This window comes from Salvelinus alpinus, chromosome 26, assembly GCF_045679555.1.
Source record: "Salvelinus alpinus chromosome 26, SLU_Salpinus.1, whole genome shotgun sequence".
Taxonomy (NCBI): Eukaryota; Metazoa; Chordata; class Actinopteri; order Salmoniformes; family Salmonidae; genus Salvelinus; species Salvelinus alpinus.
The window spans coordinates 26,742,765-26,814,697 of NC_092111.1; the positions used below are offsets into that span (position 1 = coordinate 26,742,765).

General features: G+C 44.7%; 3 protein-coding genes across 7 annotated transcripts; 2 read left to right on the top strand and 1 right to left on the bottom strand.

The window, feature by feature from the left end:
• The first annotated feature begins 616 nt into the window (after positions 1 to 616).
• LOC139554337 (armadillo-like helical domain-containing protein 2) lies at positions 617 to 5,048 on the top strand. The gene is made up of 3 exons (XM_071367091.1): positions 617 to 815; positions 4,276 to 4,457; positions 4,776 to 5,048. The coding sequence occupies exons 1-3, from the start codon at positions 617 to 619 to the stop codon at positions 5,046 to 5,048; spliced, it is 654 nt and encodes a 217-aa protein (XP_071223192.1).
• Positions 5,049 to 5,118: 70 nt separating this feature from the next.
• On the bottom strand, positions 5,119 to 25,601 carry LOC139555081 (zinc finger protein OZF-like). Of its 5 annotated transcripts, none has more exons than XM_071368554.1 (7): positions 25,410 to 25,601; positions 10,241 to 10,305; positions 8,013 to 8,114; positions 6,398 to 6,545; positions 6,108 to 6,190; positions 5,733 to 5,843; positions 5,119 to 5,623 (listed from the first exon to the last, which is right to left on the bottom strand). In XM_071368554.1, exons 1-7 carry the CDS (start codon positions 25,582 to 25,584, stop codon positions 5,453 to 5,455), a joined length of 855 nt encoding a protein of 284 aa, XP_071224655.1. In that variant the 5' UTR covers positions 25,585 to 25,601; the 3' UTR covers positions 5,119 to 5,452. The 5 variants fall into 5 exon arrangements, with proteins under 5 accessions (XP_071224655.1, XP_071224656.1, XP_071224657.1 ...); XM_071368555.1 differs by lacking the exon at positions 25,410 to 25,601 and adding an exon at positions 10,837 to 11,010; XM_071368556.1 differs by lacking the exon at positions 25,410 to 25,601 and adding an exon at positions 10,842 to 10,926.
• Positions 25,602 to 25,680: 79 nt separating this feature from the next.
• On the top strand, positions 25,681 to 31,617 carry LOC139555082 (trafficking protein particle complex subunit 3). Its single transcript, XM_071368558.1, has 5 exons — positions 25,681 to 25,889; positions 26,543 to 26,640; positions 27,813 to 27,912; positions 29,787 to 29,969; positions 30,710 to 31,617. The coding sequence occupies exons 1-5, from the start codon at positions 25,848 to 25,850 to the stop codon at positions 30,827 to 30,829; spliced, it is 543 nt and encodes a 180-aa protein (XP_071224659.1). The 5' UTR covers positions 25,681 to 25,847; the 3' UTR covers positions 30,830 to 31,617.
• The last annotated feature ends 40,316 nt before the right edge of the window (positions 31,618 to 71,933 follow it).

Consider the following 71,933-nt stretch of genomic DNA (forward strand, 5'->3'; position numbering starts at 1 on the left):
CTTCCAGCAGTGACATACTCACTGTCACCTCTCCTCTTTGTGTTTGACTTTGTAAAGTCAGCTAGAGTTAAGTAAGGAATTTATCTGCTGGTTTATGTAGGCTGATAATCCCTGTCTGAACACAACTTTTTTTTCTTGTTAGAAAACTTTGTAAAGTCAGCTAGAGTTAAGTTTCCCAACTCCAGTCCTTGAGTTCCCCCAACAGCACACATTTTCGTTGTAGCCCCAGACAAGCACACCTGATTCAATTTATCATCAAGCCCTTGAGTTGAATCAGGCATGTTTGTCCAGGGCAACAATGAAAATGTGTACAGTTCGGGGTACTCAAGGACTGGAGTTGGGAAACTTAACTCTAGCTGACTTTACAAAGTTTTCTAACAAGAAAAAAAAGTTGTGTTCAGACAGGGATTATCAGCCTACATAAACCAGCAGATAAATTCCTGTGCTTGTGTGATTGGTATTTCCATAGAGAAAGAACTATCCCTGTCTATGGATATCTCTGAAGTAATTCTACTTGCATAAAGAATGTAGATACATCACAATGGTTAGAGCATTTTGTATTCCATCTCAAGCATTCCGATCCACACACATTCAGCTGAACACAGAGGAAAACACCATGATTCAGCGAATTGCATTATTTTACAGCAACCATATCAAAAACTACCTGTTTCCCAATGATGAGGGGTCTGATGAAGGCAATAAGAACCTGCACTATAAAAAGATTAGACTAGCAGGCCAGAACATTCAGAACACAGAACTGCCTCTGGAGAAGAGAGTACTGGCGGTCCACAATATTGGCCTACTGGGATACACAGGTATAGTGTAGTATAAGAAACGGGTGTGCTTAATGCTTAAACCTTATTCAACACTTTGTAAAGTAGTAAACTATATTGATTGAAATAAAGAGAAGAAACCTGCAATCACTGAATAGGTGTACCTCAGGGCTCTCCAACTCGGTTTCTGGAGAGCTACCCTCCTGTAGGTTCACAGCAACCCCAGTCGTAACTAACCAGATTCAGCATATCAATTAGCTAATTATATTAGAATCAAGTGCACTAGATTAGGGTTGGAGCTAAAACCTAAAGGATGGTAGCTCTGCAGGAATCGAGTTGGAGAAACCCTGTATTTAGCTAATCAACACTTTTCCTGACTGTAGCAGAGGCTACAAAGGTCACCTTGACAACATAATCTATTGTTTTAAAACAAATGCTAACCATCCTACGGGAGCTCTGTGTAAACAGTATTATGTCATGTTTTCTGGCGGCAGGTAGCCTAGAGGTTAAGAGTGTTGGGCCAATAACAGAAATGTTGCTGGTTCGAATCCCGGAGCCGCCTAGGTGAAAAATCTGTCGATGCAATTAACCTGAGATTATCCATTATATTATTCTCAAGGTCAAATCAAACTTTGACACATGCGCTGAATACAACAAGTGCAGACGTTACTGTGAAATGCTTACTTACAAGCCCTTAACCAACAGTGCAGGTCAAGAAGAGTTAAGAAAAGATTTACCAAGTAGACTAAAATAAAAAGTAACACCATAAGAATAACGAGGTTATATACAGTGTGCGGGGTTACAGGCTAGTTGAGGTAATTTGTACATGTAGGTGGGGGTGAAGTGACTATGCATAGATAAACAGCGAGTAGCAGCAGTGTATAGAAGGGAGGGGGGGGGGTCAAAGTAAATTGTCCGTGGTGATTTTATTAATTGTTTAGCAGTCTTATGGCTTGGGGGTAGAAGCTGTTGAGGAACCTTTTGGTCCTAGACTTGGCGCTCTGGTACCGCTTGCTGTGCGGAAAATCGTTATGACTTGGGTCTGACAATTTTATGGGCTTCCCTCTAACTCCGCAAAAAAAGAAACGTCCTCTCACTGTCAACTGCGTTAATTTTCAGCAAACTTAACATGTGCAAATATTTGTATGAACATAAGATTCAACAGACAAACTGACCAAGTTCCACAGACATGTGACTAACAGAAATTGAATAATGTGTCCCTGATCAAAAGGGGAGGGGGGGGTCAAAATCAAGTCAGTATCTGGTGTGGCCACCAGCTGTATTAAGTACTGCAGTGCATCTCCTCCTCGTGCACTGCACCAGATTTGCCAGTTCTTGCTTTGAGATGTTACCTCACTCTTCTACCAAGGCACCTGCAAGTTCCCTGACATTTCTTGGGGAATGGCCCTAGCCCTCACCCTCCAATCCAACAGGTCCCAGATGTGCTCAATGGGATTGAGATCCGGGCTCGTCGCTGGCCATGGCAGAACACTGACATCCCTGTCTTGCAGGAAATCATGCACAGAACGAGCAGTACGGCTGGTGGCATTGTCATGCTGAAGTTATGTCAGGATGAGCCTGCAGGAAGGGTACCACGAGGGAGGAGGATGTCTTCCCTTTAAAGCACAGAGTTGAGATTGCCTGCAATGACAACAAGCTCAGTCCGATGATGCTTTGACACACCACCCCAGACCATGACAGACCCAGTGACGGTGGGTTTGTGCCCATAGGCGACGTTGTTGCCGGTAATGTCTGGTGAGGACCGGCCTTACAACAGGCCTACAAGCCTTCAGTCCAGCCTCAGCCTATTGCGGACAGTGAGCACTGGAGGGATTGTGCGTTCCTGGTGTAACTCTGTCAGTTGTTGCCATCCTGTACCTGTCCCGCAGGTGTGATGTTCGGATGTACCGATCCTGTGCAGGTGTTGTTATGTGGTCTGCCACTGCGAGGACGATCAGCTGTCCGTCCTGTCTCCCTGTAGGGCTGTCTTAGGCGTCTCACAGTACGGACTTTGTAATTTATTGCCCTGGCCACATCTGCAGTCATCATGCCTCCTCCTAAGGCACGTTCACGCAGATGAGCAGGGACCCTGGGCATCTTTCTTTTGGTGTTTTTCAGAGTCAGTAGAAAGGCCTCGTTAGTGTCCTAAGTTCTCATAACTGCGACCTTAATTGCCTACCGTCTGTAAGCTGTTAGTGTCTTAACGACCGTTCCACAAGTGCATGTTCATTGTTTATGGTTCGTATAACAGGCATGGGAAACAGTGTTTAAACCCTTTACAATGAAGATCTGTGAAGTTATTTGGATTTTTGTGAATTATCTTTGAAAGATAGGGTCCTGAAAAAGGGGTTTCTTTTTTTGCCGAGTTTATTGTGCAAGATGCTTCCTTGACTCAGGCTGCTTGACTAGACTGACATAAAATTAAGAAGGCCTTAAGGTAATTTCTGCATGCCCAAATTACATTTTTTGGCTTAGTTTCATTTATGCTTTCACAAAGAATAAAAACCACGTAGGCTATTGGGATTATACGTTTTATTTGTAGCTACATCCACTATAACAAGAAATAGATGACAACGGTGGTCATGTCAACCCATTGTATGTTTTACCCAAGTGCTATGACTGATTTTTAGCTTAGTACGTCACCACACGTGGCTCATACTTCAATGTTTGAGAATTCTAAACCCACGAGCTAAGAGTACCCAGAGTTAATTTGACCATTGGAGAAAGAGCCACTGTAAATACTGCAATGCGGGTTGGATTGAACTGAGCCCCTAACCTTCATTTAAGGTGATTGCACTTTCCCAACAATATTGCAATATGCATATCTACGTTTAGCATCGTTTTAGCACCCCATTGGGGATTTGAATTTACAGTGCAAGTGGAAATCGACGTCAAGGACTCTGCGCGTTACCACAGTGAGCTAACTGGCAAGACAGATTTTCCCATGATGGACATTATTTTATCAGAGCATGCCAGTGGACTTCTAAGTATGCTTTAGTGAGAAAGTGTTGGGATCAGGTACAACTACATTTACCCACCCCAAAATTATTCATAAGCAATTTCACCCACCCACAACTTCACACCAGAACGCATTTTATTAATTTGAATGGGTTGGGCAGAGGCTGAATTTGGGGTTTAGTTACACCCTTTAACCCTACTTGCTCATGTAAGTCACTCTGGATAAGAGCGTCTGCTAAATGTTTCGACATCCAATTGCGCCAAATTGTCTTGGTAGGTATAACTCCTGTAGGCTAATTTGACCTGTTGGGGCATAATTACACAATGAATTGTTTTGGTCTCCGTGTATGCTAATTAAATGAATAAATTACATGACAGCTAAATGCATGTGTTTGGCACCACTGCACTGCTCAAATAAACGCCAAGATTATAGTCACTGTCTTGTGAAATCAGAGCACATTGCAAAGCCATCGTGTGTCAATGTTTGATATGTAGCTACTAAAAAGGTACTCTGCCTCTGAAAAGTATTAAACCATTTCCCCAGGTGGCTATGCAGCAGCAACCTGTGCTGCAGAGTACATGCCAGCCATGGCAGACTTCCTCAAGCAGCACAGCCTGTCAGATGACCAGAGGATCTCTGTGCTGGAGGGGCTATCAGGGGTCTGTTATGTCCACTTGACCAACCAGAAGCAGGCCCACGCAATGGGCCTCTACGCCACACTACAGGTAGCCTAGAGAAATGTTATTCAACACTTACCCTAGGAGGTCCAGAGCCTGCTGGTTCTGTTCTGATAATTCATTGCACCCAGCTGGTGTCCCAGGTCTAAAGCAGTCCTTGATTAGAGGGGAACAATTAAATGCAGTGGAACTGGCATTGTGGTAGAGTTCAAGTTTAAAGGGCCTGGAGGTTAGAGCAGCAGGCAGGGACAGCAGTTAATTCTGGCTGTAGATGGTCACCTGCCATTGTGGCCTTGAGCAAAGCACTGAAGCCATAAAATTCCAAGCCAAAATTTGTTTGACAATTTAGTACATCTTCTCCTACAGGAGCTGATGGACCCCACCTGCCCACTGTCTCTATCCACCAAGGCTAAAATGTGGAGCTGCTACTTGCTCAACATCCTGTGTTGTAACAACATCCCAGTTATACGCACCTTGGTGGAGTCACAGAGCCTGAGGCTGACCCTAGAGGCTCTGGAGGGACAGGACTGGTACGGCTGGCCGAAGAACTACGCCAGGGAACTGCTCTGCATGCTAGGGTTCTGGGCACCACAGGTTGTTACATCGCAAAACTATGGCTCTTATGCAAACTTTGTTTGAGGTCAGGTTTAAACATAGGCCAACCGACATCACTATTCTTTTGGAAGTTTGAGAAATTAAAAAAGACAAGTAAAAAAAAAATTGTTTATTTCACAGAAGTCCTGAAGCATATGTACAGAGTGCATTAAAACAGCACTATAATGAACATTTCTCAAACATAGGTTAACACAAATAGATTTAAACAGCAAAGATAAAAACAAGGGAAACTTCCCTTTTCATAAATCGGGTGGTAAGCTGTTGTGGTTAATCAAAATAAAAATCATACACAAATAAGGCACAAGTATCTCTTCAGATGTAAGCAGAGAAAATATATAAAGCAACTACAGGCATCAGTGCCAGAATGGCAAGTCTATAACAGTCCAGACATCTCGCAAAGTTGATTTTCAGTGCACCAGTTCTGTCACTCAATCATCCTCTGAGGGTTCATCTTCCTGTTCTGTGACATCAGCCCCGGGTGTGAAATCACTGCTGGTACATTGGTCATCAGATTCATCTAGCTCTTTCAACTCATCTTCGGTACCAAGGGTGATCTCTCTCAAGTCATCCAGACTTTCCGGACTCTTTCCAGTCAACCTCTGAGGAGACAGAATGAGCTTTGAACATCACAAGCAACCTTAAGTTTAAAAGCATCCTGCATAGACAGACAAATACCCCTTTATGTTGCATCAATTTCACACTACTTACCTCTATCATGTCAGCCATGTGATGTATGTGCTGGGCCAGCTCCTGAAGCTCATCATTCTCTGTCTTCAGCTGGACTATCTGCTCATCCTTGGCATCAATGTCTTTGTGCAACTAATCAAACAAGGTGATAAAGTCAGTTTGAGAAATGTACAGTTTCAGGCTTCACCACCAGCTAAAAAAGTTCATTTCAGACCCCACTATCAGCTTAAGTCAAGGCACTATATTCAAACAACCTGGGATCAAAATGCCACAAGAATGTGAAAAACAGACATCTCTGAAACAGACTAACACTCAGACTGATTTTGACAAATTGCACCGTGGGAAAGGGACAAGTTGATGGCTACACAGTCAGTTTTCAATCAGTGATTAACTCACTTTCTCATTCTCCTGGAGAACGTTGTAGAGTGCTTTTCGTCTCTCCTCAGCTACCTCCTTCCAGTAAGAGGAGGGAGGGGTTTCTGAAACAGAGGGGGTAGGCCATTTCAATTGAACAACCATTAGAGATGAGAGAATATAGATTTAATTGTATGGGATTAAAAGTACGACATGGTTTATTCTGTCTAAATGTATAGTCCATTCGTGAAACATGGATGTGATAAATGGGATTAGGATCATGGCCAGCCATAAAACAGTTAATGCTTAAAATTCTTTGAATACAAACATACCTTTGACCATTAGTTCATAGGCCTCCTTGGTAACGCCATCAGGTAGATTTTCATTTTCTGTGTTTATAGATTTGACGGCAACTTCAGCCTTCACCCTCTTTGAGCCCTTCCCTTGTTCTGCATTCCACTGTTTTCTTTTGGCAACCCCCTTTCCAACAAAAACTAAGAATTACTTGATCAGCACATCAGTTGTTGGTAGACCATTTACCAATAAAATGACAGCTGCGCCACAGGTTGCAAAACAGTTGGGAAGAAACGTGCAATGTCGATTCCGTGGCACATGACTAACGAACTGATACACACAACGCCTGCTCCAAAATTAAATCTTTCAATTTAAATTATACAAAATTCTAGCAACCAATAGAAAGTAATGTATATGGGGACACAGTCATCCCATTACTGCAGATTTTGCTGGAGACAGTTGTTTTTAGGGCTGAGCCCAATTAGGCGACTGGTCGATTGTTTGGTCGTTAGTCGACCGAGAATGTTTTAGTTGAGCAGTAACACATAGGTGCGCATACCTCAGTAAACTAATCCATTGCAGAGGCCTAGACTAAAAGCCAATTTATGCTTGATTTGAAAACGTGGTCAGAGACTCCATATAGGAGGGTGTGACGCAATTGTAGAGCCCCCAAAAAATAAAAAGCTCTGTACCACATTGCCCAAAATGTAATAATGCGGAAGGCTTTGTATAGCGCCGCATTGACATGACTGGTTGACAGTAGGTGGGGGCGGTACATCCTATATAAACAAACTAATTTCCTTGACAACAGCTCTGCGAAGTAGTATGAATGTCCAAACTTCTGCTCCAGCCATATCACCGTAAATGCTGCATGGCCAATGCAGACAGATTGACCATGCGCCCAGATGCACTTCACTCCAGAATCCCCCCCCCCCCCAAATATGACCAGCAGTACATTTACCAGGAATTTCTATCATTTTTAATCTACAATGTTAGGTTAGCCATTTATTTTAATGAATAAAATATTATTATTTACAGTCTTCCTGTTCTCAATGTCAGTGGCCACAATGTTTGCAGTCCAAATCCTACACTACCCTTGTGAGAAACAAGTTTCGGTTACTACAAGTCCTGCCAATTTAGTCATCGTCTTTTGTTTGGAGCACCCCTGTCAATGTTAATTAAGGACGCGCACATTGTAGCAAGTTCACTAGCACATTGCAGGCAGGACCCCAAATTAATATGACCTTTCAAGTTCGTTGCTGACAGACCATGTGTAGCCAATGTGATTTATAGGATATTTTCTACCTGCAATGTGGGCTATTTTTTACATAGTTGGCAATGGCAATAGAAGTTAACTTACTTTAGGTTTGTATCAATTAGATAGCATTTTGATTACCCACATGACAGTGATTGAGATATGAAGACAAATTAAATGAAACCGTTATAAATCATAACTGGCTCGATAGAGCGGTAGAAGTGGTAAGATAAGTTGGCGGGGTGGTAGGGTTAGAGGGAAATGTATAAATCAAAGGGGATTGGAAATTATGCAAACAAAGACATTGAAAGAATACGCAATATTAACACTGACACCCCCCCAAAATACAACACGGTTAGCCAAATACACCGATTTGTGCGACAGTGCCCAGGACATACCAGCATTACTCTGCCAAGGTTCTTATTGACTGCAGCTTGCTGGAGGACTTGCAGAGTTTTCCTTGAAGGTCCCATGTCTTGAATGGATCCACCAAAAAAGCTCTGAAATAAAACAAGACAAACACATTTAAAGTTTAATCCAGTAGTTGGATAATTGTGTAACAAGTCAACAAAAAGCCTGTGCTCATGTGATTCTATACAAAACCAGTCAGAAGTGTTACACCCCTCTCCATGAAAAACCATTCAGGTGCAACATTGGTGGGAAACAAACAACCCTCTCCCTGACCTCAACAATGAGCACACTCAGCGTTTACCTGGGTATAGTGCCATTCAACAAACCCTACTCTGGTTACACTGTCACCTCTGGGATAGCAAATAAGTTAAGTGTCTGAATGGCACTTCGTCTCACATGAAGGCAGACCTGGGTTCAAATAGCATTTTTTTTAAATCACATGCTGTGTTTGAACTTTGTTGCAATGGAACCAATAGAAGAGCCTAAACAATCCAATACCCCCCCACCCAGTCTCCCTGGCACTCCAGGCAGGCTAAAGCAAATTTCCAATAGTATTTGAACCCAGGTCTGGTAACCAGAGGTGTGGACTCGAGTCACATAACTTTGACTTGAGTCAGACTCGAGTCACAAATATGATGACTTGCAACAGGACTTTGACACCAATGACTTGTGACTTCTTGGACTTGAGCCTTTTGACTTGACCCGACTTGATACCCTCCCCAAGCAGATATTAAAATTGATGCTATTATTATTATTTATTTTTTAAAGTGCGCAGCGCATCAACTCTTCATTTAACAGATTACAGTTTGAATCAGACAGCAGCCAACCAAATTGTGCCAACTGAGAAAAAGTTGCGTGTGACAGTGCAGAGGAATGTCGGCAGGTGAATTCAGATGGATCCCTTGGAAATATACCCAAAATTATTTTCAGGTATAAAGAGCAAGCTGTATCAACAAAAACAACGGATTGCGAATTGCAAAACATGCGGGAAGAAAATTACAGACGGAGGCGCAACGACTTCCAGCTTTGTTCGACATTTGAAGATGCACAAAAGAATTGTAAGTCGTGGCTAATATAGCCGACTGCTATATAATTTATATCTTTGCTAGTGTAGCATGTAGGCTAACGTAATGTTAAATCAATGAGCCTCCACAGTCAGTCAATACGGAAACGTGAACATTGCACCCAAGATATAGCTACAACTGGCTAGGCAGTTGGTAGCCTAAATCCTGCCTTATGTTACTGCTGTTCCTAAAACCATTGATATACGTTAGCCTACTGTAACCACACACAGAGGGGGTGTGTGTATGTTAAGGTTGGGCGATTGTGTACATTTGCACTGTTGTAAAGTGGCTGTTCCACTGGATGTCATAAGGTGAATGCACCAATTTGTAAGTCGCTCTGGATAAGAGCGTCTGCTAAATGACTTAAATGTAAATGTTAATGTACAAGCATACATCGCCCGATTGAGCCCCATAGATCCCCGATCGCTATGGGGGAGGGGGTCTTGCTCATGGCTACCCATGTATTTCCATGGAAATATAAAGTTTTTGGAAAGTAATAAATATATTTTTAAAAGCAATCATGATTTGCGTAAATGTAATACTATTACTCTTGTTAAAAATATGAAATGGTATTACATTTTGTGAAGAGCACATGACTTGTTTAGGACTCGAAACTCAGTTCAGAACTTGAGACTTGTTGGTCAAGACTTGACTTACAAAACAATGACTTGGTCCCACCTCTGCTGGTAACTGACCGGATTGCACAGGCAGGTGTGGGAAAGGGCAGGCTTACCCTGTGCTTAGCACAACTGCATGCATGGGCCGATTGCCTTCCAATTCCCACAGGCTGCAATTTTTCCCCAGGTCATCATCTTACCCGCTGACACTAACCAATGAATTACTGTGGGAACTAGTCTTAAAAAGCTAATTATGGGAAACTACAAGTCAGTGAGTATGCAAACGTTAACCCTAACAATAGTAACAGGCACAAGGTAAGAGTCATGAATTTCAAAACGTTGAGTTCCAATTCTGGAGGTGCATGAAGGATCTGTGGGTTAAAACCACTTCAGATAACTTGCTGAATTGTAAGGTTTCGCCTCCTTGCACATAATACTTCGTTAATTAAAATGACAGTACAGTAGTAGTCTGCTACTAAACACATTGATATCTCAGCACTAGACTGGGGATTGGCATATATATTATTTGCTTACCTTTATGTTCGCAGAGGCTTTATTCCCAGGTTTCATTTTCCTAATGGACATTTTATTGACAAGACCTGGTGAGAAAGGTACACTGTAAATCCTAAAGGCAATTTACAACTCGAAAAAAAAAAGTGACTTAAGAATGATAAATTAAGTCGTTAAAAATGTAGCCAAGAATGTCTGTTGATACTGGAATAGCGTTCTATAATTGTCACAGTCTAACAGACTTCCCATCTCGGCCGAGGAAAAAAACCCGCCAAAAATGGCTGGCAATGTATCGCCACAAACAAAAGCAGAAAGTTACCAGGATCTTTGGTATGCGGCCAGGTTAAGTAATAACTGTCTACATAGTTAACATTATCAATGTCTTGCTCCAAAGATACTAACGCGGACCAAATGAGCTAGTTAGTAAAATAGAAAGGATCAAAATCAGAAACCAAACCGGCTAAAACAAGTAACTAGCTGGCTTTAGCGAACACAGTACTGGCTAACATTCATTTTTTTGTCACAAAAAAGGCGCTATCATTTGTGTAATACACTTATTGACTTGAGCGTATTTGACCGGAGAGAAATTCAACATTTTATACTACCATATAATAATGTACCTCACAGTTTTGGCAGCTTCCCGAGAGTGAGATCAGATTGGTTTACTTCTTTATTTCTCGGAAGTCACTTTCCTTTCTCGCCAACTCGCGCCAGGAGCTTAAATATCCTCTTAATCACGTGACGTGATGCTACTTCTGGATTTTGGCACTCTTTCAAAATAAGAGTTGTCATCCGTTCTCATTGTGTCCAGTAAACTAAATTAATTATGAAAGTAAAAATGCTAGAAAGTATGCACAGTTAACAACAATCAATATATCTTAGTTAATTATCAAACATGCGTTTCTAAAAGTGAAAATAATTAAGTGATATTTGTTTAGATTTTATTTTGTATGTTTTAAAGGTAGACAGCGATATGACATAGATCAGGGACTCCGGAAGAGTAAAATTGAGTCCATAGAGAAAGCAAGTACAAGATGGGTGTCAGGGATGGAATGGTAGTATTATCATGAGGAGACATGTACTTGGAAAACAGAGGAGGAATGGAGATGGAGGGAAAAAGAGAGGTAGAAGAGGTCTAAAATAGTGAGCTTGAGTTGGATAAAAATGGTGGAAAAAAGGGAGTTGGTTTGTCAAAGAAGAATGGTAGAAAGTGTAAGCAGAGGGAGCTGAAGACAGGAGGATAAATGGAAGTGAATGAGGGTAAAGTTATCGGAGACCGAGGTATGCACCAAGGATCAGGATGAAGAAGATTCTGACAGTAGGAGTAAAGTTCCTGGACTCTTGCCTTTTGGCTGATTAATTTGTGGTTTCGTGGTGGGTGAAAAAAAGAGTTGGGTCATGTGGAATCGGTGAGGGTAACTAGAAGTGGTCTAGTGATAATTGTTTGTGTTTCTGTTGGGCAGAGGAAGAATGCGCTCGAAGTAAATCGAATGGGGGCAAGAAAAGTGAATTGTTTCGTTCTCAAGAAAAGGGCACCAATGAAAGAAGTGATAACTGAGGTAGCAGTAGATATAAATGTTGACCAGCTGGGCGCAAAGATTCCCGGTGTATGTGATGCTCATCGTTTGATGCGACGCAGACAGGGTGGCGAGAGCGGGAAACAAGATTCATTGTCTGTTCTCTTGAGTTTTGAAGTTGAGTCTTTGCCTGACAAAGTGAAGTTAGGATACAAGTTATCCTGTATGAGTGTATGTGCCAAATACATTAAGATGTTACAGGTGTCAAGCTTATGGGCACGTGGCATTAGTGTTTAGGAGGGAGGGTCCATTGTGTGAGAAATGTGCAGAAGGGCATGAGACAAAGGAATGTGTTAATTGGGAAAGTACTGGAATGTGTTAATTGGGAAAGTAGTGGAATGTGTTAATTGTAGGGGTGCCCATGGAGCTGGGGATCAGAAATGTCCCGTGCAAGAGAGGCAGGTTGAGGTTTCCAGGGTTAGAGTAAAGCAGAAGTTGTCATGCTGAGGTAGTGAAGAAAGTAGAGGAAGGTGGGTTAAGGGGAAGGAGTGGTGAGAGTAGTAGAGATATACCAGTACAGAGGGATAGGCCAAAAAGTGAAATACATTTCAGTAAGATTGGATTTTTAGCATTTAAAGCAATGGTTATCAATTGTACTGCAGGGATGGACCGGAAGTCTCAGAAAATTGAGGTTGTGGTGGCAGCTGCAGAGGTATTTGAGTGTGCGAGACTTGACAGCAGAAGAGTTACAGTATGTGTGGTGATGTCCCATCCTGTCAGGGTGATGGCATGATGTAGGAGTAAATGCATTTAATTAAGAGTAGGGGGGTGTTCATTTTATTTTATATAATTTTGAAATTTGTGAGTATAGTGTTAGATGGTAGGGTATTTATTTAGTACATTTTTCTTTTCAAGTAAAGTTTCAGGGAGTTGTACTCCAGTCTAGTAGGTGGCGGTAATGCAACAAATTGGATGCTAACCGCTGTTAAACCTCAGAAGACACCATAGCTCAGAGATGGGCAACTCCAGTCATTGGGTGCCGGAGTGGTGTCACACTTTTTCCCCACCCCTAGCAAACACAGCTGATCAAACTAATTGCATTCTAACCTGAAGATCATGATTAGTTGATTATTGGAGTCAGATGTGTTAGCTGGGACAAAAGTGTGACACTAATCAGGCTCCCGAGGACTGGAGTTGCCCATTCCTGATGTAGATGCTGAAAGTAAACAGCATAGTAGGTCAATTTCCACAACAATAGTGTTAAAGCGCAACTTCTCCGCTGTTTTGGTCCTGCACACATACTGTGTGAAAGTGAAGTTGTGCATCTCACTCACCCCAATATCTGCAGTGCAGCTCATGGCAACATTTCACTGAGTCTACCTTCAAAATGGTTTTGTGCCTGTGCATACTCCTAATGGAATGTAAATAAAACAACCATACCTCAATAGAAGGTTCACTGTACTCTGTAGCATCCATATAATATGAAAAACATTTACATCCCCCTGAACCCATTTTTTTTAATATAAAGAATGTACAGGGACAGTTTTGTCAGTTAAAAATGTGTTATCCTTCACAAAAATGAAAATAGTGTGCTCTCATGGGAATATATATATAGAAGGCCTTTATTTAATAGTAAAAAGCAGATTAGTATTCACAACTCTGACTGAAGGCATAGCCTGACAGAGAGCATCTACTACATTGTTTTATAGATTCTATTGTACAGTATGTTCTAATGCACCACCAACCAAAAGACAGTGTCTATTTTAAACTTAAAGGAGAAGTTATTTTTTTAGAACCAAATCTTTATTTTTGATGTAAATGGCATGTTATAGAAGGGTCCAGGAAACCTTTTTGTGATTTCACATGTTTTTGAGAAACTTACACTAAACAGCAAATCACTTCCCCATTGTGTAGTATGGGGGCCCTGAAAAAACATGATCAAATGCTCCAAAAACACCCAAATGTCATTTTATTAACGGCAATGCTCTCAGTATAGTGATGCAGGTCTTTAGATATCGTGTCATTCAGAACTTTATCCGCAACATTTTGTTGCGACTCCAGCAATACCTCTGTCTATTCTACATGTAACTGCCAAAATAAAGGAAAGTCTTGAGTAAACAAGAGATACAAAGTATATAGGGAGGAGGTGAGGGCCCTGGGAGAGGGGTGCCAGGAAATTAACCTCTCACCCGACGTCAACAAAACAAAGGAGCTGATTGTGAACTTCAGGAAACAGCAGAGGGAGCACGGCCCTATCCACGTCGACGGAACCGCAGTGGAGAAGGTGGAAAGCGTCAAGTTCCTCGGCGTACACATCACTAACGTTCTGAAATGGTCCAACCACAAAGACAGTGTGGTGAAGGCGCAATAGCGCCTCTTCAACCTCAGGAGCCTGAAGAAATTTGGCTTGGCACCTTAAACCCTCACAAACCTTTACAGATGCATAATTGAGAGCATCCCGTCGGGCTGTATCAACACCTGGTAGGGCAACTGCACCACCCGCAACCGCAAGGCTCTCCAGAGGGTGGTGTGCTCTGTCCAACGCATCACCTGGGGCAAACTACCTGCCCTCCAGGACACCAACAGCACCAAATGTCACAGGAAGGCCAAAAAGATCTTCAAAGACATCAACCACCTGAGCCACGGCCTGTTCACCCCACTATCATCCAGAAGGCGAGGTCAGTAGAGGTGCATCAAAGCTGGGATCGATATAAGCTGTTTTTCAGTCCATCACTAGCCGGCTTCCACCTGGTTACGCAAGCCTTCACCTTAGAGGCTGCTGCTCTATCTACAGACTTGGAATCACTGGCCCCTTCAATAATGGAACACTTGTCACTTTAATAATGTTTACATAATGTTTACATACTGCTTTACTCTCTCATATGTAAACTGTATTCTATTCTATTGTATTTTAGTCAATGCCACTCCGACATTGCTCAATCTAATATTTATAAATTCTATGATTTAACTTTTAGATGTGTGTTATTGTTGTGAATCATTTTTAGATACTACTGCACTGTTGGAGCTAGGAGCACAATCATTTCGCTACACCCGCAATAACATCTGCTAAATGTGTATGTGACCAATAAAATATTATATTGAAAGCATGGGGTGCTTCCACACAGGAAGTTCCAGACACTTGTAGAATCTATGCCAAGGAGTATAGAAGCTGTTCTGGCGGCTCGTGGTGGCCCAATGCCATATTAAGATGCTTTATGTTGGTGTTTCCTTTATTTTGGCAGTTATGTAGCAGCAGGCTACACAGAAAATGGAACAGCTGGATAAGGGAAATGACTCGTGCAAGGTAATATAACATTGTGGATAAAGTTCGGAATGAACTAAAAGTACACATTTGGGTGTTTTTCGAGCCTTTGTTCCTGTTTTTTAGGGACTGCATACTACACAACGAGGATGAGGAAGTGATTTGCCATTTGTGTTAAGTTTCTCAAAAACATGCAAAATCACAAAAAAGGTGTCTGTACTCTTCAAGAACATGCTATTTACATAAAAAAATAGAGATTTGGTTGTAAAAAAGTTAACTTGTTCTTTAAGTCATCTTCTGAGAATCAGGCACTTTCATGAAATTTGTGACGGTTCCTCAGGTGACTTTTAAGTAGCGGATTATTTCTAAAGCATCTGCCACAGAATTTGCACCGATACGGTTTCTCTCCAGAGTGAGTGGTCAGGTGTTGTGTCAGGTTGCCTGGGGTGGCAAAGCAATGTCCACACACAGTGCACTTGAAAGGTCTCTCTCCTGTGTGAACCGCTGTGTGTCTGGTCAGTTCTTCCTTGCGCTTGAAGCTTTTGGGACACTGCTTGCAACCATGTGGTTTCTCACCTCTGTGAGTCCACATATGTGTTTCCAGTTGTGTCTTCTGGTCAAAGTCTTGCCCACAGTCCTTACACCGATATGATTTCTCCCCTGTGTGGAACTTCATATGTGCTTTCAAGTATCCATTACAAGTGAAACTTTCTCCACATTCTTTGCACTGAAATGGTTTCTCCCCCGTGTGAAGTCTCATATGCAATTTCATATATCCCTTAGTTTTGAAGCATTTCCCACATTCTTTGCATTGATACTGTTTCTCTCCTGTGTGAGACACCATGTGTGTTCTCAGATTAGCATCACTAGGGAAGCATTTGCCACAAACATTACAAGTACGTGTTGCTTTTATGTGGGTTTGCAGGTGATCTGTCAGACTTGCCATGGACTCAAAGACTTCTTCACACACACCGCACATTTTCGTATGCTTTGTGTGTACATTTTTCACATGGTTAACTAAAGGACCAATGTACACAAATGTACTTCCACACAACTTGCAACAATAAGGAGAAGCATTTGTGGTCGCCCTGCCTCCAGCAACGGTATGGAAGCGTAGTTCTTTCTTTGCCCATTTTCTGGATGATTCCAGTGGCTTTGACCCGGACGGTTGTCCCCCACTCTCCACCTCGTTGTCACTTCCGCTGTTTTCACTCTGAGCTGCAGAACAGCCTAGATATCCTTCTGATAGGGACTGAGAGGCACTGGTTGCTTCTGATACTGTGTAGTCCTCTCCATCAGGCTCAGTTTTGATCTCTTTAGGAATGAGGATGCATAACACATCATCCTCTTTGACCTCGAAAGTGTGGCTTGAGAAATCCATGTGATAGGGTGGATAAGGTGGGTTACTGTCTCTTTCCTCACAGACAGTGAATATGGAGTCGTTGGTATCAGATTCTAGCCTTTCAAGCTGCTCTTCCTCCTGATTTGTCCCGATTTCCTCTTGTTCATCTTTAATCTGTGTGGACTCTGGGCCCTTCTGCCCCAGATTGGGGCCCCACTTCTGCTCACCGTGCTGCCGCTCAGGGGGAACCTCCTCTTCAGAGACTGGGAGCGTGAGCTGCTGGGGGTCTAGAAAAAAAGTGGGGAAAGGGATAAATATGTGATCAATACACATTAGTATTTTATTTATTTACTTTTTACCACTTTTTTCTCCCCAATTTCGTGATATCCAAATTGGTAGCTACAGTCTTGTCCCATCGCTGCAACTCCCGTATGGATTCAGGAGAGGCGAAGGTCAAGAGCCATGCTTCCTCCGAAACACGACCCTGCCAAGCCGTACTGCTTCTTGACACACTGCATGTGCCCGGCCCGCCACAAGAGTCGCTCGTGCTCGATGGGACAAAGACATCCCGGCCGGACGATGCAGGGCCAATTGTGGGCCGCCTCATGGGTCTCCTGGTTGTGGCCGCCTGCGACACAGCAGGGGATCGAACCCGGGTCTGTAGTGACGCCTCAAACACTGCAATGCAGTGCCTTAGACAGCTGTGCCACTCAGGAAGCCCGATCAATACATATTTGAACAATTTTAAAGTAAATAACATAGGCCTATCCAGTGTTGTAGTACTCAAGTCCAGGACACGATTTTCATGACTCAATTCGGACTTGACCAGTAGTGACTTTGTTGTCAGAAATTCTCTCTCCCTTGCATTATTCAACATGCTAGCTACAACAGCAAATGTCAGATAGCTACTTTATTTGCTGCTAGCCTTACCAATGTGCAAGACAGTAAAAGTTATCCAGCTTTTCATGTTACTAAATGTATCATTGAGCACTAACAACCCAGTAAGCATGGACTGACGCCCACGTCTTCTGAACGTCTTTTTTGGGCCCCGGAATTGATTTCAATGTCCACGGACCAGCCCGTCTAAATCTGAACCAATCATAGACATCTATGTTTCACAAGTTGACAGCACAGTACAGCAGAGTACAATACATTACAGTAAATAAAAGTATGGTACAGTACAATACTGTAGAGCACGGAGTACAGTAAAGTATAGTACAATGTACTCTACTGAATTAAACTCTACTTTACTGTACTCTACTGGGCTGTACTGAACTGTGCTGCTGAAACGTGTGAAACACATCTGAACGAATCATAGACGTCTAGGCTTTGGTCTGATCCGGACCAACCAAATGTGTACTTGTTTAGGGTGGAGCTAATTAGAATAATACCCTACCATTTTGGTCATTCATCAGACGCTCTTATCCAGAGCAACTTACACTCAGTGCATTCAACTAAGGTAGATAAACAACATATCACAGTCATAGCAAGAAAACATTTATGTAACCGTTGCTAAGAATGTTATTGTAGTTGAAGTGGTCTGTTGGTTTATTCTGTAGGTTGGATTACTTTGAACATCATAGCGGCCATACTGCAGTCTTCAGTTTGGTCAGTTTTCCTATTTTATGTGTAAAAAAAAGAAAAAAAAGTTGAATGTGACATAATGCTTTCTTCATTGACATGTATACATCTCATTTTCTAATATTGCTATGGGAACAGCCAAACAAAGGAAGTGATGGATTCGACTTCCGCTCTACTTCCCTAAACTTGCCAGGGTAAATTATTTGAAAAAGAGTCAATTTACAGAGTATTAAAGCCAAGTAAACAAATATAAGTATAATTTTATTTCATTCAAGTTTGCTAACGTTAGCTAGACTTACTAGTAGGCTAGTTCTGTTGTGATAATAATGTTAGTTGTGTTGTGTCAGAGTTAAGGCCCGGGCCATCCACCAAGCCAATAACTATAATGATAAACTAACTATAGGCTACATAACCATAAAACGCTGGTGAGCAGCCACACTACAAGTGTCAATCAACTGATCAAGGCACCCCACTGCACGTTTACTATTAATAAGGTGGTAACAAGACCATTCACGAGGTCTCTATCGCACAAATACTGGTTCAGACCATTCTGTGCTTTCAGGGTGTGTTCATTGTCATAGTAACAACTCAAAATAATACTTCAATGTTAATGTAGGCCTAATGAAAATAATATAGTAACATGTATTTAAATGTAGCAATTCAACAACAAATGCCGTTTAGCCTGTTCATCTTTTACAGCATGCCATTGTGGTTTGCAAGGGATTTCCATTTTGATAATGGTTGTCAATTCCTGTGGGTCTTCTTTTTCACTGTGCTCATTTCTGTATGTCCTGTGCAACTATTTGTTATATTTTCAGCAATTAACAAGAGCAAGCCTGCTTCTTTCCCCGAATAGGCTATTAGGCCTAGTATAAAAAAAGTATATAAATAAATGTCCTGTCGCTTTTGTAGCCTATAGCTTTTTCTGGGATTTCACAAGAAGAGGAATGGCCTTTTGCGGAGAGGCATGTGTAGCTTATAGTCTGTTGCGCATGGGAACAGCTGGAAGAGAGAGGCTGATGATGTGTAGTATGAAGCTAAATATTAGCTAGATATTAGGTCATTTATTAGCTAAATATTAGGGTTATAGGCCAAATATTTACCTGACAAAGTGCAAGAAAAATAAATTGAAATGGCAGATCTGTAGTCCGTTCCTCCAGGTTGCGCTCTGTGGTCCCCGGGCATGCAAAGCTCCACTATTGATTAGGCCTAGGTTTTTAGACAAGGAAATTATTATACCTGGGCTACAACAACAGTGCAATGAGTAATTTATTATTGTTATCAAATTAGTCATTATTGTCCATAGGATGTAAACTGCAATGATGTACCATAAAGTATGAAAATGTATGCACTCACTAAGTCGCTCTGGATAAGAGCATCTGTGAAATGACTCAAATGTAAAAAAATATATAAAATAATAATAATGTAGGCTCATTTGAATAACTGCTCACTCAAACCTAGTGTTTTGTTTCATAACGATATAACTGCATAGGCCAACAGCCTAGGCCTGATTATGCAACCATTTGGATCAGTGTGGGTCTATTCCAGTGGAGGCTGCTGAGGGGAGGACGGTTCATAGTAATGGCTGGAATGGAGTCAATGGAATGGTATCAACCACCATATGTTTGATACCATTCCATTGACTCCATTCCAGCCATTATTATGAGCCTTCCTCCACTCAGAAGCCTCCACTGGTCTATTCTCGACAGTTTAGAAGGTCCAGAAAGGTACATTAGCAGGCCACTCATATGGTGTAGGCCGTTCTGATGGTGCCGGAGAGGGTGGCTGCTGTTTTATTGGCTCTTAACAAACCATGCTATTTTGTTTGTTTTTTCGCGTTGTTCGTAACTTATTTTGTACATAATGTTGCTGCTACCGTCTCTTATGACCGAAAAGAGCTTCTGGACATCAGAACAGCGATTACTCACCTCGAATTGGACGAACAGTTTTTCTTTAATGAGTCGGACGGGAAGGATATACTCCAAACACCCGAACAGGCACACATCCCCGTCATTCGCTTGAGAAGGAAACAGATTTTGCGGAAAGAGATGGCTAATCTGCCTTTGCCCTCCGCACTGCTAGCTAACGTTCAATCGCTGGAAAATAAATGGGACGAACTGAAAGCATGTATATCCTACCAACAGGACATTTAAAAACTGTAATATCTTATGTTTCACCGAGTCGTGGCTGAACGACGACATTAATAACATACAGCTGGCGTGTTATACACTATTGGCAGGATAGAACAGCAGCCTCTGGTAAGACACGGGGGGGGGGGGGGGGGGGCTATGCATATTAGCTGTCTACATACTAGAGGTCGACTGATTATGATTTTTTCCATGCCGATACCGATTATTGGAGGACCAAAAAAGCCGATACCGATTAAATCGGCCAATTTTTTTATTATTCTTTTTTGTAATAATGACAATTAGAACAATACTGAATAAACACTTATTTTAACTTAATATAATACATCAACAAAATCAATTTAGCCTCAAATAAATAACGAAACATGTTCAATTTGGTTTAAATAACGCAAAAACAAAGTGTTGGAGAAGAAAGTAAAAGTGCAATATGTGCCATGTAAAAAAGCTAACGTTTAAGTTCCTTGCTCAGAACATGAGAACATATGAAAGATGGTGGTTCCTTTTAACATGAGTCTTCAATATTCCCAGGTAAGAAGTTTTAGGTTGTAGTTATTATAGGAATTATAGGACTATTTCTCTCTATACCATTTGTATTTCATATACCTTTGACTATTGGATGTTCTTATAGGCACTAAAGTATTGCCAGTGTAGCAGTATAGCTTCCGTCCCTCTCCTCGCCCCTACCTGGGCTCGAACCAGGGACACATCGACAACAGCCACCTTCGAAGCATCGTTACCCATCGCTCCACAAAAGCCACGGCCCTTGCAGAGCAAGGGGAACAACTACTTCAAGGTCTCAGAGTGAGTGACGTCACCGATTTAAACGCTATTAGCGCGCACCCCGCTAACTAGCCATTTCACATCGGTTACACTAGCCTAATCTCGGGAGTTGATAGGCTTGAAGTCATAAACATCTCAATGCTTGAAGCACATGGAAGAGCTACTGGCAAATGCACGAAAGTGCTGTTTGAATGAATGCTTACGAGCCTGCTGCTGCCTACCACCGCTCAGTCAGACTGCTCTATCAAATATCAAATCATAGACTTAATTATAACATAATAACACACAGAAATACGAGCCTTAGGGCATTAATATGGTAAAATCCGGAAACTATCATTTCGAAAACAAAACCTTTATTCTTTCAGTGAAACACGGAACCGTTCCGGGTGGCATCCCTAAGTCTAAATATTGCTGTTACATTGCACAACCTTCAATGTTATGTCATAATTATGTACAATTCTGGCAAATTAATTACGGTCTTTGTTAGGAAGAAATGGTCTTCACACAGTTCGCAACGAGCCAGGCGGCCCAAACTGCTGCATATACCCTGACTGCTTGCACGGAACGCAAGAGAAGTGACACAATTTCCCGAGTTAAAATAAATTAATGTTAGCAGGCAATATTAACTAAATATGCAGGTTTAAAAATATATACTTGTGTATTGATTTTAAAGAAAGGCATTGATGTTTATGGTTAGGTACACATTGGTGCAACGACAGTGCTTTTTTCGCGAATGCGCTTGTTAAATCATCACCCGTTTGGCAAAGTAGGCTGTGATTCGATGACAAATTAACAGGCACCGCATCGATTTATATGCAACGCAGGACAAGCTAGATAAACTAGTAATATCATCAACCATGTGTAGTTAACTAGTGATTATGTTAAGATTGATTGTTTTTATAAGATAGTCTTAATGCTAGCTAGCAACTTACCTTGGCTTCTTGCTGCACTCGCGTAACAGGTAGTCAGCCTGCCACGCAGTCTCCTCGTGGAGTGCAATGTAATCGGCCACAATCGGTGTCCAAAAATGACGATTACCGATTGCTATGACAACTTGAAATCGGCCCTAATTAATCGGCCATTCCGATTAATCGGTCGACCTCTACTACATACCACAACAGACCGATGCTGGCACTAAAACCACACTCAATGAGCTGTGTACCGCCATAAGCAAACAGGAAAAGAGTCATCCAGAGGCGGCGCGCATAGTGGCCGGGGACTTTAATCAGTTTAACCTAATTTCTATCAGCATGTTAAATGTGCAACCAGAGGGGGGAAAAACTCTGGACCACCTTTACTCCACACACACAGATACGAGTACAAAGCTCTCCCTCGCCCTCCATTTGGCAAATCTCACCAGAATTCTATCCACCGGATTCCTGCCTACAAGCAAAAATTAAAGCAGGAAGCACCAGTGACTCGCTCAATACGGAAGTGGTCAGATGACGCGGATGCTACACTACAGGACTGTTTTGCTAGCACAGACTGGAATATCTTCCGGGATTCCTCCGATGGCATTGAGGAGTACACTACATCAGTCACTGGCTACATCAATAAGTGAATCGATGACGTCGTCCCCACAGAGACTGTACGTACATACCTCAACCAGAAGTCATGGATTACAGGCAACATTCGCACTGAGCTAACACGTAGAGCTGCCGCTTTCAAGGAGCGGGAAGCTTATAAGAAATCCCGCTATGCCCTCCGACAAACCATCAAACAGGCAAAGCGTCAATACAGGACTAAGATCGAATCGTACCACACCGGCTCCGATGCTCGTCAGATGTGGCAGGGTAACTAACTTTTTAGGGATAGGGGGCAGCATTTTCACTTTGGATGAATCGCGTGCCCATAGTGAACTGCCTCCTACTCTGTCCCAGATGCTAATATATGCTTATTATTATTACTATTGGATAGAAAACACTCTGAAATTTCTAAAACTGTTTGAATTATGTCTGTGAGTATAACAGAACTCATATGGCAGGCAAACTTCCAAACAGGAAGTGGAAATTCATAGTCACTTTAATAACTCTACCTACATGTACATATTCCCTTGACACCAGCACCAATAGGCTCTGTACCAGCACCAATAGGCCCGCTATTGTTATTTACTGCTGGAAATGTGTGGAAATTAATAATTGTGTCATTCTCCAAACTTTTGGCCACGACTGTACACTATGTGCGCTCCCAAAGTTGTCCCCGGGTACTAACTAAAGCTACCCTATCGTTTCAGTTTTTTAGGCACAAAAAAATGTTAGGCTCCCGAGTGGCGCAGCGGTCTAAGGCACTGCATCTCAGTGCTAGAGGCGTCACTACAGACCCTGGTTCGATTCCAAGCTGTATCACAACCGGCCGTGATTGGGAGACCTATAGGGCGGCGCACAATTGGCCCAGCGTCATCCGGGTTTGGCCGGGGTAGGCCATCATTGTAAATAAGAATTTGTTCTTAACTGACTTGCCTAGTTAAATAAAGGTTAAATAAATAAATAATAAATAAATCCTACATAGGCAACAACATGTAATGAAGAATGTTATTATTGTTTTCTAGTGAGTACAAAACTCTAGTCTAGGCTGTAAACTGTAGTCAATAGCCTATGTCATTTGATTAACCGCCCAAAAGCCTGGTGTTTTCAATGCATATTCATTGAAAATAATGAAATAACTGATTGTGGACTACAGGAAAAGGAGGACCGAGCACGCCCCCATTCTCATCGACAGGGCTGTAGTGGAGCAGTTTGAGAGCGTCAAGTTCCTTGGTGTCCACATCAACAACAAACTAGAATGGTCCAAACACACCAAGACAGTCGTGAAGAGGGCACGACAAAACCTATTTCCCCTCAGGAAACTAAAAAGATTTGGCATGGGTCCTGAGATCCTCAAAAGGTTCTTCAGCTGCAACATCGAGAGCACCCTGACCGGTTGCATCAATGCCTGGTACGGCAATTGCTTTGCCTCTGACCGCAAGGCACTACAGAGGGTAATAAATACGGCCCAGTACATCACTGGGGCTAAGCTGCCTGCCATCCAGGACCTCTACACCAGGCGGTGTCAGAGGAAGGCCCTAAAAATTGTCAAAGACCCCAGCCACCCCAGTCATAGACTGTTCTCTCTACTACCGCATGGCAAGCGGTACCGGAGTGCCAAGTCTAGGACAAAAATGCTTCTCAACAGTTTTTACCCCCAAGCCATAAGATTCCTGAACAGGTAATCAAATGGCTACCCGGACTATTTGCATTGTGTGCCTCCCCCCCAACCCCTCTTTTATGCTGCTGCTACTCTCTGTTTATCATATAGTCACTTTAACTATACATTCATGTACATACTACCTTAAATTGGGCTTACCAACCAGTGCCCCCGCACATTGGCTAACCGGGCTATCTGCATTGTGTCCCGCCACCCACCACCCCCACTTTTACGCTACTGCTACTCTCTGTTCATCATATATGCATAGTCACTTTAACCATATCTACATGTACATACTATCTCAATCAGCCTGACTAACCAGTGTCTGTATGTAGCCTTGCTACTTTTATAGCCTCGCTACTGTATATAGCCTGTCTTTTTACTGTTGTTTTCTTTACTTACCTATTGTTCACCTAATAGCTTTTTTGCACTATTGGTTAGAGCCTGTAAGTAAGCATTTCACTGTAAAGTCAACACCTGTTGTATTCGGCGCACGTGACAAATAAACTTTGATTTGATCTTGCCTGCCTGATTGTGCAACCATTTGGATCAGTTATGGGGTTTTTCTAGGCAGTTTAGCCTACAAGGTCCAAGCACATTAGCAGGACAGTAATATTATGTATTTTGTCATGATGTATCAGGTTACAGAAACATGCTAATGCAGGGATTTCTAGTGGCGCGCATATTAATTATGATTATGCGCTAGCACAGAGGAAGTTGTAGCAATAGTTTCCATGTTTGGCTTCAGTGTTTTAAAAGCGTTAGAAAAAATGAAGTGGATATAAGTGAATGCATGTACATTTTAAAATCTGGCTATAGAAACAATTATAAAAAAAAGAAGTATTTTCAACATCTGTAAGATACATATTTTCAACGTCTGTAAAATATGTATTTTCAACGTCTGTAAAATATGTATTTTCAACGTCTTTAAAATATGTGTTTTCAACGTCCGTAAAATAAGTCTTTCTTCAGGAAAATAAGTGTTTTCAACATCCAGAAAATACATATTTTCAACTCATTCAAAACAAAATGTTTACCTTTTTCGATGTCTGGAAAAGACGTATAAAATAAGCATTTTCAACATAATTTTACTCATTGGGAAGGGACTCGTGACTCGATCATAATTAAAGGCCCTGGACTTGGTTGATAGGGTCTTGGGATTCGACTCGTTTACTACATTACTGGGCCTATCCATAGTCCTTTGAAACTCATGCAATAAAATGTGTTTTGTTTACAATATGTTTAGCTAGGTAGTTTACAGTTGGATAAATCCCCAAATACTGCTGATTCAAGTTAGCGAATTCAAGTACAACAGAGCAAGTAGTGGGTCTTTACATCAGTAACTAACTACCCGATTCGTTTGATGTAAATCGAAACAAACCTGTTCTATGCAGTTTGAAATCCAGCAGACGTCGAAGACGTTCGTTCTCCTCCTTTGAACGAGAGATTTCTTCCTGGTATTTTGTTATTGTTCTCTCTACCACCCCGGCTATCTCCACAGCCACCGCTGTTAGCCGTTCAGTAATATACACATTGAACAATGCCAGTTTAGACATTTTGACAGGTATGAACGTCGAGATTTCTTTGTGTTTTGCTAGCTACTTATTTTTTCAACAGAGGCAGAAAATGTATTCCAGATGATGATAATGGTGCTGCTATTTCCCACAATCCTCCGCTGCTTCCGGTTCCAACTTGTGTTCAGGAAGTTGGGTGTTTGACAGCTGATACAGAAAATACATCACGGCGACCGCTTTCAAAGAAACAAATAAATAAAGGATATATACCCAGTCATCTTTACAAGCCTGTAACCCAATACACTATGTCAAGGCAATCCAACCGAACCACAGACAGCAAAAAGATGGTAAGAAGTCGCGTACTCAATTAATGCTAGGTAACGTTAGTTAGTAAACAAGCTAACGCTAGGTGGCTAATTTAGACGACAAGCTGCCTTTTATTAACCTCCAAAAACATTATTATGTTGATCTGATAATGCGTGTTTTGATAAGGTATTAAGGACATATTAGCTTAGCTGTAGTGCAATTTAGATATTATTTGAGAAATCAATGAATGACAAATACAGGAAGCTACCCTGCTAGCTAGTTAGCTAGTATTTCATTAACTAGCTAGTGAGATGGCAGACACGCTCAGTCACTGCAAGTTAGCTAGCTACCAAATGACAGTAAGTGTAAAAAAAAAAATACTATTCAGGCGTAGCTACCTTTTGCATTTGTTAAGCATATGAACTATTACCCAGGCATGGATGGCAATTGGCAAGTCATAATATGCCGTATGATATTGGTACTTGTCTTTATGGTAGGTACCTGAACCAAGTCTACATAATTTAGTCAGGCTGGATTAATTTATAAAAGTGCTGCATCTGCAATACAATAAATTATTCACTGTCTGAATCAATAAAAGATGTCTGTTGTTTTGAGGTTGTTACACCAGGGGGTGCTGACAGTTACGTTTTTATTTCTCCCTTTCTTTTCCTGTCTCTCTCTTCCTCTCTTGTAGAACGCAGAGCTGTTCACACTGACATACGGGGCACTGGTAACCCAGCTGTGTAAGGACTATGAGAATGACGAGGAGGTCAACAAACAGCTGGATAAGATGTGAGTCTCTTCTCAACAAACTATCTGCTTAGTCCTCTCACTTATACGTGACCAAGGAAAGGAAACAAGGAAAATAATTGAGGTGTGTGTGAGAGAGAAGTGCACTGTTTTGCTCTTAACCTGTAAATTCTGCCACTCCTCTGTGTTTCATTTTCAGTTTATCCTTTACTCTGCAAATGGACAAAGTGGTGCTACCGCTTTCGGCCTCTGATGTTTCCCATCAACTTACACCACACTGGCAAATTCTCCATCCCTCTAAAACTTGACACCAGTAGACTAGTGATTTAATGTGTGTGTGTGTGTGTGTGTGTGAGATGTAACAGGTGGTCCATAACCAGGGCAGTAATCACCTTTCACACATCCATCTTAGGAGTCTTCTTCGCTTTCTAAACGTCTCCTGGAATTCACTGGCTCCATCCCCTCCTCTTTTGAGGAACAGAATAAATGAGAAAAAAAAACATTCTCTGAATTTAAAAGGGGGTTGTGTACCCATTGTGAATAATTTGATACTGTCTAGTAAAGGTCTATGCTGGCTTAGAAACCTTTAAAGGTGTAGTTAACTTTTCCAAAGTAATAAAATGGCAAAGTAATCTTTTAAGTCTGAGCGGCTGAGAGATGGGGCTTGTGTGATATGGCCTGTGAAGGTATTCTGCTCTTGGCTTAACTAATATGCCTACTGTAGCATGGTCTGCCCCAAATATGGTTAATTCGGGTGATGATCTCATCTGACTCCTTTAGGGTCCAGATGCTTCTCTATTGCTCTCTATATCCCCCCCTTTCTTTCAGCTCTGTGTTGACGTCTGACTAGACAGTGTACATGTCTGAAATCTTTACAGGAGATGGAATCTCTGCTCTGAAGTGGTCACTTTAATAATGTTTACATATTTTTGCTTTACTCATCTCATATGTGTATATACTGTATTTTAGTTTATTCCACTCTGACATTGCTCATCCTAATATTTATATATTCCTTAATTCCATTATTTTACCTTTAGGTTGTGTGAATTGTTAGATATTACTGCACTGTTGGAGCTAGAAACACAAACATTTCGCTTCACCCGCAATAACATCTGCTAAACATGTGTATGTGACAAATAAAATTAGATTTGTATAGCATTTAGCACTCGTTCCCCTTTACTCACTCTTTCCCCACTCTTTTGTTTTTTTTCCAGGGGATACAATATCGGAGTGCGTCTCATCGAGGACTTCTTGGCACGCTCCAGCGTTGGGAGGTGTCAGGATTTCCGAGAAACGGCCGATGTCATTGCTAAGGTAGTGGGGACGTCCCCGAGCCAATCAGAGCGTGTCCTTGGAACGCTCCCAGAAAGGAGAGAGGAGAGGGGGAAGAGCGAGATGAAGAGAGAAAGGACAGGGAGAGAAAGAAAGAGGGGGACAAGGAAGAAGAGCGAGAGAGATTGAGATCTGGGAGAGGGAGAGAGCTGGTAAAAAGAGGGAGGGAGAGAAAGAAGTTGACTGTGAGTGAGTTAGAGAGCGAGAGAGTCGGCTACTGGAATTTGAACTCCAACCTGCAGTAGTCTGCATAGTTTCTGAGCTTTCATAGCTCCTCTCTACTGCTTTTCATTTCTCTGCACTCACGCAGGTAGGGAAGCATCCCAGCTATGTCACCGCAAAGCCAACTAGCCCCAGCCTGTGTGTGTGTGTGTGTGTGTGTGTGTGGGCTCATGTTCCCCACTGCTTCTTGTCTTTGTTATACGGTAGTCTGAGCCGCACGGTCAACCTACACCTAGGGTGAAACACAACCCCTCGGCCAAATATATTAGTTCACACTGAAGGGATGACACCACACACGCTTGTGCCTGTGACTATGTGGTCAGACAGTAGTCTGCTGTACGTTACATTGGTAAACTGTTGAGCAGCAGGCCCGATACCAAACCACTGTAGACTTTGTTAAGCACAAAACCACTTCTCCCTTCTTGTGGTTGAAATGCAATTAACCATGTAGAGCACTCTGTCTGTTCTAAAAGTTCTGCTAAGTCGTTTCACAGGTGTAATCTTGCATTGTAGGCCTATGGTTCAGTTATATGGAAGGCAGTAGTATGGAATATTGGTCTAGATGATGAACTGTAAGCCTCAACTGCTGTTCAGACTTGCCGAGATAATTTACATTTACATTTAAGTCATTTAGCAGACGCTCTTATCCAGAGCGACTTACTAAATAAGTATAAATATATATATATATAATAAATACTATAATCAGCAACCTAGCTATCAGTGACCAGACATGTTCATGAAAACACACAGCAACTTAGCACTCTGGGCCCGGTTTCCTGATAGCAATGCAACTTAGCTTTAGAATTGTTTTAACAATGCATCGTTCCTACAACGGCCGAAGATCCAAAATACTGACCACGGATCAGCTCGTAGAGATACAGCTTATGGCTGCAAATATTGATGTGGCTTATTCTAATGATTATGTAGCCTATAGTCATCTCGGTTTTCATTTGAATCATATTTTTATCCTTCGCTTGTTCAATATCAAAGACATTGGCAACTTTGTATTTGTAGTCAACTTCGTTACGAAGTTATCGGCAGTCACAGATAAACAGCTTGATTCTATGTTTAGCAGAGATCTTCTGTGTGTAAAGTGGTGTGGAAGGGCAATAAAAACATCTAACAATGCACTTAGCTGTTCTACGAGTGGTCTGAGGCAGTCGGTAAATAGTGTTTTCAAGTGCAACTTTACTAACGATCGTTTTGATGTAATGATGCTCCCACAAAGGTTCTAACGAGGAACTTAGAACCAGGCCCTGGATGACGGAGCTAGGCCCTGGAGCACCAGGCCCTGGGTGATGGGGCTAGAGACCAGTTGAAAATGTTCCCAGTTTATGCAGAGCTGCACGACAGGGCAGCTCTCACTTGCAAGCTTTGATATTGGCTAACAACCAGTGACTTGATCGCTGATTATCTTGACATGGGGGAGTTCCTGGTGAGGAAAGATTTTACACACCCTGGCCTGTTCAACCCTCTCTCAATATAAAACTTGATAATGTCTAAGTGTCGGCATTCATTGATTCATCTTGTATGAGAGTGATGGTCTCTGTTCCATTATGAATACACTACATGCAACACCATTGTAACAACAGTAACATCAACAGCAGTGTGTGGTTGTATGTGTATTCCAACAGGTGGCGTTTAAGATGTACCTGGGCATCACCCCCAGTGTGACCAACTGGAGCCCGGCGGGAGACGAGTTCTCCCTCATCCTGGAGAGTAACCCCCTAGTGGACTTTGTAGAGCTGCCTGACAACCACAGCTCCTTGGTCTACTCCAACCTGCTGTGTGGGGTACTCCGAGGAGCTCTGGAGATGGTAAGGAGGGAGGGGGTGTGTGTATGGTGTACTCCAACCTGCTGTGTGGGGTACTCTGAGGAGCTCTGGAGATGGTAAGGAGGGATGGGGGTATGTGTATGGTGTACTCCAACCTGCTGTGTGGGGTACTCTGAGGAGCTCTGGAGATGGTAAGGAGGGAAGGGGTATGTGTATGGTCTACTCCAACCTGCTGTGTGGGGTACTCTGAGGAGGTCTGGAGATGGTAAGGAGGGAGGGGGTATGTGTATGGTGTACTCCAACCTGCTGTGTGGGGTACTCCGAGGAGCTCTGGAGATGGTAAGGAGGGAGGGGGTATGTGTATGGTGTACTCCAACCTGCTGTGTGGGGTACTCCGAGGAGCTCTGGAGATGGTAAAGATAGAGCGAACTTCTTTAGGCCTTTTCACACTCCTGAGACAAGCCGAGCCTAACCAAGCTGCACTGTGCTGGTCTGGTTACGTATTCACCATAGTTCAAATCAAATGTATTTATATTGCCCTTCTTACATCAGCTGATATCTCAAAGTGCTGTACAGAAACCCAGCCTAAAACCCCAAACAGCAAGCAGTGCAGGTGTAGAAGCAGTTGTTAGAACCGTGCTGAAAAGGACCATGTGAAAATAAAAATATCAGAGCATGGTAGTGTGAAAATTGTATTTGTGTGATTTATGTTATGTTCATGTGTCATGATAATAGTTCTCTATTTCCCCTTTCATTTCTAATACCTCCTCTCTCTCCCCAAGGTGCAGATGGCAGTGGATGTGAAGTTTTCTCAGGATACCCTGAGAGGAGACAATGTCACAGAGATCCGGATGAAGTTCATCAAGAGGATGGAAGAGAACCTACCGGCTGGGGATGAGTGAGAGAAACACACAGAGAGTGAGAGAGAGAAACCTCCACCTCTCCTCTTGCTCTCCATCCATCCATCCTGAATCTGATGTCACTCAGGGGGGTACGGAGAGAGAGAGAGGGAGAGAAAGAGGTATTGGGTAACTCTTCACTGAGAGACAAAGAATGGAGACAAGGAAATTATGTCCTTGGGTGGGTCTCAAATGTATTCTATCTTCCTCTCCTTGTCTCCTTCCCTTCATCTGCACTGGTGTAAAGATAATGGATAGATAGATGGGAGTTAAACTCAGGGAAGGAGAGGACTTGGCCTTTGAGATGCACCGTTTGGTTTATGGAAGGACTTCTGCTGAACTATGATCCTTGACCTTTAATGTCTGCTCATATGACCCCTGACCTTTCCCCTTTAATCTCTGCTCCTGGGATGAGGAACTCCTTGGCCACTTCATCACATATGTTAATTTCTGAGAAAAACGTTGTCCCTTAGATATCGTCTAGGCTTTGTCTTGTGAAAGTAGTCAGGAAAAGCTCCTGGCCTGTTACAAATGGAAATGTTTTTGATTTTAAATTCTGTTAATTTACTAAATTTCGCATCAATTTATATCACTGAATGGAATGTGATGGTTTCACTACTAAGTGATGTGATGGTATCACTACCAAGTCAATTGTGTTGTACACGGTGGACCAGATTTTGACGTTTAGTCTCTTTTAAAAAATTAAAAAAAGATCATAGAGGTTCTGTTAATGTCTGTGTATAAGATCTTTATTTGTTGTGTCATCTAAGCATTAAATAAATATACAGCCACATGTATAGCAATGTTTATTTAAGTAGGCTGATACGTCAATCTGTTGAGTTTATTAATGACATATTACAGCTAAAGCTGGTAGAAAACACACATTGGATGTGTGTGTCCATGAGGGTACATAGTAGGACCTGTGTTCTATGTTAACCTGTTGCAGGTCTCTTCACACACGTAATGAAGTGTCACACCCTTCCCCAGTGCACTGAGGCAGTTATACCTCTGGAGCGGCTTAGTCCAGTCAAACAACAATTACACAGACCTAAAGGCTCAGATGTTTGTTCAGGCTTCATGGAAACAGTCAGGGTGTGTGTGTGTGTGTGTCTGACAGCCATGTTTTAGGAACAGCCACTTTATAACAGGCTGTCTGGAACAGGGGTGTGTGTGTGTGTGTGTGTGTGTGTGTGTGTGGGTGGGTGGGTGGGTGGGTGGGTGGGGTGTTTGGACAGGGCTAGCAGGGCAAGTTGTCAAAAAGACCAGAGGTCCATTCTGCCCGTAACTGACATCATCCAGGAGTCACCAACACAATCGCTTGTTGAGGTAAACCGCTCACCTCGTCAATCACAGCAGAGCACACAGGGCTGGCCATACACACACACACACACAAACGTATTGTTCTGTGGTGGTCATACTGACAGTAACCAGCAGAGGTCGCTGTGGGCATTGCATTCCCAACACTCACTCCAAAAGAGTACAATGAAGTTTCCCCTTAGACACTGATCTAAGATCAATTTCTGTTAACCCCTTTAATGGTAAAGCTGATGATTTGGGGTAGGTTAGATGATCCTAGATCTTTGCCTAAAGGCAGCTTTTACCTATAGCTTTGATTCAGGTATTTTTGTTATTGAAAGATAGGGATGAGGTTTGAATATGTAGGTGAGTAGGTTACTCTGCACATAAGGAGTATCAAATTAAATGTATGATAATAGTAAAACAACCTCCCCACAGACAGAAAGACCGATATTTATTCTACAATATTCAAAAATACTGTAGATAGTTCAAAATAGGTTTGATACAATCAATGCGTGCTTTCCAACCTCCAGAGAAGGGGCAGTCCTTCATTACTAACTAAATAAATCCTATATCCACTCTCCCGCCTGGAATCGGAGACGTTAGAGAGGATAAACAGTGGAAAGTGGACACACTGTGAGGACTGTCAGTGTGAAGTAAGCCCCTCGTCCTCTGAAGAGCTCTTGCTCCAGTTTACACCCACATATATATACATTTTGTAGGTCTATAATGTGTATATTGGATGGCGAGCAGGGAGGAAATGGTTTTGTGCAGACGTTCCATGTAAATCATTTGGCAGAATTAGAGCTGTGTACCAGGGGGATATACAGCTGGGATACTGTGAACTGTTGCTGTGAGAAATCCTGTATCACTCTTCCACATGCTCCCAGGAATTTAGGAGCGTGTACACACACACACACACACACACACACACACACACACACACACACACACACACACACACACACACACACACACACACACACACACACACACACACACACGCAAGACACAGGAGCAAGCACACACACATAGGACACAGGAGCGTGTGCACAGACATGCACGCAGGACACACACACTCCTGTCCTCACTCTCTGACCCGAGCAACAATCGGATGTGTTACATCACTTTATCTTTGGTCGTTAGGGTCTGTGAAGCTCAGGGTAAGAACTGTGTATCTGAAATAAGAGTACCCCCCCCCCCCCCCCCCCCCTCTCTCTGTCTCTCTGTCTGTATGTCTTATGCTTGTTAAACAGCACAGAGAAACACATGCAGGAGCGAGAGAGCCTCCCCATCATTCATATCCCACACACACAATTTGTTCACGTGTTACACACTTAATTCTTCACGTAGCTCATTCTATTTTTCAATAAACTTTACTAGGACAGCCCCGGACAAACAAGTAGAAGACGATGAGAAGACCTGAGACGATGCACCCCGATCTGCTTTAAACTGGCTAAACACTTCCATAGGGTCTTTATAGGAAACACATGGAGAACAACATGCTGTGACAGAAAAGGCCTAGCTAGCACTTGGATGTCCCTGTGCTGGCCTATATTATTGAATACCCCATCCTTCCTCCACCACCTCTCTACCTCTCCATTCCATATCTATCACGCCTTGTCTATCCCACCCTGTCTATCCCACCCTGTCTATCCTATCCTGTCTATCCCACCCTGTCTATCCTACCCTGTCTATCCCACCCTGTATATCCCACCCTGTCTATCCTATCCTGTCTATCCTACCCTGTCTATCCCATCCTGTCTATCCCACACTGTCTATCCCATCCTGTCTATCCCACCCTGTCTATCCCACCCTGTCTATCCCATCCTGTCTATCCCACCCTGTCTATCCCACCCGGTCTATCCCATCCTGTCTATCCCACCCTGTCTATCCCATCCTGTCTATCCCACCCTGTCTATCCCACCCTGTCTATCCCATCCTGTCTATCCCACCCTGTCTATCCCATCCTGTCTATCCCACCTTGTCTATCCTATCCTGTCTATCACGCCTTGTCTATCCCACCCTGTCTATCCCATCCTGTCTATCCCACCCTGTCTATCCCATCCTGTCTATCACGCCCTGTCTATCCCATCCTGTCTATCCCACCCTGTCTATCCCACCCTGTCTATCCCATCCTGTCTATCCCACCCTGTCTATCCCATCCTGTCTATCCCACCCTGTCTATCCCATCCTGTCTATCACGCCCTGTCTATCCCACCCTGTCTATCCCACCCTGTCTATCACGCCCTGTCTATCCCACCCTGTCTATCCCACCCTGTCTATCCCGTCCTGTCTATCCCACCCTGTCTATCCCATCCTGTCTATCCCACCCTGTCTATCCCATCCTGTCTATCCCACCCTGTCTATCCCGCCCTATCTATTCCATCCTGTCTATCCTGTCCTGCCTATCCCGTCCTGTCTATTCCGGCATGTCTATTCATCCTGTCTATCCCACCCTGTCTATTCCATCCTGTCTATCCCACCCTGTCTATCCCATCCTGTCTATCCCGCCCTATCTATTCCATCCTGTCTATCCTGTCCTGCCTATCCCGTCCTGTCTATTCCGGCATGTCTATTCATCCTGTCTATCCCGCCCTGTCTATCCCGTCCTGTCTATCCCACCCTGTCTATCCCACCCTGTCTATCCCACTCTATTTATCCCATCCTGTCTATCCCACCCAGTCTATTCATCCTGTCTATTCCACCCTGTCTATGCCGCCATGTCTATCCTGCCCTGTCTATCCCGCCCTGTCTATCCTATCCTGTCTATTCATCCTGTCTATCCCACCCTGTCTATTCCATCCTGTCTGTCCCGCCCGGTCTATCCCATTCCTGTCTATCCCACCCTGTCTATCCCACCCTGTCTATCCCATCCTATCTATCCCACCCTGTCTATCCCGCCCTGTCTATCCCGCCCTGTCTATCCCATCCTGTCTATCCCGCCCTGTCTATCCCGCCCTGTCTATCACATCCTGTCTATCCCGCCCTGTTTATCCCGTCCTGTCTATCTCGTTCTGTCTATCCCACCCTGTCTATCCCACCCTGTCTATCCCACCCTGTCTATCCTATCCTATCTATCCCATCCTGTCTATCCCACCCGATCTGTCCCACCTTCTTTTTGTGTCTCTTCTTCATGACTCTTGATTTCTCTCCTCGTCTCTGTCTCTGTTTCTCATTCTGTCAAGCCTTGCCAAAGAGAGTGAGGTGAGTCAAATGAAAGAGATAATGAGAGATGGACATTCCCACCTTTGGGAATATCGGAACACTGGGAATATCAGACAAGCTCTGGGAATGCTGCAGATGCTTTGCATATCATTGCTATGCAGACGACACACAATTAATCTTCTCCTTTCCCCCTTCTGATAACCAGGTGGCGAATCGCATCTCTGCATGTCTGGCAGACATATCAGTGTGGATGACGGATCACCACCTCAAGCTGAGCCTCGGCAAGATGGAGCTGCTCTTCCTCCCGGGGAAGGACTGCCCGTTCCATGATCTTGCCATCACGGTTGACAACTCCATTGTGTCCTCCTCCCAGAGTGCTAAGAACCTTGGCGTGATCCTGGACAACACCCTGTCGTTCTCAACCAACATCAAGGCGGTGACCCGTTCCTGTAGGTTCATGCTCTACAACATTCGCAGAGTACGACCCTGCCTCACACAGGAAGCGGCGCAGGTCCTAATCCAGGCACTTGTCATCTCCCGTCTGGATTACTGCAACTCGCTGTTGGCTGGGCTCCCTGCCTGTGCCATTAAACCCCTACAACTCATCCAGAACGCCGCAGCCCGTCTGGTGTTCAACCTTCCCAAGTTCTCTCACGTCACCCCGCTCCTCCGCTCTCTCCACTGGCTTCCAGTTGAAGCTCGCATCCGCTACAAGACCATGGTGCTTGCCTACGGAGCTGTGAGGGGAACGGCACCTCCGTACCTTCAGGCTCTGATCAGGCCCTACACCCAAACAAGGGCACTGCGTTCATCCACCTCTGGCCTGCTCGCCTCCCTACCTCTGAGGAAGTACAGTTCCCGCTCAGCCCAGTCAAAACTGTTCGCTGCTCTGGCACCCCAATGGTGGAACAAACTCCCTCACGACGCCAGGTCAGCGGAGTCAATCACCACCTTCCGGAGACACCTGAAACCCCACCTCTTTAAGGAATACCTAGGATAGGATAAAGTAATCCTTCTAACCCCCCCCCCCCCCTTAAAAGAGTTAGATGCACTATTGTAAAGTGGTTGTTCCACTGGATATCATAAGGTGAATGCACCAATTTGTAAGTCGCTCTGGATAAGAGCGTCTGCTAAATGACTTAAATGTAAATGTATGACGGAAAGTGTTCTCTCATTCTCTCAAGTGAGGTAGGCTTGACGCATCCCTGGTTTTCCTGACTTTTCCGGAGCGTGTCTCGTGTCTGGACAGTGGAGAGAGGTGGGAGATGACAAGTGTATGGACAGTATTCCGGAAGACGCTCTATGTGTTTCAGGGAAGGAGAGGATGCACTAAGACAGGGAACAGCTTGTTTCCGTAAGGAATCCCAGACCCGGAATTTCAGACAATTGGCAGGGAAGTGGAGGGAAGAGGCATGTCTGATGTCATCGTCTGAGTTGAATGTTGGAGTACATAGGCAGAGACCGACTGTCCAAATAGCAGTTCAGGCAAATGACAGATGGCCTTGGCCATCTTTAGGCCAGTAGGCCAGTCTAAATTGGGGATTTTCCACACAATTATCATTATTTGGCTAATAACTGGGCCTCAAGGAAACAAATGGGCCAGTGTGTTAGAAATGCCCAGGCCGATTTCTGGTCCCTGTCTGTCCCTGTACATTGGTAACATGATTTAAAAGAAGAATCGCCCCCTCTACATGGCTTTCTTTGTACACCAACTTCCTGCAGAGCTTTGCTAATAAACAGTGAGAGAGTTGCTCATCTAAACCCCATGGTACAGAATTCACACCTTTATTTCTGTGAGAAATAAATCATTGCTGAGACTGTTTTCCAGTTTTCTTTGTCATATTTACTTATTAATATGTTATGAACAAGTGTTGCTTATTCGTACGCCTGTAGCTATGTTCTAAAACAACAGAAATCTACACAGTTCCACCTGCAAGGCATTTTGGGAGATGAATCATCATCTTACTGTGGTGACTAAGGGTACGTCCAGTCGGCTGAGAGAGATTTTCTGTCTAAAAATTATCAATTGAGCCAATGGTTTCAAAATGGGAGACATTTGTTGACGGAGATGATTGTCCATCAAAAACCACAAAATATGTTGACCTTTGTGCAAATTTATTTTGGATGGAAAAAAGCAGATAATGATGAATGCATGTTTGATTTAATCCGTAATCATGTGTCTTAGTGTTGGCCACAGTCTGATACAGACCCACTCCAAACCCACAGGCCTCAAAGCCTGGTGGACCTAATGTAGGGCCCTGAGTTTGTTCTGGTCAGGTCACATGATTAGGAACAACTCAATAGCGTTCAGTGTTTGAAGGGTATTTTGTGTGCTTCCAAAATGGCATCTTTTTCGTACAGGGAATAGAGTGCACAGAGATCCTATTAAATTACACATTTTAATATTCTAATATGTAATTATATCATATGGTGCCATTTGAGAAGCTGCATTTTTGTCTCCATATGTTAGAATAAAGATTATTGAAACTGTGCATCTTATATGAAAAAGTATCACAAGCTATCATGCAGTGTCTGACTGTATCTAGTATGCGTCAGATGTAAGATAAGGAGTGAGCTCCGGTACAGCCATGGTTTGGCTAGAGCTGCAGAGGCCAACCCGTCTGATACGTTGTTTCTATTTTTCCTCTTTCTCTTTCTTCCCAGCTTTTGGATGCTCGCTGCTAAGCTGCCATCCCTCTGGTTCCAATTTCCTCACGATCTTTTGTTCTTCCTCTCTCAATAGGACTGTATGAAAAGAAGAGAGCTTTCCTTTTGATGATCATACAGGTTTAATCCCATTAATTCTTTACCACTCTTATCCCTTTATTTCTCTATATATTTTATCCTCTCTCTCAGGAATGCTAGAGAGAGAGTCCTCAAATCAAACCAGGCTTCCCAGAGAGAGAGAGAGAGAGAGAGAGAGAGAGAGAGAGAGAGAGAGAGAGAGAGAGAGAGAGAGAGAGAGAGAGAGAGAGAGAGAGAGAGAGAGAGAGAGAGAGAGAGAGAGCGAGAGCGAGAGCGAGAGCGAGAGCGAGAGAGAGAGAGGGCACAAGGCTGCCTGGAGGCTGGTGCTCAGCTGAACAGGACGGGATATCACAGCTCACAACTGCCAAACATGGACCGACACATCGTGTGAGTGTGTGTCTGTGTGTGTGTGTTTGTGATTAGGGGTGGAGCTAGTGTCTGTGTGTGTGGGGATGGCGTGGGGTGGGGTGGGGGTGTTAAGGTGCCATCGGCCTAACATCGACTCAACATGATTGTTTGCGAGCCTCAACACCACAGAAACCTACTTAGCTCAAGCAAGATAGGGAAGGCATTGTAGATCGGGGAATCGTCATATTGAAGAGTAGACTGCTAGTATCTGTGAGTATTTTGCATCCCAAATGGCACCCTATTCCCTATATAGTGCACTACTTTTGACCAGACCCTATATAGTGCACTACTTTTGACCAGAGCCCATAAAAGTAGTGCACTATGTTGGGAATAGAGTGCCATTTGGGACACAAACTAGATCTGTAAGTATGACTTTCCACATAAAACACCTCAAGCTGTCCGGCTGGAGAATGGAGGGAGACAGGGATATAACGGGTGAGCTGGGGATTTGAACAATCCTGAATGTGGGAGACATGTGTGACTGGAGACATAGAGGCCTCAATCTCTATTTTGTGTGTGTATGTGTGTTTGTGCGTGTGTGTGGATGTGTGTGTATGGGCTTTACTCCAGGCCATTGTGGGTTAGTTAGAGTCCATAAGCAATCATGTTGCCCTGTATCACAGTAACTCCCTTCACATATGAAAGGGGGTCCCTATTATGGAGTTGTTAAAGCTGCAAAGCTGGTTATATGGATGTGTAAAGCACTTCAATAAACATACTTTCAAGTACTACTTAAGTCGTTTTTGGGGGTATTTGTACTTTACTTTACTATTTATATTTTTGACAACTTTTAATTTTACTTCACTACATTCCTAAATAAAATGATGTGCTTTTCACTCCATACGTTTTCCCTGAAACCCAGAAGTACTCATTACATTTTGAATGCTTAGCAGGACAGGAAAATGGTCTAATTCACACACAAGAGAACATCCCTGTCATCCCTACTGCCTCTGATCTGGAGGATTCACTTGCTTAGTTTGTAAATTTGTCTTAGTGTTGGAGCATGCCCCTGGCTTTCCGTAAATTAAACAAAACAAGAAAATGGTGCAGTCTGGTTTGCTTAATATAAGGAATTTTAAATGATTTATAATTGTACTTTTACTTTTGATACTTTAGTATATTTTAGCAATTACATTTACTTTTAATACTTAAGTATATTTAAAACCAAATACTTTTTGACTTTTACTCAAGAAGGATTTTACTGGGTGACTTTCACTTTTACTTGAGCCGTTTTCTGTTAAGGTATCTTTACTTTTACTCAAGTATGACAGCTGGGTACTTTCCCCACCACTGCACATACATACACACACACCTGTTGGAACCAACATGATCTGACGTTTTTGCCAATTTAACTTAAATTGCAGACTTTTGTCCACGTCAAATTTCGAAGTTGCTCCAAATGTCAAGTTACTGTGAGGAAGTGAAAACTGAAGTGGTACTGGAACACCAGTGGTCTGTTAGAGGTACTGGAAAGCCAGTGGTCTGTTAGAGGTACTGGAACGCCAGTGGTCTGTTAGAGGTACTGGAACACCAGTGGTCTGTTAGAGGTACTGGAACACCAGTGGTCTGTTAGTGGTACTGGAACGCCAGTGGTCTGTTAGAGGTACTGGAACACCAGTGGTCTGTTAGAGGTACTGGAACACCAGTGGTCTGTTAGAGGTACTGGAACGCCAGTGGTCTGTTAGAGGTACTGGAACGCCAGTGGTCTGTTAGAGGTACTGGAACGCCAGTGGTCTGTTAGAGGTACTGGAACACCAGTGGTCTGTTAGAGGTACTGGAAAGCCAGTGGTCTGTTAGATGTACTGGAAAGCCAGTGGTCTGTTAGAGGTACTGGAAAGCCAGTGGTCTGTTAGAGGTACTGGAACACCAGTGGTCTGTTAGAGGTACTGGAAAGCCAGTGGTCTGTTAGATGTACTGGAAAGCCAGTGGTCTGTTAGAGGTACTGGAAAGCCAGTGGTCTGTTAGAGGTACTGGAAAGCCAGTGGTCTGTTAGAGGTACTGGAACACCAGTGGTCTGTTAGAGGTACTGGAACGCCAGTGGTCTATTAGAGGTACTGGAACACCAGTGGTCTGTTAGAGGTACTGAAAAGCCAGTGGTCTGTTAGAGGTACTGGAACGCCAGTGGTCTGTTAGAGGTACTGGAACACCAGTGGTCTGTTAGAGGTACTGGAACACCAGTGGTCTGTTAGATGTACTGGAACACCAGTGGTCTGTTAGAGGTACTGGAACACCAGTGGTCTGTTAGAGGTACTGGAACACCAGTGGTCTGTTAGAGGTACTGGAACACCAGTGGTCTGTTAGAGGTACTGGAACGCCAGTGGTCTGTTAGAGGTACTGGAACACCAGTGGTCTGTTAGAGGTACTGGAACACCAGTGGTCTGTTAGAGGTACTGAAAAGCCAGTGGTCTGTTAGAGGTACTGGAACGCCAGTGGTCTGTTAGAGGTACTGGAACACCAGTGGTCTGTTAGAGGTACTGGAACACCAGTGGTCTGTTAGAGGTACTGAAAAGCCAGTGGTCTGTTAGAGGTACTGGAACACCAGTGGTCTGTTAGAGGTACTGGAAAGCCAGTGGTCTGTTAGAGGTACTGGAACACCAGTGGTCTGTTAGAGGTACTGGAAAGCCAGTGGTCTGTTAGAGGTACTGGAACACCAGTGGTCTGTTAGAGGTACTGGAACGCCAGTGGTCTGTTAGAGGTACTGGAACACCAGTGGTCTGTTAGAGGTACTGGAACGCCAGTGGTCTGTTAGAGGTACTGGAACACCAGTGGTCTGTTAGAGGTACTGGAACACCAGTGGTCTGTTAGAGGTACTGAAAAGCCAGTGGTCTGTTAGAGGTACTGGAACGCCAGTGGTCTGTTAGAGGTACTGGAACGCCAGTGGTCTGTTAGAGGTACTGGAAAGCCAGTGGTCTGTTAGAGGTACTGGAACGCCAGTGGTCTGTTAGAGGTACTGGAACACCAGTGGTCTGTTAGAGGTACTGGAACACCAGTGGTCTGTTAGAGGTACTGGAACGCCAGTGGTCTGTTAGAGGTACTGGAACGCCAGTGGTCTGTTAGAGGTACTGGAACACCAGTGGTCTGTTAGAGGTACTGGAACGCCAGTGGTCTGTTAGAGGTACTGGAACACCAGTGGTCTGTTAGAGGTACTGGAACGCCAGTGGTCTGTTAGAGGTACTTGAACACCAGTGGTCTGTTAGAGGTACTGGAAAGCCAGTGGTCTGTTAGATGTACTGGAAAGCCAGTGGTCTGTTAGAGGTACTGGAAAGCCAGTGGTCTGTTAGAGGTACTGGAACACCAGTGGTCTGTTAGAGGTACTGGAAAGCCAGTGGTCTGTTAGATGTACTGGAAAGCCAGTGGTCTGTTAGAGGTACTGGAAAGCCAGTGGTCTGTTAGAGGTACTGGAAAGCCAGTGGTCTGTTAGAGGTACTGGAACACCAGTGGTCTGTTAGAGGTACTGGAACGCCAGTGGTCTATTAGAGGTACTGGAACACCAGTGGTCTGTTAGAGGTACTGAAAAGCCAGTGGTCTGTTAGAGGTACTGGAACGCCAGTGGTCTGTTAGAGGTACTGGAACACCAGTGGTCTGTTAGAGGTACTGGAACACCAGTGGTCTGTTAGATGTACTGGAACACCAGTGGTCTGTTAGAGGTACTGGAACACCAGTGGTCTGTTAGAGGTACTGGAACACCAGTGGTCTGTTAGAGGTACTGGAACACCAGTGGTCTGTTAGAGGTACTGGAACGCCAGTGGTCTGTTAGAGGTACTGGAACACCAGTGGTCTGTTAGAGGTACTGGAACACCAGTGGTCTGTTAGAGGTACTGAAAAGCCAGTGGTCTGTTAGAGGTACTGGAACGCCAGTGGTCTGTTAGAGGTACTGGAACACCAGTGGTCTGTTAGAGGTACTGGAACACCAGTGGTCTGTTAGAGGTACTGAAAAGCCAGTGGTCTGTTAGAGGTACTGGAACGCCAGTGGTCTGTTAGAGGTACTGGAACACCAGTGGTCTGTTAGAGGTACTGGAACACCAGTGGTCTGTTAGAGGTACTGAAAAGCCAGTGGTCTGTTAGAGGTACTGGAACGCCAGTGGTCTGTTAGAGGTACTGGAACGCCAGTGGTCTGTTAGAGGTACTGGAACACCAGTGGTCTGTTAGAGGTACTGGAACACCAGTGGTCTGTTAGAGGTACTGGAAAGCCAGTGGTCTGTTAGATGTACTGGAAAGCCAGTGGTCTGTTAGAGGTACTGGAACGCCAGTGGTCTATTAGAGGTACTGGAACACCAGTGGTCTGTTAGAGGTACTGAAAAGCCAGTGGTCTGTTAGAGGTACTGGAACACCAGTGGTCTGTTAGAGGTACTGGAACACCAGTGGTCTGTTAGATGTACTGGAACACCAGTGGTCTGTTAGAGGTACTGGAACACCAGTGGTCTGTTAGAGGTACTGGAACACCAGTGGTCTGTTAGAGGTACTGGAACACCAGTGGTCTGTTAGAGGTACTGGAACACCAGTGGTCTGTTAGAGGTACTGGAACGCCAGTGGTCTGTTAGAGGTACTGGAACACCAGTGGTCTGTTAGAGGTACTGGAACACCAGTGGTCTGTTAGAGGTACTGAAAAGCCAGTGGTCTGTTAGAGGTACTGGAACGCCAGTGGTCTGTTAGAGGTACTGGAACACCAGTGGTCTGTTAGAGGTACTGGAACACCAGTGGTCTGTTAGAGGTACTGAAAAGCCAGTGGTCTGTTAGAGGTACTGGAACACCAGTGGTCTGTTAGAGGTACTGGAAAGCCAGTGGTCTGTTAGAGGTACTGGAACACCAGTGGTCTGTTAGAGGTACTGGAAAGCCAGTGGTCTGTTAGAGGTACTGGAACACCAGTGGTCTGTTAGAGGTACTGGAACGCCAGTGGTCTGTTAGAGGTACTGGAACGCCAGTGGTCTGTTAGAGGTACTGGAACGCCAGTGGTCTGTTAGAGGTACTGGAACACCAGTGGTCTGTTAGAGGTACTGGAACACCAGTGGTCTGTTAGAGGTACTGAAAAGCCAGTGGTCTGTTAGAGGTACTGGAACTCCAGTGGTCTGTTAGAGGTACTGGAACACCAGTGGTCTGTTAGAGGTACTGGAACACCAGTGGTCTGTTAGAGGTACTGGAACACCAGTGGTCTGTTAGAGGTACTGAAAAGCCAGTGGTCTGTTAGAGGTACTGGAACACCAGTGGTCTGTTAGAGGTACTGGAAAGCCAGTGGTCTGTTAGAGGTACTGGAAAGCCAGTGGTCTGTTAGATGTACTGGAACGCCAGTGGTCTGTTAGAGGTACTGGAACACCAGTGGTCTGTTAGAGGTACTGGAACACCAGTGGTCTGTTAGAGGTACTGGAACACCAGTGGTCTGTTAGAGGTACTGGAAAGCCAGTGGTCTGTTAGAGGTACTGGAACGCCAGTGGTCTGTTAGAGGTACTGGAACACCAGTGGTCTGTTGGAGGTACTGGAACACCAGTGGTCTGTTAGAGGTACTGGAAAGCCAGTGGTCTGTTAGATGTACTGGAACGCCAGTGGTCTGTTAGAGGTACTGGAACACCAGTGGTCTGTTAGAGGTACTGGAACACCAGTGGTCTGTTAGAGGTACTGGAACACCAGTGGTCTGTTAGAGGTACTGGAACACCAGTGGTCTGTTAGAGGTACTGGAACGCCAGTGGTCTGTTAGAGGTACTGGAACACCAGTGGTCTGTTAGAGGTACTGGAAAGCCAGTGGTCTGTTAGATGTACTGGAAAGCCAGTGGTCTGTTAGAGGTACTGGAACGCCAGTGGTCTGTTAGAGGTACTGGAACGCCAGTGGTCTGTTAGAGGTACTGGAACGCCAGTGGTCTGTTAGAGGTACTGGAACACCAGTGGTCTGTTATAGGTACTGGAACACCAGTGGTCTGTCAGAGGTACTGGAACGCCAGTGGTCTGTTAGAGGTACTGGAACGCCAGTGGTCTGTTAGAGGTACTGGAACACCAGTGGTCTGTTAGAGGTACTGGAACACCAGTGGTCTGTTAGAGGTACTGGAACACCAGTGGTCTGTTAGAGGTACTGGAACACCAGCGGTCTGTTAGAGGTACTGGAACACCAGTGGTCTGTTAGAGGTACTGGAACACCAGTGGTCTGTTAGTGGTACTGGAACACCAGTGGTCTGTTAGAGGTACTGGAACACCAGTGGTCTGTTAGAGGTACTGGAACACCAGTGGTCTGTTAGAGGTACTGGAACACCAGTGGTCTGTTAGAGGTACTGGAACACCAGTGGTCTGTTAGAGGTACTGGAACACCAGTGGTCTGTTAGAGGTACTGGAACACCAGTGGTCTGTTAGAGGTACTGGAACACCAGTGGTCTGTTAGAGGTACTGGAACACCAGTGGTCTGTTAGAGGTACTGGAACACCAGTGGTCTGTTAGAGGTACTGGAAAGCCAGTGGTCTGTTAGAGGTACTGGAAAGCCAGTGGTCTATTAGAGGCTTCCTGGTGGTGCTAGCCTAATGAGAGCCCAGAAACAACTGAATATCACAAATGTTGCAACAACAATAACTTCTGATTTCACCAGCCCATTAACAAGAGAGGGAAATAGACTGTTCAGAACCAGAGGAGGAAAATAGTTTGCAGTGTGTATGTGTGTGTGTGTTTGTGTGCGTGTGTGGGTGTATGTGTGAGAGAGAGAGATAGTGTAACATCTCTCGTCAGAAGGCATGGACCAAAGCGCAGCGTGGTAAGTGTTCATGATATTTTATTTCTCAAAAACACTCGAACAAAATAACAAAGTGAAAAAAAAAAAAAAACTGTTCTGTCAGGTGCAGACACTAAACAGAAACTAACTACCCACAAAACCCAACGGAAAATGACAACTTATATATGATCCCCAATCAGAGACAACGATAGACAGCTGCCTCTGATTGGGAACCACACAAACATAGAAATAAAGAAACTAGAATGCCCACCCTAGTCACACCCTGGCCTAACCAAAATAGAGAATAAAAGCCATGACAGATAGAGTGTGTTGTTGTGTTGCTGATAACAGACTTATTTGTTCATGTGTGCATGTTGGTGTGGGTTTTGTGTTTTCTATGTTTGTACACACACATAATGTCTGTCTTGACTTTGTTTTTGCATAGAAACGTTTAGAAACATCTTCCTCACCTTTTGTTATTGACATGTTAAGTTCCTTGAAATACATTTGTTGTAACAAATTTGCTATATAAATAAAGTTCGGTTTGATTTGATGATTGAGGTTGAGTACTGTATGTGAGTAAGTAAAATCAAATCAAATCACATTTTAATTTGTCACATACGCCGAATACAACAGGTGTAGACCTTACAGTGAAATGCTTACAAGCCCGTAACAAACAATGCAGTTTTAAGAAAAATAAGTGTTAAGAAAGTATTTACTAAAATAAACTGAAGTAAAAAAAAAATTTTTTTTAAAGAAGAAAATATAAAAATAACTAATAATTAAAGAGAAAAAATTAAATAACAGTAGCGAGGCTATATACAGGGGGTACCGGTACAGAGTCAATGTGTGCGGTACAGGTTAGTCGAGGTAATTGAGGTTATATGTACATGTAAGTAGAGGTAAAGTGACTATGCATAGATAATAAACAGCAGCAGTGTAAAAATAGGGGGTGGGGGGCGGGGTCAATGCAAATAGTCAGGGTAGCCACTTGATTAGCTGTGTAGTCTTATGGCTTGGGGGTAGAAACTGTTAAGTGTGCCTTGCGGTCGGAGGCCGAGTAGTTGCCATACCAGGTGGTGATGCAACCAGTCAGGATGCTCTTGATGGTGCAGCTGTAGAACTTTTTGAGGATCTGAGGACCCATGCCAAATCTTTTCAGTCTCCTGAGGGGGAATAGGTTTTGTCGTGCCCTCTTCACGACTGTCTTGGTGTGTTTGGACCATGATCGTTTGTTGGTGATGTGGACACCAAGGAACTTGAAGCTCTCAACCTGCTCCACTACAGGCCCGTCGATGAGAATGGGGGCGTGCTCGGCCCTCCTTTTTCTGTAGTCCTTTGTCTTGATCACGTTGAGGGAGAGAGTGTGTGTGTGTGTCTTCAGTGTTTTGAAGAGTATGTGTATGCCTAACTATACGTGTGTGTTCAATGTTCCTATATGTGTTCACATTTGCAAGACTCCTCTATGTTATTCATTCCCTGCTCCTGTCATTCAACATAGGAATAAGGTGAGCATTGTTCTGAAAACTTGCTACATTTGTATTGCTCTGCACATTGGAAGAAGTGTGTGTGTGTGTGTGTGTGTGTGTGGCATGTGTGCGTGCGTTTCTCTCTGACTTTGTGTGTACACACATGGATGTGTGCGTCTGTTTTTTATGCATGTTTAGCAGAATAGGTGCAGAAAGCCCTATCCACAGACTTCATAAAGCGCTGGGCCTTTTTCCTGTTAACCATCCTGGTTGGGCATGCTGCTGTTCAGATCCACATCTGACCCAGACTACCTGTGTACCAGCCCTGTCACTGGACTGAGGGAGGAGAGAGAGATGGAAAGAGAGAGAGACAGAGAGAGAGAGAGAGAGAGAGAGAGAGAGGGAGAGAGAGAGAGAGAGAGAGAGAGAGAGAGAGAGAGAGAGAGAGAGAGAGAGAGAGAGAGAGAGAGAGAGAGAGAGAGAGAGAGAGAGAGAGAGAGAGAGAGAGAGAGAGAGAGAGAGAGAGAGAGAGAGAGAGAAAGAAAGAAAGAAAGAAAGAAAGAAAGAAAGAAAGAGAAATACTGACTGACTGACAGACAGACAGACAGACAGACAGACAGACAGACAGACAGACAGACAGACAGACAGACAGACAGACAGACAGACAGACAGACAGACCAGACCAGACCAGACCAGACCAGACCAGACCAGACCAGACCAGACCAGACACAAGGAGAGCAGCCCTGGTTCCATGAATCAGGTGACGGCCCAAGCCTGCTTGGCGCATAGTTGGATGGTGGCCAGGCCTCTCGTGCTGAGGGTAATGGTGTCTGGTCCTCTGACTGTCGTCAGTCACGAATACGTCTGGGCTTTATTGGCTAGAGAGAGTACAATCATATGGTTTCAGTAAGGGCTTATAACACACACTGATTTAGCTCTCTACAGGCCTTATACCTCGGGCTGCTGTTCCTCTCTCTCTCTCTCTCTCTCTCTCTCTCTCTCTCTCTCTCTCTCTCTCTCTCTCTCTCTCTCTCTCTCTCTCTCTCTCTCTCTCTCTCTCTCTCTCTCTCTCTCTCTCTCTCTCTCTCTCTCTCTCTCTCTCACACACACAGAAGTGTTGCCCTTGTCAATGGGATAGCAACCTTTTATTTTGAATCTCCTGATTCTGAAGCATATAGGGCTAGAAGGGCCTAGTAAAGTATCTGAAGTATCTGTCTGTGTGTATCTGATATGCAGTCATGGTATATATTATCCAGCAGGCACTAGGGAGAACGATGTTGGACATTAATTCCAATGAAGCAGAAAGAATGGACGTGGATTTGAGTCCAGATGTGTTCGGAAGATCGTGACCTAAAATTAATTGAGAACCAATCACGAGCAACTATTTACACACACACATCCAAATTCTAATATCTGAAACAAATTTGGCATCTGCAACAAAGAATGTGCAAATCACTTTTGATAGATTTAATGAATAACAACTAATTTCATGAGAATCTTTTTTTCACAACCTTTTACATTTACATTTACATTTAAGTCATTTAGCAGACGCTCTTATCCAGAGCGACTTATAATATTGTTTACAGAACCTTGATTAAAAAAACATTAGGAATTTACAATGAGCATCACCAGGCAAGTAAGGTGATGGAGTAACATATGAGGCACAGGGGGAAGCATCCTCCCCTGTGTGATGCCTTCACCCCTGACCCCTACTCAGGAGCTCTGGAGGGGTGGGTAGGTCGGCGGTCTCCCAATCAAGGACTCAAAGACTGCACTGTTCAGCAACAGAACCCCTCATTCACACCCTGCCATGATGTAAGATGGTCTGGTGCTGGTTTACAATATGTGGTTCGAAAAACATGCCTAGTCACTCTTCAACTCACCTTGTCACAAGCTGCCTCACACACACACACACACACACACACACACACACACACACACACACACACACACACACACACACACACACACACACACACACACACACACACACACACACACACACACACACACACACACACACACACACACACTCACGCACACTCTCAAACACACACACACACACACACACACATTCACGCACACCCTCAAACACGAGCGACCTGGCTGGTTGAAACACAACAGCTACCTTTGACACGTTGCTATGTCCCCCGGGTGGGGCGGTTGCCAGGCCCCCAGGGCAGTCTGGGTAGTAGTGGCATCATGTTCTGGCCTTGGCCCCAGGCGATGGAGTGCTGTGTCACGAGGTGTTTAGTTTTCCAGGGCTAACCGAATGAGCAATAACACAAGCTCAGGGAAAACATGCGCTTCAGTTGGGCGCCTTTTCACAGCTAACTGAGAATGGTACAGAACAATAACGGCAGAAGAACATGTTCCTAAATTATAACAAGACCCCGTCAATCAATGTTTCAGCTCGCCACGGCCCAGCACCCCTCAACCATCACACCTCCCAGACCCCTGAACCCCACACCCAAACCCACAAACACACACACACACACACACACACACACACACACACACACACACACACACACACACACACACACACACACACACACACACACACACACACACACACACACACACACACACACACACACACACACACACACACACTCCCCAACAACAACACAAACTAGCACTCAACTTCTTTAATCAGACCTATGCAGATCTACTCAGGGTCAAAACATGCAGGAGTTGGTACTCCATACAAACTATTACTTTATTCACCAGCATCTGCAGATATTTATATTTAAAAACTATGTGCAGATAGTGGACGTGATGCCGCGGAGCTGAGCAGACGTTGACAAACCGAGCTCTTCAAAGTTATTCTATTATTACCTAAATAACAACGTTGAAACAATATTCTAACATCGGCTGATAAATTGTCAAGTACTTAACTTCCCAAAGAGCCATGGACCGCCGACCGAGAGGCAAGAAGAACGACCAAAACGTCGTTGATTCCCAAGATAACGATAACGCTAGCAAGATTAGCATTAGCCCTCATAACTCAAACGACAGTTCCAGACTGTTGCTCTCGGCCCCTTGCGAGCCTGCCGACATGCTGGCTACTCTCCTCCGGGAAATTCAGGACGGTAACAAAGGTCTTTCTATGAAAATCGATAAGAGAACGGCTGAACTCCATTCTTCCATCGACGACCTGAAATCCTCCATGAATGATCTCCTTTTGAGAACGACTGAGGCAGAGTTGCGCATTAGCACAGTTGAAGACACCATCGCTCGACATGACCAGGTCTTGATACAACTGCAAAAGGACAATGCCTACCTCAAAAACAAGGTAGATCAGATGGAGAACCAGAGCAGAGGTAGTAATATCCGTGTGGTGGGATTGAAAGAGGACAGCGAGGGCCGTGACCCGGCCCGTTTCTTCACTCAATGGATCCCGGATGTCCTAGGCACAATCAACTTCACCAAGCCACTGGAAATCGAACGCGCCCACAGAACATCAGCGCCGAAACCCCGGCCAGATGAGCCCCCACGGGCCGTCCTGATCAGGTTCCTCCGTTTCCAAGACAGAGAGAAGGTACTGCAACTCGCAAAAGCCAAAGGGGACATAACCATTGATGGCAAGAGGGTCTGCCTTTTCCCGGATATGAGCGCGGATCTCGCAAGACGTCGCAAGCAGTTCAGACCTGCCGCCAAAGCACTGAAGGAGAAGAACATCATCGGCTACCTCATCCACCCTGCGCGGATGAAAGTTCAGTACAAAGGCCGAAGCCATCTCTTCAACACACCGGGAGAAGTGTACACTTTTCTCAAAGAACTGAGCAACGTCTGAGCCAGGACGGTCTCTTTGGGGGATAAGATGCAGTTTGTTTGTTTTCTCTTATCCGGACTGAACCGCTGATATCCTCCGGTCGCTATAATTGATTTGTACATTTTCAACTAACCGTATCTTTCCGGGGTGAGTTCTATTACATTTACAGGAGAGTATATTTTGGTTTAGTCCATATCACTGGGCGAAGCAAATAAGTGGGTTTAGGCCCACTGCTTTCCCCCTCATTTATGTTAATCTTTCGAAAAGAGACTCAAGCAGCCCTTACCGTGGGCAGTAAATATTCAGCCATAAATGTCTATTCACAACGTTTGTTTTCAATTTAGAGAGCTCGCAGGTTTTAGTTTACGCCAAGGTTTAGCTAGTAAGAGCAAGATGGAAAGCGAGCAGCAACGTATCTCTACAAGTGTATTCATGTTTGATTGTTGGGATTGTGGTTTTAGTCTAACAATCGGGGTGGGTGGGATTCTTAATTTTTTCCCCCTTTTTTCTATGTTTATTGTTTCCTTCCTAAAGAGACACATAGGTCACTTCTGTGTTCAAACCAAAGTTGAAACATTTCCTAACTATCTACATATGATAGAATTCCATTCAGTTACATATTTGAAACCCAACTATGCTTAATCCACTAAAATATGTCACATTCAACGTAAAAGGTCTTAACAGCCCGATTAAAAGGAAGAGAGTCTATACATACCTTAAGAAATTAAAGGCTGACATTGTGTTTTTACAACAAACACATCTCACAGCCAGTGAACACAAGAAATTGAAGAGGGAATGGGTAGGACAAGTTTTTGCGTCCTCTTTTAACTCCAAAGCAAGAGGAACTGCAATTTTGATAAGTAGACACATCCCCTTCTGCGTCAACAACACCATCTCTGATCCCTCTGGCAGGTTTGTTTTGGTGCAGGGGCATATGTTTTCAGAGTCTTGGACCCTATTGAATATCTATGCTCCTAACTTCGATGACCATATGTTTATTCAGAATGTCTTCCTTCAGGTTGCTCAAGCACCACCAGGATGGTTACTGGTTGGAGGAGATTTTAATTTTTGTTTAGATACAGTTCTTGATAGGTCCTCTGATAAACCCTCACTTCTTACCAAAGCCGGCAAACTCACCATGTCATTCATGAAAGATCTCAATTTACTAGACATCTGGAGACAGTTGCACACACAGGATAGGGACTACTCTTTTTATTCACACCCACATAAGACACACACACGCATAGATAACTTTTTAATATCGACACAACTGTTTCATAGAGTGTTAGATGTTGAGTATCTCCCCAGATTGCTTAGTGACCATTCTCCCCTGGTATTATCAATCTCCATTCCTACCAAGGTAAATGGAGCATATAGATGGAGACTAAATTCTACACTCCTAAAGCAACCTGAATTTTGTGCATTCATCAAAGAGCAGATCAATATTTTCACTTTGACAAACAAACCCTCCGCTCCTGACAGTTTCATTCTTTGGGACACATTGAAGGCCTATCTGAGGGGACAGATCATTTCCTATACTAAAGGGCTGAAGAGAAAACACGGTGCGGAACTGAGTGCCCTTGAATCTGAAATCTCAGAGCTAGAGAAAACCTACCAAAGAGGCCCGACTAAAGATCTATACAGGCTTTTGGTAAATAAAAAACTGAAATATAATATTCTGAACACATATCAAGCTGAGAGGGCCATCACTAAATCAAAACAGCGTTATTACGAGCTTGGAGAGAAAGCTCACAAAGTATTGGCATGGCAACTGAAAGCAGAGGAAAGTAAGAGGACAATTAATGCTATAGAAACTCTTACTAATGAGATATCTTTCGACCCTACTGAAATTAATAATACTTTTAAGAAATACTATGAAGACCTCTACACTTCCCAATCAAGCGATGATCTATCAGAGATCGACTCCTTTCTCTCCTCTCTCAACCTCCCATGCCTGTCAGGGGAAGACAGCGAGCGCCTGAGTGAACACTTCTCAGTTCCTGAATTGTTGGAGGCCATTAAATCCTTACCTTCTAATAAATCTCCTGGGGAGGATGGCTTCCCTCCAGAGTTCTATAAAGAATTTAGGGAGCTGTTGGTCCCCTACCTTATGGAGGTACTTAAAAAAGCCAGGGAAGACAACTACTTTCCAGAGTCTTTCTCTCAAGCAGTGATTACTGTAATCCACAAGAAAGGGAAAAATCCACTAAAGTGCGCCTCATATAGACCAATCTCTCTCCTTAACACAGATTGTAAGCTGGTCACCAAGATGCTATCTAAGAGACTGGAGTCATGTCTTCCCCTGTTGGTCAACCCAGATCAGACTGGCTTCATAATTAATAGATTGTCCTCCAATAATCTCAGAAGGTTCTTTGATATAATTCACCTTGCTAACAAAAACAAAATACCTAGTGTCGCAGTCTCCCTCGATGCTGAAAAGGCCTTTGATAGGGTTGAATGGCCATACCTCTTTCGCGTCTTGGAAAAGTTTGGTTTAGGCACCGTGTTTGTAAATTTGATAAAATCACTCTACAAATCTCCTAAAGCTAGGATTGCTACCAACGGGATTACTTCCTCCTCTTTCCCTCTCTATAGGGGGAACAGACAAGGTTGCCCAATTAGCCCCCACCTCTTTGCCCTCGCCATCGAACCGTTGGCTGAGGCTATTAGAACGTGCCCTGACATACATGGCTTTGAGGTGGGCCCCCATACCCATAAATTATCACTCTTTGCGGACGACCTTATCTTATTTCTAACAAACCCAGAACACTCCCTCTCTCACTTGCAGATCCTGCTACAGTGTTATAGTTCTTTCTCTGGATATAAGGTCAATTTAGATAAAAGCGAAATCTTACCGTTGTCTGTCTTTGACCATCATACCATCAAGCACAAGTTTCCTTTTAGATGGTCGCCTATGGGCTTCACATATTTGGGCATAATGGTGGATGGTAACCTGAACAACCTCTATAAACTCAATCTGGCCAGTTTGTTACAAAAGGTGGAGGGTGACCTTTGTAAATGGATGGACTTACCTCTCACTCTACTGGGTAGAATCAATGTAATTAAAATGAATGTCCTGCCCAGATTTCTATATCTGTTTCAATCTCTCCCTATCCCTGTCCCCGCAGCATTCTTTTCCTCTCTCGACAAGATGACCAGACGGTTTATCTGGCACGGCAAAACCCCTAGGGTTGGCCTGGATAAACTGACCCTGGATTACAGTCAAGGAGGCTTAAACCTCCCCAATTTTAGAATGTACTACTGGGCAGCACAGTCGAGGTTTCTGGCTCAGAGGTTTGATAAGGGTCCCTCTCCCTCATGGTTGAACATTGAAAAGCTTGAGGTAAACGATGACACTGGGGCAGAATTGTTTTACAAATGGGACAGAAAATCTATTAAAACCATCACAGACAACCCTTTAATCATACATTCTGTCCTGACATGGTGCAAACTGCAAGAGCTGTTCGGACGAGGGGGATTCCTTTCCCCTAAAACCCCTTTATGGAACAATAGATTGATTCCTATGTTTTTCCAGAATAGTAACTTTAGACCATGGTCTGATAAGGGGATCACTCTTCTGGAACATTGTTACGAGGAGGGAGTTCTTATGTCTTTTGATCAGCTGAAACAGAAATACCACTTGCCTAACAGGGACTTCTTTAGCTACCTACAACTACGAAACTTTATTAGGGTGTCTCTCAAGGGACAATGGAACCTACCTAAGATGTCACCTATTGAACAACTCTGCCACGCAGACCAACCACTGTTCAAGACCATTTCCCGTGTTTACGATGCTCTTATGTCAGGACTAACACTGACCGGGCTAGATAAACCCCGACTTAGATGGGAAAAAGATCTGGGTATTGATCTTGATGAGGGTCTATGGAGTGACCTATGCAGGAATGGTGTCACATCCACACTGAACTCCAGATACAGACTGATCCAGTTTAATTTCCTCCATCAGCTCTATATCACGCCATCTAGACTGCACAAGTTCAACACTGATATCTCCTCCCTATGTTTTAGATGTGGCTCAGATGAAGGAACATTCCTCCATTCCACTTGGCAGTGTTCAAAACTACACGGTTTCTGGCAGGGGGTATGCGATACCATATCCTCAATTCATGGGGTTGCATTCCCTTTAGACCCGGAGGTCTGTCTACTGGGCAACTTTACTAACACCAATCTTAGGCAAAGCCATACTATAAAGCTAACAGAAATATTGCTAGCGATTGCCAAGAAATGTATTGCCTTGAAATGGAAATTGGATTCCCCCCTGCCAGTTGCAATGTGGCTATCAGAAGTTAATAGTTGTATCCCACTGGAGAAAATCACTTACCGCTTGAGGAATAAGTTAAATACATTTTACAGAATTTGGCAACCTTTTATTGACTATATGGAGAATCTCCCCCCACATCACATTGAATGAATCTCTATATTATCCTTATATAATGTTTCACACGTAATGTATAATATGTAACCTACGGCAGGTGACCATATGATCCAATGTCTCATTATAATCTTTTTTTATTGTATGTTTGTTTGTATATATAATTATAATTTGTTTGATTTTTACTTTTTGTTACGCTCATCTGTTACTGTCACTTTGTCCTATTGTTGTCTAATATCTTTTCACGTTTGTCTTGAATGTTGTTAATTGGAAAATGCAAAAATAAAATATTCAAAAAAAAATAATAATAATAATAAAAATAAAAAAAATATGTGCAACGCTTTTATCATACCTTCACACAATACTCGGCTGATACACACCCACGCACGCATGCACATGCACACGCTCACACACACAGATAGTGGAACATCTGTCTCATAAACCCAGGGGTTGACAGACTGATGAGGTGGAGGAATAGGAAGAGCAGGAACGAGGAGGTGCAGGGAGGTACATGGATGAGTAACCGGGTGGTAGCCGGCTAGTAACAGTGACTAAGTTCAGGGCAGGGTACTGAGTGGAGGCCGGCTAGTGATGGCTACTTAACAGTCTGATGGCCTTGAGATAGAAGCTGTTTCTCAGTCTCTCTGTCCCAGCTTTCATGCACCTGCACTGACCTCGCCTACTGGATGATATTTGGTGAACAGGCCGTGGCTCAGGTGGGAGGTCCTTGTTGATCTTCTTGGCCTTCCTGTGACACCTGGTGCTGTCGATTTGTTCTTAACTGACTTGCCCAGTTAAATAAAGGTGCTGTAGATGTCCTGAAGGGCAGGCAGTTTGCTCCCTGTGATGCGTTGGGCTGAACGTACCACCCCCCTGCGGTTGTGGACGGTACAGTTGCCATACCAGGCGTTGATACAGCCCGACAGGATGCTCTCAATGGTGCATCTGTAAAAGTTTGGGAGGGTCTTAGGGGCCAAGCCGAAGTTCTTCAGCCTGCTGTGACCAATCAGCCATACATCATATCATCACTCTGACCAATCAGCCATACATCATATCATCACTCTGACCAATCAGCCATACATCATATCATCACTCTGACCAATCAGCCATACATCATACCACCACTCTGACCAATCAGCCATACATCATACCACCACTCTGACCAATCAGCCATACATCATATCATCACTCTGACCAATCAGCCATACATCATACCACCACTCTGACCAATCAGCCATACATCATATCATCACTCTGACCAATCAGCCATACATCATATCATCACTCTGACCAATCAGCCATACATCATATCATCACTCTGACCAATCAGCCATACATCATATCATCACTCTTACCAATCAGCCATACATCATACCACCACTCTGACCAATCAGCCATACATCATACCATCACTCTGACCAATCAGCCATACATCATACCACCACTCTGACCAATCAGCCATACATCATACCACCACTCTGACCAATCAGCCATACATCATATCATCACTCTGTCCAATCAGCCATACGTCATATCATCACTCTGACCAATCAGCCATACATCATACCACCACTCTGACCAATCAGCCATACATCATACCACCACTCTGACCAATCAGCCATACATCATACCACCACTCTGACCAATCAGCCATACATCATACCACCACTCTGACCAATCAGCCATACATCATACCACCACTCTGACCAATCAGCCATACATCATACCACCACTCTGACCAATCAGCCATACATCATACCACCACTCTGACCAATCAGCCATACATCATACCACCACTCTGACCAATCAGCCATACGTCATATCATCACTCTGACCAATCAGCCATACATCATATCATCACTCTGACCAATCAGCCATACATCATACCACCACTCTGACCAATCAGCCATACGTCATACCACCACTCTGACCAATCAGCCATACGTCATACCACCACTCTGACCAATCAGCCATACGTCATACCACCACTCTGACCAATCAGCCATACATCATACCACCACTCTGACCAATCAGCCATACATCATACCACCACTCTGACCAATCAGCCATACATCATATCATCACTCTGACCAATCAGCCATACATCATACCACCACTCTGACCAATCAGCCATACGTCATACCACCACTCTGACCAATCAGCCATACGTCATACTACCACTCTGACCAATCAGCCATACATCATACCACCACTCTGACCAATCAGCCATACATCATACCACCACTCTGACCAATCAGCCATACGTCATATCATCACTCTGACCAATCAGCCATACATCATATCATCACTCTGACCAATCAGCCATACATCATACCACCACTCTGACCAATCAGCCATACATCATACCACCACTCTGACCAATCAGCCATACGTCATATCATCACTCTGACCAATCAGCCATACATCATATCATCACTCTGACCAATCAGCCATACATCATATCATCACTCTGACCAATCAGCCATACATCATATCATCACTCTGACCAATCAGCCATACATCATATCATCACTCTGACCAATCAGCCATACATCATATCATCACTCTGACCAATCAGCCATACGTCATATCATCACTCTGACCAATCAGCCATACATCATATCATCACTCTGACCAATCAGCCATACGTCATATCATCACTCTGACCAATCAGCCATACATCATACCACCACTCTGACCAATCAGCCATACATCATACCACCACTCTGACCAATCAGCCATACATCATATCATCACTCTGTCCAATCAGCCATACGTCATATCATCACTCTGACCAATCAGCCATACATCATATCATCACTCTGACCAATCAGCCATACATCATACCACCACTCTGACCAATCAGCCATACATCATACCACCACTCTGACCAATCAGCCATACATCATACCACCACTCTGACCAATCAGCCATACATCATACCACCACTCTGACCAATCAGCCATACGTCATACCACCACTCTGACCAATCAGCCATACGTCATACCACCACTCTGACCAATCAGCCATACGTCATACCACCACTCTGACCAATCAGCCATACATCATACCACCACTCTGACCAATCAGCCATACGTCATACCACCACTCTGACCAATCAGACATACGTCATACCACCACTCTGACCAATCAGCCATACATCATATCATCACTCTGACCAATCAGCCATACATCATACCACCACTCTGACCAATCAGCCATACATCATATCATCACTCTGACCAATCAGCCATACGTCATATCATCACTCTGACCAATCAGCCATACATCATATCATCACTCTGACCAATCAGCCATACATCATACCATCACTCTGACCAATCAGCCATACATCATACCACCACTCTGACCAATCAGCCATACATCATATCATCACTCTGACCAATCAGCCATACATCATATCATCACTCTGACCAATCAGCCATACATCATATCATCACTCTGACCAATCAGCCATACATCATACCACCACTCTGACCAAACCATGTGCCATAAAGGGCAATCAGGCATTTCATCCCCTGCTGCAACATCCATGACATACCACTGCCGCTGTCCTCCTGAGCGCACAACACACACACACACACACACATGCGCAGACATGCTCCTTTCTCCATTCAGGGAATTATGATGTCACTTCCTGAGTGGTCTGGAAATCCTATTTAAACCTAAAACATTTCATGTTCCCCAGGTTACAGCCACAAAGGACAATCCTAACCTCTGTGAGTGTGTTTGTGTGTGTAAGGGATTGTGTCTTGTAATAACTTCACCTCAAACCCCGCCCATGACTTACTATGCCCTACTGCCCCCACAGAACACTCTCGTTAGACAAACTGAGGATAGCGGGGACATTTTGATAGAGCCTGTTCAGAAATCTGTTGGACACGCACACCAAAAACATAAAAATACCAAAATAATTATGTAAAACATAAATACACCAACAGCTACTGAGAATGATAGTATTATACTTATAGAGGTGAAATATTGCTTCTAGAGTAAAGTAACGGCTTCTAAACGGCTTGCACTGGCTGTTGTCCAGAGACACACACACAGACACACAGACACAGACACACACACACACACACCAGGAAAACCATACAGAAAATTCCAAAATACCCAACAGTTTATGTAAAACATAAATACACCAACAGCTACTGTTAGAATGATAGTATTATACTTCTAGAGGTGAAATATTGCTTCTGGAGGAAAGTAACAGCTTCTAAACGACTTGTAGTGGCTGTTGTCCAACAGAGCAAAGTTCAGCCAGCCTCCTTTTCTCAGTACACTGGGATGGTCGGAACATTTCCCCTCTGACATTTCCAGCCGGGGAGCTCTGGGATGGAGGTGAGAGAGTAGAGCTACTGTAACGTCGAAAGATGAGGTCATACAGGAAAAGAAAGTTGAGGGCGGAGTGCACCTGGCTGTGTTGCCTTTCTGTCAGTTGGGTCTGACTCTGAGATGAGGAAATATTGGTTTTCTTTATTTTCTCTGCTGGCTCTTCCGCTCTGTGTCTGTTCCTGTCTCCCCCCTCCCCCCCTCTCTCTCTCTCTCTCTCTCTCTCTCTCTCTCTCTCTCTCTCTCTCTCTCTCTCTCTCTCTCTCTCTCACTTTCTCTCTTTCTTTCTCTCTCTACTCTCTCTCTCTCTCTCTCTCTCTCTCTCTCTCTCTCACACAATATCTCTCTCTCTCTCTCTCTCTCTCTCTCTCTCTCTCTCTCTCTCTCTCTCTCTCTCTCTCTCTCTCTCTCTCTCCCCCCTCTCTCCCCCTGTCTCTCTCTCTTTCTCCCTCTCTCTCTCTTTCGCCCTCTCCCTCCCTCTCTCTCCCCCTCTCCCGCTCCCCCTCTCTCACTTTCTTTCTCTCTCTCTCTCTTTTTCTCTCTCTCTCCCCCTCTCTCTCTCTCTCCCCCTTGTCTCTCTCTTTCTCCCTCTCTCTCCCTCTCATTCCCATCTCTCTCTCTGTCTCTCCCCCCGTCTCTCTCTCCCCCCTCTCTCTCTCCATCTCTCTCCATCTCTCTCCATCTCTCTCTCTCTCTCTCTCTCTCTCTCTCTCTCTCTCTCTCTCTCTCTCTCTCTCTCTCTCTCTCTCTCTCTCTCTCTCTCTCTCTCTCTCTCTCTCTCTCTCTCTCTCTCTCTCTCTCTCTCTCTCTCTCTCTCTCTGTCTCTCTTTCTCCCCCTCTCTCTCTCTCCCCTGTCTCTCTCTCTCCCCTCTCTCTCTCTCTCCCCCTTTCTCTCTCCCCCCTCTCTCTCTCCCCTGTCTCTCTCTCTCCCCTCTCTCTCTCTCTCCCCCTTTCTCTCTCCCCCTCTCTCTCTCTCCCCCTCTCTCTATCTCCCCCCATCTCTCTCTCTTTCTCCCTCTCTCTCTCTCCCCCCTCTCTCTCTCCCCCTGTCTCTCTCTCGCTCTCTCTCTTTCTCTCTCTCTCAAACACACATCTGAAACATCAACCCTATGATTTCTCTGTCTCTGCCTATGGTTCTCAACTACAACTACAGTGACTGTTTCTAGGTAGATTTCACAGTTCTAGCATCAGCTTAAGCCTACTAAATCCTATCCTTAACCATTGGTGGGATAGAAAACAAAACTGACCTGGGACCTGCATTTAGCAATAACTTCATCCTCCTCTGGATTCATCCAGAAGCAGCATTGTGTGCATTCCAAATGGCACCCTTTTCCCTATGTAATGCACTTCCTCTCTCTCCCCCCCTCTCTCCCCTTTCCCTATGTAATGCACTTCCTCTCTCTCTTTTCCCTATGTAATGGACTACTTTGACCAGAGCATAAAATAAGGAATTGGGTGACGATAGGATGCAGAAATTCTTTCACTGAATGAGCTGCTATCATACCTCTGTATTTTGGGCAAACTATCACAGCACTCCATTGGATAGCAACCGTCTCTAACCAAGCTTGTGTCTGACGTCCTCGGACAAGCTCTTGTTTCATACGCATGGAAGCCAATGAGAGCTATGGCAAAAACAAAAAATGGTTTGTTAGCTAGTTAGCTAGCTCTCAGTGTCATTTGCCACCATTGAAAACGTTGCTTATGCTAAAGCTAGCGAGCCAATGGTTTTCTCCAGTGGTTTGAATGGGGAATTTGACTTCCCAGTAAAATGTTGTCAGAGTTTCCAACAGTTACCAAAGTGGCGTGGCTTAGAGTAAGATCAATGGTCTTTACACCTCACGAAGCAGTTAAAAGGTCAGTGGTCTGAGATAATTGTACTCTATGATCCTCCTCTGGATGAGTGAGCGCAAACAAAGACTCCCAGCAGAGCAGGAAAATGGTAATCCGCCTCTCCGCTGAAGTGAGCCTCTCTGGTGCTGAAATGTGAGAAGGAGACCATGCTAGGAAACGTGACTCTGGGGGTTAGAGGATCACACGGATTGGGAGGGAGAAAGACAGATGGGATGTGACATCTAGGGTGCCATGGCTGTTTCCTTATGGGTAGAAAACGAATCCTGTCCCAAATGCATTTTGTATCTGTCCTAGTGGTCAGACTTGGGTCTTGGACCAGAGCACTGGGTATTGGGACAACATGATATTTGGTTATTTGGTATTTTATTAGGATCTCCATTAGCTGTTGAAAAAGCAGCAGCTACTCTTCCTGGGATCCACATAAAACATGAAACATAATACAGAATGACATAATACATCATCATTAGACAAGAACAGCTCAAGGACAGAACTACATACATTTTTAAAAAGGCACACGTAGCCTACATATCAATGCACACGCACAAACTATATTGGTCAAATAGGGGAGAAGCGTTGTGCCGCGAGGTGTTGCTTTATCTATTTTTTGAAACCAGGTTTGCTGTTTATTTGAGCTGGATATGAGATGGAAGGAAGTTCCATGCAATAAGGGCTCTATATAATACTACACGTTTTCTTGAATTTGTTCTGGATTTGGGGACTATGAAAAGACCCCTGGTGGCATGTCTGGTGGGATAAGTGTATGTGTCAGAGCTGTGTGTAAGTTGGCTATGCAAACAATTTGGGATTTTCAACACAGTAATGTGTTGGGAACTTTTAGTTGTTCCGCTGGGAAGTTTTAGTTGTCACTATCTGGTCATGTAAGAATGGAAAAAAGTCCACCACTTTCTAGTTTATCAGACGGAAGCATTGAGACGCATGGCCTTACCCCTCCTTTACTGTAACAAAACAATCACTCATAAACACAAGAGGAATAGAAGGTGAAGGAAGAGGAGAGGGAGGAGGAGAAGGAGGGAGAAGGAGAGTGTGTGTGTGTCTGAGAGAGAGAGATAGAGAGCGATAGAGAGAAAGATAGAGAGGGAAAGAGGAAGGAGGGAGAAGGAGAGTGTGTGTGTGTCTGAGAGAGAGAGATAGAGAGAGAGAGAGAGAGAGAGAGAGAGATAGAGATAGAGAGTGAAAGAGGAAGGAGGGAGAAGGAGAGTGTGTGTGTGTCTGAGAGATAGAGAGAGAGATAGAGATAGATATATATAGAGAGAGATAGACATGGCTCTCAAGAGAAGACAGGCTATGTGCACACTGCCCACAAAATGAGGTGGAAACTGAGCTGCACTTCCTAACCTCCTGCCCAATGTATGACCATATTAGAGAGACATATTTCCCTCAGATTACACAGATCCACAAAGAATTTGAAAACAAATCCAATTTTGATAAACTCCCATATCTACTGGGAGAAATTCCACAGTGTGCCATCACAGCAGCAAGATTTGTGACCTGTTGCCACAAGAAAAGGGCAACCAGTGAAGAACAAACACCATTGTAAATACAACCCATATTTATGCTTGTTTATTTTAACTTGTGTGCTTTAACCATTTGTACATTGTTACAACACTGTATATATATAATATAACATTTGTAATGTCTTTATTGTTTTGAAACTTCTGTATGTGTAATGTTTACTGTTAATTTGTATTGTTTATTTCACTTTTGTATAATATCTACCTCACTTGCTTTGGCAATGTTAACACATGTTTCCCATGCCAATAAAGCCCCTTGAATTGAATTGAATTGAATTGAATTGATAGAGAGAGATAGATAGAGATAGAGAGGGACAGAGGGCGGAGGGAGAAGGAGAGAGTGTGTGTGTGTGAGAGAGAGAGATAGAGAGAGAGATAGATAGAGAGAGATAGAGAGGAAGGAGGGAGAAGGAGACTGTGTGTGTGTGTCTGAGAGATAGAGAGAGATAGAGAGAGATAGAGAGAGATAGATAGAGAGAGATAGAGAGAGAGAGATAGAGAGAAATAGATAGAGAGAGATAGAGAGATAGATAGAGAGAGATAGAGAGGGAAAGAGGAAGGAGGGAGGGAAACAGACTCTCAACAGCACTGTTTACTCTTTTACTGTGTTTGGGTTTAGGATGATAAGTGTTACAATGTATAAACTCAGCTGTTCAGACAATTTCAACCTACAATGGAAAGAGGACAGAGAGGATGGGGGGGATGAGGGGTGTGTGTGTGTGGAACCCTAATTACACAGAATCCACAGGAAAACCCTGAATGCATTAGTTCATTCTCTATTTATCTTTTCCAACCTACTGTGGCCTCTCTCTTTCTGACAATCTCTCTCTCTCTTCCTGTTTCTGACAATCTCTCTCTCTCTCTTTCTGACAATCTCTCTCTCTCTCTTTCTGACAATCTCTCTCTCTCTCTCTCTCTGACACGTTTGTTGAAATGAGTGGACAAAGGCGCAGCGTGCGTAGAGTTCCACATTATATTTAATAGTGAAACTTACAACCAAAACAACAAAGAATATAACAAACGTGCAGTATTGCAGTGCTCAAGGTAACTATACAAAAACAAGATCCCACAACAAACAGGTGGGAAAAGGCTGCCTAAATATGATCCCCAATCAGAGACAACGATAGACAGCTGCCTCTGATTGGGAACCATACCAGGCCAACATAGAAAACGAAAAACTAGAATGCCCACCCTAATCACACCCTGACCTAACCAAATAGAGAAATAAAAGGATCTCTAAGGTCAGGGCGTGACACTCTCTTTCTCTCTCTCTTTCTCTCTCTTAATTTCTCTCAATCCCTATTTCCCAGACTAATATGCTTGCATATTTCAATTGACATGAAGCGAGGGACGAGACAGAAGAGAGGATGGAGGCATGAGGCTAAAATAATAAAAAGCACACAAGGAGGTTAGCGAGAGCCATTTCTTTCTTTCACACCATGTGGTACCATAAGATATTCATTTTCTCTTGGTTTCTCTACCTCCCCTCCACCCCTTTGGTTTTCTTTGCCATCAGTGTCAGTGAACTGAGGAATGTATTCCAGGTCAGAACACGGCCTACAGTATCCTGTCCCCATTCAAATTAGTTTCCCTTCAACTAAGTGTACGGAGTGCCACTGAACAAACGTCATGACTGGGCAGTAACTGAATTGCCGTTGCCTACTATGCTTCTCTGTAGGTGGTTGGTTCCTAAGTTTGCTCTTAAGCATTTTGTAGAATTAAATGTTATTTTATACAAATCAGATTATTAGATACATATCCACAGACTTTTCTCAGATTTGGCTATAGGCAGTTACATAGTAAGGAAACCAGATCCACAACACTATGAGTCACGAGCCAGCACAAATTATTAATTGAATTAGATAATTGATTGAATTATTAACCACTCAAGAAGGGAGCTGCAGTGAAAGCGATCTCCCCCTCCTTTTCTCCCTACTTTTCTCTCCCGTCCTCCCCCTCTCCTCCCACCCTCAGTCAGGGTCTCTAGTAAGCCTGAAAGGATTGTTTAACACAATGCCTCTGAGTTAAGACCTTATCATCATAAAAACAACACTGCGGTTGTATTTGTAAATGCTAAGCATTCTGGCACACTTGTGTTGCATCCCAAACAGCACCATGTTCACTATATAGTGCACTACTTTTGACCAGGGTCCATAGGGCTCTGTTCAAAACTAGTGCACTTTGTAGGGAATAGGGAGCCATTTGGGATTTCAGAATTCATTCATTCCATGTGGGAGCAATTCTACAGCCTGGTCATTCCATGTGGGAGCAATTCTACAGCCTGGTCATTCCATGTGGGAGCAATTCTGCAGCCTGGTCATTCCATGTGGGAGCAATTCTACAGCCTGGTCATTCCATGTGGGAGCAATTCTGCAGCCTGGTCATTCTCAAGACATACAGTATGTCTTTGCTGTTTTGGGTTGCGCTTATGATGATGATGACTCAATGCCAGTTAAGCTGTCAGAGTGGCCCCCACCACACACAAAATCAAATCTAAGTTTATCGGTCACGTACACAGATTTGCAGATGTTATCACAGATGCAGTGAAATGCTTGTGTTCTAGCGTCAACAGTGCAGTGAAATGCTTGTGTTCTAGCGTCAACAGTGCAGTGAAATGCTTGTGTTCTAGCGTCAACAGTGCAGTGAAATGCTCGTGTTCTAGCGTCAACAGTGCAGTGAAATGCTTGTGTTCTAGCGTCAGCAGCATACTGAAATGCTCGTGTTCTAGCGTCAACAGTGCAGTGAAATGCTCGTGTTCTAGCGTCAACAGTGCAGTGAAATGCTCGTGTTCTAGTGTCAACAGTGCAGTGAAATGCTCGTGTTCTGGCGTCAACAGTGCAGTGAAATGCTCGTGTTCTAGTGTCAACAGTGCAGTTAAAAAAAACAATAGACACGTAATCCAGAATTAAAAAAATAAGTTATGTAGGTTGAGCCATGGCTAAAATACAGTATACACAGTAGATATAAAGTGGGGAAACAGTATGTAACCATTATTAAAGTCACCAGTGTTCAACGACTCTATCTACTGTACATAAGGTAGCAGTCTCTAAGGTGATGGGTAGAGTGCAAGGTGGAAGCCAGCTAGAACAGTGACTGAGGGGCAGGGCAGGGTACTGGGTGGAGGTCAACTAGAACAGTGACTAAGGTTCAGGGCAGGGTACTGGGTGGAGGTCAACTAGAACAGTGACTAAGGTTCAGGGCAGGGTACTGGGTGGAGGTCAGCTAGAACAGTGACTAAGGTTCAGGACAGGGTACTGGGTGGAGGCCAGCTTGAACAGTGACTAAGGTTCAGGGCAGGGTACTGGGTGGAGGCCAGCTTGAACAGTGACTAAGGTTCAGGGCAGGGTACTGGGTGTAGGTCAGCTTGAACAGTGACTAAGGTTCAGGGCAGGGTACTGGGTGGAGGTCAGCTAGAACAGTGACTAAGGTTCAAGGCAGGGTACTGGGTGGAGGTCAACTAGAACAGTGACTAAGGTTCAGGGCAGGGTACTGGGTGGAGGTCAGCTAGAACAGTGACTAAGGTTCAGGACAGGGTACTGGGTGGAGGCCAGCTTGAACAGTGACTAAGGTTCAGGGCAGGGTACTGGGTGGAGGTCAACTAGAACAGTGACTAAGGTTCAGGGCAGGGTACTGGGTGGAGGTCAGCTAGAACAGTGACTAAGGTTCAGGGCAGGGTACTGGGTGGAGGTCAACTAGAACAGTGACTAAGGTTCAGGGAAGGGTACTGGGTGGAGGTCAGCTTGAACAGTGACTAAGGTTCAGTGCAGGGTACTGGGTGGAGGTCAACTAGAACAGTGACTAAGCTTCAGGGCAGGGTACTGGGTGGAGGTCAGCTAGAACAGTGACTAAGGTTGAGGGCAGGGTACTGGGTGGAGGTCAACTAGAACAGTGACTAAGGTTTAAGACAGGGTACTGGGTGGAGGCCAGCTTGAACAGTGACTAAGGTTCAGGGCAGGGTACTGGGTGGATGCCAGCTTGAACAGTGACTAAGGTTCAGGGCAGGGTACTGGGTGGAGATCAACTAGAACAGTGACTAAGGTTCAGGGCAGGGTACTGGGTGAAAGTTAACTAGAACAGTGACTAAGGTTCAGGGCAGGGTACTGGGTGGAGATCAACTAGAACAGTGACTAAGGTTTAAGGCAGGGTACTGGGTGGAGGTCAACTAGAACAGTGACTAAGGTTTAAGGCAGTGTACTGGGTGGAGGCCAGTTAGAACAGTGACTAAGGTTTAAGGCAGGGTACTGGGTGGAGGCCAGCTAGAACAGTGACTAAGGTTCAGGGCAGGGTACTGGGTGGAGATCAACTAGAACAGTGACTAAGGTTTAAGGCAGGGTACTGGGTGGAGGTCAACTAGAACAGTGACTAAGGTTTAAGGCAGGGTACTGGGTGGAGGCCAGTTAGAACAGTGACTAAGGTTCAGGGCAGGGTACTGGGTGGAGGTCAGCTCAGCTAGAACAGTGACTAAGGTTCAGGGCAGGGTACTGGGTGGAGGTCATCTAGAACAGTGACTAAGGTTCAGGGCAGGGTACTGGGTGGAGGTCAGCTAGAACAGTGACTAAGGTTCAGGACAGGGTACTGGGTGGAGGTCAGCTAGAACAGTGACTAAGGTTCAGGGCAGGGTACTGGGTGGAGGTCAGCTAGAACAGTGACTAAGGTTTTGGGCAGGGTACTGGGTGGAGGTCATCTAGAACAGTGACTAGGCTTAGGGCAGAGTACTGGGTGGAGGCCAGCTTGAACAGTGACTAAGTTTCAGGGCAGGGTACTGGGTGGAGGTCAACTAGAACAGTGACTAAGGTTCAGGGCAGGGTACTGGGTGGAGGCCAGCTTGAAAAGTGACTAAGGTTCAGGGCAGGGTACTGGGTGGAGGTCAGCTTGAACAGTCACTAAGGTTCAGGGCAGGGTACTGGGTGGAGGTCAACTAGAATAGTGACTACGGTTCAGGGCAGGGTACTGGGTGGAGGTCAACTAGAACAGTGACTAAGGTTCAGGACAGGGTACTGGATGGAGGTCAACTAGAACAGTGACTAAGGTTCAGGGCAGGGTACTAGGTGGAGGTCAGCTAGAACAGTGACTAAGGTTCAGGGAAGGGTACTGGGTGGAGGTCAACTAGAACAGTGACTAAGATTCAGGGCAGGGTACTGGGTGGAGGCCAGCTTGAACAGTGACTAAGGTTCAGGGCAGGGTTCTGGGTGGAGTTAAGCTAGAATAGTGACTAAGGTTCCGGGCAGGGTACTGGGTGGAGGTCAGCTAGAATAGTGAATAAGGTTCAGGGCAGGGTACTGGGTGGAGGTCAGCTAGAACAGTGACTAAGGTTCAGGGCAGGGTACTGGGTGGAGGTCAGCTTGAACAGTGACTAAGTTTCAGGGCAGGGTACTGGGTGGAGATCAACTAGAACAGTGACTAAGTTTCAGGGCAGGGTACTGGGTGGAGGTCAACTAGAACAGTGACTAAGGTTCAGGGCAGGGTACTGGGTGGAGGTCAGCTACAACAGTGACTAAGGTTCAGGACAGGGTACCAGGTGGAGGTCAGCTAGAACAGTGACTAAGGTTCAGGGCAGGGTACTGGGTGGAGGTCAACTAGAACAGTGACTAAGGTTCAGGGCAGGGTACTGGGTGGAGGTCAGCTAGAACAGTGACTAAGGTTCAGGGCAGGGTACTGGGTGGAGGTCAACTAGAACAGTGACTAAGGTTCAGGGCAGGGTACTGGGTGGAGGTCAGCTAGAACAGTGACTAAGGTTCAGGGCAGGGTACTGGGTGGAGGTCAACTAGAACAGTGACTAAGGTTCAGGGCAGGGTACTGGGTGGAGGTCAACTAGAACAGTGACTAAGGTTCAGGGCAGGGTCCTGGGTGGAGGTCAGCTAGAACAGTGACTAAGGTTCAGGGCAGGGTACTGGGTGGAGGTCAACTAGAACAGTGACTAAGGTTCAGGGCAGGGTACTGGGTGGAGGTCAGCTAGAACAGTGACTAAGGTTCAGGGCAGGGTACTGGGTGGAGGCCAGCTAGAACAGTGACTAAGGTTCAGGACAGGGTACTGGGTGGAGGTCAGCTAGAACAGTGACTAAGGTTCAGGGCAGGGTACTGGGTGGAGGTCAACTAGAACACTGACTAAGGTTCAGGACAGGGTACTGGATGGAGATCAACTAGAACAGTGACTAAGGTTCAGGGCAGGGTACTAGGTGGAGGTCAGCTAGAACAGTGACTAAGGTTCAGGGAAGGGTACTGGGTGGAGGTCAACTAGAACAGTGACTAAGGTTCAGGGCAGGGTACTGGGTGGAGGCCAGCTTGAACAGTGACTAAGGTTCAGGGCAGGGTTCTGGGTGGAGGTCAGCTAGAATAGTGACTAATGTTCCGGGCAGGGTACTGGGTGGAGGTCAGCTAGAATAGTGACTAAGGTTCAGGGCAGGGTACTGGGTGGAGGTCAGCTACAACAGTGACTAAGGTTCAGGGCAGGGTACTGGGTGGAGGTCAGCTTGAACAGTGACTAAGGTTCAGGGCAGGGTACTGGGTGGAGGTCAACTAGAACAGTGACTAAGGTTCAGGGCAGGGTACTGGGTGGAGGTCAGCTACAACAGTGACTAAGGTTCAGGACAGGGTACCAGGTGGAGGTCAGCTAGAACAGTGACTAAGGTTCAGGGCAGGGTACTGGGTGGAAGTCAACTAGAACAGTGACTAAGGTTCAGGGCAGGGTACTGGGTGGAGGTCAGCTAGAACAGTGACTAAGGTTCAGGGCAGGGTACTGGGTGGAGGTCAACTAGAACAGTGACTAAGGTTCAGGGCAGGGTACTGGGTGGAGGTCAACTAGAACAGTGACTAAGGTTCAGGACAGGGTACTGGGTGGAGGTCATCTAGAACAGTGACTAAGGTTCAAGGCAGGGTACTGGGTGGAGGTCAGCTAGAACAGTGACTAAGGTTCAGGGCAGGGTACTGGGTGGAGGTCAGCTAGAACAGTGACTAAGGTTCAAGGCAGGGTCCTGGGTGGAGGTCAGCTAGAACAGTGACTAAGGTTCAGGGCAGGGTACTGGGTGGAGGTCAACTAGAACAGTGACTAAGGTTCAGGGCAGGGTACTGGGTGGAGGTCAACTAGAACAGTGACTAAGGTTCAGGGCAGGGTCCTGGGTGGAGGTCAGCTAGAACAGTGACTAAGGTTCAGGGCAGGGTACTGGGTGGAGGTCAACTAGAACAGTGACTAAGGTTCTGGGCAGGGTACTGGGTGGAGGTCAACTAGAACAGTGACTACGGTTCAGGGCAGGGTCCTGGGTGGAGGTCAACTAGAACAGTGACTAAGGTTCTGGGCAGGGTACTGGGTGGAGGTCAACTAGAACAGTGACTACGGTTCAGGGCAGGGTCCTGGGTGGAGGTCAACTAGAACAGTGACTAAGGTTCAGGGCAGGGTACTGGGTGGAGGCCAGCTAGAACAGTGACTAAGGTTCAGGACAGGGTACCAGGTGGAGGTCAGCTAAAACAGTGACTAAGGTTCAGGACAGGGTACTGGGTGGAGGTCAGCTAGAACAGTGACTAAGGTTCAGGACAGGGTACTGGGTGGAGGTCAGCTAGAACAGTGACTAAGGTTCAGGGCAGGGTACTGGGTGGAGGTCAGCTAGAACAGTGACTAAGGTTCAGGACAGGGTACTGGGTGGAGGTCAGCTAGAACAGTGACTAAGGTTCAGGGCAGGGTACTGTGTGGAGGTCAGCTAGAACAGTGACTAACGTTCAGGGCAGGGTACTGGGTCGAGGTCAACTAGAACAGTGACTAAGGTTCAGGACAGGGTACTGGGTGGAGGTCACCTAGAACAGTGACTAAGGTTCAGGGCAGGGTACTGGGTGGAGATCAGCTAGAACAGTGACTAAGGTTCAGGGCAGGGTACTGGGTGGAGGTCAGCTAGAGCAGTGACTAAGGTTCAGGACAGGGTACTGGGTGGAGGTCAGCTAGAACAGTGACTAAGGTTCAGGGCAGGGTACTGGGTGGAGGTCAGCTAGAGCAGTGACTAAGGTTCAGGACAGGGTACTGGGTGGAGGTCAGCTAGAACAGTGACTAAGGTTCAGGGCAGGTTACTGGGTGGAGTTCAGCTAGAACAGTGACTAAGGTTCAGGGCAGGGTACTGGGTGGAGGTCAACTAGAACAGTGACTAAGGTTCAGGGCAGGGTACTGGGTGGAGGTCAACTAGAACAGTGACTAAGGTTCAGGACAGGGTACTGGGTGGAGTTCAGCTAGAACAGTGACTAAGGTTCAGGGCAGGGTACTGGGTGGAGGTCAACTAGAACAGTGACTAAGGTTCAGGGCAGGGTACTGGGTGGAGGTCAACTAGAACAGTGACTAAGGTTCAGGACAGGGTACTGGGTGGAGGTCATCTAGAACAGTGACTAAGGTTCAAGGCAGGGTACTGGGTGGAGGTCAGCTAGAACAGTGACTAAGGTTTAGGGCAGGGTACTGGGTCGAGGTCAGCTAGAACAGTGACTAAGGTTCAGGGCAGGGTACTGGGTGGAGGTCAACTAGAACAGTGACTAAGGTTCAGGACAGGGTACTGGGTGGAGGTCATCTAGAACAGTGACTAAGGTTCAAGGCAGGGTACTGGGTGGAGGTCAGCTAGAACAGTGACTAAGGTTCAGGGCAGGGTACTGGGTCGAGGTCAACTAGAACAGTGACTAAGGTTCAGGACAGGGTACTGGGTGGAGGTCACCTAGAACAGTGACTAAGGTTCAGGGCAGGGTACTGGGTGGAGATCAGCTAGAACAGTGACTAAGGTTCAGGGCAGGGTACTGGGTGGAATTCAGCTAGAACAGTGACTAAGGTTCAGGGCAGGGTACTGGGTGGAGGTCAGCTAGAGCAGTGACTAAGGTTCAGGACAGGGTACTGGGTGGAGGTCAGCTAGAACAGTGACTAAGGTTCAGGGCAGGTTACTGGGTGGAGTTCAGCTAGAACAGTGACTAAGGTTCAGGGCAGGGTACCAGGTGGAGGTCAGCTAGAACAGTGACTAAGGTTCAGGGCAGGGTACTGGGTGGAGGTCAACTAGAACAGTGACTAAGGTTCAGGGCAGGGTACTGGGTGGAGGTCAACTAGAACAGTGACTAAGGTTCAGGGCAGGGTCCTGGGTGGAGGTCAGCTAGAACAGTGACTAAGGTTCAGGGCAGGGTACTGGGTGGAGGTCAACTAGAACAGTGACTAAGGTTCTGGGCAGGGTACTGGGTGGAGGTCAACTAGAACAGTGACTACGGTTCAGGGCAGGGTCCTGGGTGGAGGTCAACTAGAACAGTGACTAAGGTTCAGGGCAGGGTACTGGGTGGAGATCAGCTAGAACAGTGACTAAGGTTCAGGGCAGGGTACTGGGTGGAGGCCAGCTAGAACAGTGACTAAGGTTCAGGACAGGGTACCAGGTGGAGGTCAGCTAAAACAGTGACTAAGGTTCAGGACAGGGTACTGGGTGGAGGTCAGCTAGA

What these genes read in the sequence shown, in the direction of transcription:
- LOC139554337 (XM_071367091.1), top strand. Translation starts at nt 617, where the DNA reads ATGATTCAGCGAATTGCATTATTTTACAGCAACCATATCAAAAACTAC. An exon ending in TGGCCTACTGGGATACACAG is followed by an intron (nt 816 to 4,275) that starts GTATAGTGTAGT and finishes CCATTTCCCCAG; the next exon opens with GTGGCTATGCAGCAGCAACC. An exon ending in GCCTCTACGCCACACTACAG is followed by an intron (nt 4,458 to 4,775) that starts GTAGCCTAGAGA and finishes CTTCTCCTACAG; the next exon opens with GAGCTGATGGACCCCACCTG.
- LOC139555081 (XM_071368553.1), bottom strand. Translation starts at nt 25,584, where the DNA reads ATGTCTAAACTGGCATTGTTCAATGTGTATATTACTGAACGGCTAACA. An exon ending in TTTCAAACTGCATAGAACAG is followed by an intron (nt 16,625 to 25,409) that starts GTTTGTTTCGAT and finishes CTTTTTTTCTAG; the next exon opens with ACCCCCAGCAGCTCACGCTC.
- LOC139555082 (XM_071368558.1), top strand. Translation starts at nt 25,848, where the DNA reads ATGTCAAGGCAATCCAACCGAACCACAGACAGCAAAAAGATG. An exon ending in CCACAGACAGCAAAAAGATG is followed by an intron (nt 25,890 to 26,542) that starts GTAAGAAGTCGC and finishes CCTCTCTTGTAG; the next exon opens with AACGCAGAGCTGTTCACACT. An exon ending in CGGCCGATGTCATTGCTAAG is followed by an intron (nt 27,913 to 29,786) that starts GTAGTGGGGACG and finishes GTATTCCAACAG; the next exon opens with GTGGCGTTTAAGATGTACCT.